Raw genomic sequence first — 68993 nt, 5'->3', positions numbered from 1 at the left:
AATCCAAACTTTTATAGAAAAATCATCAACAATAGAAAGAAAGTAAGAGTTACCACCATGAGGTGTGTTTTTCCTCTGGCTCCCACAAGTCTGAATGGACATACTTCAAGATTTCTTTGGAATTGTGCTTGCCAGTCTTGAACTTTAGTCTGTGATGCTTGCCAAGCACACAATCCTCACAGAAGTTAATTTTACTTATCTTCTCATTTTCAGAGTACTTATGATCTTTCATGAGTCGTACACCCTTGTCACTGATGTGACCTAGCCTCTTGTGGCATAGAACAACTCTATGTTCTTCAATTGATGTCGTAGCAGGTGCAGCAGCGCCTGCTGAGTCTATCATATTAGCCGATACAATCCATCATGTTTCTGACCCTTGATCACCACCATAGAACTTCTCAAGATTTTCAAAACACCATATTCAATCTTGCTCACGTATCCAGATTCATCAAGAAATCCTAGTGAGACAAGATTTTTTGTCAGATTTGGCACAAACCTCGCATTCTTAAGGATTCTTTACATCCATCGAACATTTTGATGCCAATTTTAATTATGTGCTCCACCTGACATGTGTCGCTATTGTATAGCACAACACTCCCTCCTTTGATGTTCTTGAAGTCTGAGAGTCATTCTCTGTGGAAGGTTATGTGATATGTGCATCCCGAGTCGATGATCCATTCACTTATGTTTCCATTTGTGTTCATGAGCAGCACTTGCCGTTGTCATAGCCATCTCCATAGTTGGCTGACTCTTGGTTTTTTGTTATAGACGAACTGACTTTATCCTTCTCTTTCTTCTGCCATTTGAAACAATCCGTCTTTATGTGACCCTGTTTCTTGCAGTACAAACTAGTCCTTGTTTTTTTTTCACACGGACTTGCTTGATCGCTCTTGACTCTTGCTTTGGATCCTTCCACGGTGGTCTTTGTTAGAGGATGCGCTCGGACTCCTTCCTCTTCCAAAGTTGCTTTCTCCGCTAGAATGTTGTTTCTCTGTCTTGAGTTTGAAATCATTTTACTTAAGAGCAGAGATCATCTCTTCAAGAGTAATTTCAGTGTGACCATATTTGATTGATGTCTTCAATTCTTTGAATGATTACAGCTGAGAATTTAGGATAATAATTGCCTGATTCTCATTGCTTAGAGACTCATTTTCACCAGAATTTGCAAGCTCGATTGTCATCCCGAGGAACTCATCTAGATTTTCTTCCAATAACTTGTTGGTGTTCAACTTAGACACAGACAATCTCTATTTCAAGAATATTTTATTTATGAGGGACTTTGCTTGAAAAAGAGTATCTAGTTTCTTCCAGATTTTCGCTGGTGTATCTTCTCTATCTACCAGACAAATGACCGAGTCTAAAAGATGGTTGATGATTGTTCTAGTCGTAGTATCTAGGACTTCGATCTTCTTATCTTCAGTTGTCCCTTCTGGCCATGTGATTGGGTCTTCAATAGTCTTTAGAAGACGTTGTTGTACGAGAAGAGCCTTGATTTATCTTCGCCAAATTTTGAAGTCTCTATTTCTGTCGAACTTGTCGATGTCGATCCTCACATTCGAGACTAGCCAATTATCAATAACGATTTCGCTGTTTGGATGTTTCTTGGACAGTGCGAATTCTTGACTTTCAATCACACTCGAGTCTTGATCTAACTGTTTCCTAAATAAATAAATAAAAATAAAAAAGCGTAAATAAATCAGATTAATTTGATTCATCCAATTAATAGCGATTTTGAATAATGTATACATAAACACTGTGATAAGTATCAAAGGGATAAAGATGTTAAAATCCAGCGCTTGAATTCAGTCCACGTCAACGTCTTCGCTAGTTTTTTTTTTTAATTAATACGTTGGCTATAATGAAATTCGTATTTTTATTGTGGCTTAGTTCCCTATAAATCTCCTAAATTGATTTCCTAAAATTTTCAAACCAGAGAATTTCACTCCAATTCTGAAAATTATAAACCAAAATTCAAGTAAACAATCACTGAGTTTGGAAAATATTAAGTTTATAGGGCAGTGTAGCAAAATAGCCAAAATAAAACAATGAAATTTGTTTTTAGTCTACTTTTCACAACTTTTAGGGAAATAGCCAACAGGTTTATGTGGCAATAATTAAGGTCTGATTTGCCCTTATTTATTAACAAATTCGTCATTTTATCTCTCCTACTTTTTTTCCTACACTTTTTTTACATAAAAACTTTAAAAAACCGTATCTATCTCATATGAACTCGAAATTGAGTAATTCTAAATCCTACGGATTCGTGACGCCGAGATCTTCAAAAATAGATCCATTGTGTTTGATGAAAAATCATGTTTAATACCATAGATGTAGAAAAATCACGTTACTATCTTAAATATGGAAATAACTGAAATTTTTTAAAATTATCGACATAAATATAATTTTTCATCAAATACAATGGGTCTATTTTTGAAGATCTCGACGCCACGAATTTATAGGATCTGAAATCACTCAATTTTGAGTTCGTATGAGAAAGATACGAATTTTTGAAGTTTTGATGCAAAAAAAATTATTTGAAAAAAAATATGAGAGAGAAAAAAAAATATCCCTAAAAATTGTCAAACATAGGCTAGATCCAAAATCACATGTTTAAAGTGGCTTAGTTAGTTACAAATCTCAAAAGGTATAAAAACCACAACCACCCCCTCATTTTAACACATCAAAAAAAAAAAAAAAAAAAAAAAAAAAAAACTAACTCATTCTCTTCTCCCCCTTGCACGGAAACAACTACAGATATAAATGTTGAATCTGAAACTTTTGTAATGGACTAGCAAATACAAGCAATATGCATATTCAAATCTTAAAATTTTAAACAAGAATATGTAAATATGAAGTTGACGACATAAAAATATAAAATTGATATGATGAATACTATAGGAAACAAGAAAATAATATAAAAATTCAAAGCCTTATAGTTTGAGTTAACAAGTAGGGAAGGCAATTTGACCCGTTACCCGCGTTCCGGCCCGTTACCCGATTTATTCGGGTCGGGTAATACCCGTTCTTTTTGGGTAAACGGGTAAACGGGTAATACCCGTTAAGGTTTTAACGGGTCCGGGTCCGGGTACGGGTAACGGAATAGCCATCCCGTACCCGGTTACCCGGGACCCGACCCGTTAACTTTTAAATATTTAAAAATATAATAAATCATATGTTTACCTAATTAGATGATATATTTTAAACATTATTTTTAAAAATATAATAAATCATATGTTTACCTAAAGATGATATATTATTTTTAAATTTTATATTGTTGATTGATTTTTATTTTATAAACGGGTAAACGGGTCTACCCGACCCGCTACCCTTTTTTTAACCGGGTAAACGGGTAACGGGTCCAACATTTTTAACCCGTTTACCCGGCGGGTATCCCCGTTACCCGGCCCGTTTCAAAATTCGGGTAAACGGGTCCGGGTAATGGGTAAAAAATTATAGCGGGTACGGGTAACGGAATAGGTTTACCCGGCCTTACCCGTACCCGTTGCCATCCCTATTAACAAGAGTTAAACAGTATGACATGAACCAAGCATTTCAACAAGAAATCCGGTATAATATGAAATTGACAACGTAAATATGAATTTTTTTACAAAGGTGAATATGAAAAAATAAATAATCATTGGCTAGATAAGTATTTGACAAACATTAAATGTTTATTAAAAAAAAAAGTTTGTCAAATCTAGTTCTTTTTCTTTACTGAAAAATTGTGCACTTTGGTTTAACAATCATTATGCGGAGTCAATAAAGCATATACATAAATAAACGTCTTTATAAAAAATAAAATAAAAATTAAGAAAATAATTTTCATAATAGATGTTTCCTTTATTATTATTATTATTATTAATCTAGCTATATGTATTTTTATGTGAAAATTAATTGGATATGTATGAAAATGGTCCACACAACTAGCTAGCTCACTATGTATGGTTAAGATTTTAAACGAAAAATACACGACGTTTGGTCTTCGCTTCTACACCTTTGGGTTAAAGAGAAACATTTTATCTACGTTAGTACGTTACAGTCATGATTAATACACAACTTGCATGCAAGGATTTAGTCTGAAGAGAATAAAATTTTATGAGATACGTGGAATATGCTCTCATCTCTTCTCTCGTTGTTGCCAAACTGGAAATTTATGATGTAATAGACGTGTGGCAAATGTGTAAGAGGACGACTTATTATTATTCCATGAAATACTTTAGAATTAGGATGGTTGACTTATTAATCATATGTTATGTCCCGAGTCCCGTCTAGTGCTGTACAATCTTTAGATTATATAAATATAATTAAGTCTAATATGTATGGCCTTGCACCTAGACATGGAAATCAATTGTACTTGAAATTGTACATTCATGTGCACACTCTTTAATTTTTTATTATTTGTTTATGCTCATAATTAAGTCAAACATCTATATATCCGCTTAAAGTAAACGCGTGAATGTCAAAGGGGTTTGAACTTTGAAGTTTGAAATTCATTGGTGAATATATGCATGGTAACCGAATTTTAACCAAACACCATTTCACACTTATAGGAAAACTTTAGAAGGAAAAAAAAAAGAAAGAAGAAAAGAAGAAGTGGCAGGACAGTAATATATTATGATTTATGAATATTTATTATAGAATGTTGTGAATATTTAGGATTTATACTTTAAGGCCATTCCATCAAAGCCAACTTCCAGTGTTTGAGGCCCAACGGATATAAAAGTGGTATAAGGCTAGAAGGATAGTGGGCCACCCCTGAAGCCAAGCGGAGGCCTTAAAGAAATCGGATAATTCCAAAACTACGACCATTTAATTTTTTTTAACAATTAATTATTTCTAATTATAAAATTATGATCAAATTTGTCAATGAACACAATTTTTTATTGACACGGTTGTCAATAAACACTGTTATATATTGATAAATTGTCAATAAATAATCACAATTTTTTAATTGGACATTTCCTTATCTAGGACTAAATTAAGGCTCATTTCCAATTTCCTACTTTTTCAAAAATTTACCAAATTATGACCAGTAAAAAAAAATTTATTTTACTCGATGGGCTGAGCGGGAAAAAGAGAAAGAAAGAGAAAAAAGAAAAGATTTTATTGGGGAAGATGGTAGGTTGGTAATTAGTATGAGGGTATAATAGGTAGAATTTTGTGTATCTCTCATTTGACTTATTTTTTACTAGTCCTAGTTTGGTAAATTTTTGAAAATAGTAGGAAATTGGAAATGGGCCTTAATTTAGTCCTACTTTTGACAATTTTCCTTTTTTAATTAGAAGCAATTAAGAAATTTTGGTTAAAAAAATGATCATAGGTTTGTTCTAATCCGTCAAGGAAAAAGCCCAAATTTACAAACGGCAAACTCACCAACACCATGAATCTGTGTTGATTAGGTTGTCCGTCTATATCTTAGTACAGAAAATTCCATAGATATCTCGTTTAAAGAAATATAATGATTTTTTTTAATACCTCGAATTAACAAACACTCTATCAACACCTTATTTTCTTTTATCTTCATATGATTTTAAAAAATATCTAATTTCATATGATTTTAAAAAATATCTAATAAAAACTTTTAAAAAGTTAAATGAAATCGAATAAAATTAAAAAATAAGTTAATAAAAATGTAAACAACAAGAAAAAAAAATATAAATAGCTTATTTTCAAAATAAAATGAAGCATTTTCAAAATAAGAATGCGGAGCGAGGTCTCGAGGAAAAAAATGTTAATGCTAGTTCAGGTAATTTCCACAGCATAGTTCGATCAAACTTGTCATAAATAGTGGGCCTTGTCAATCTCTGTTCAATTTATTGGGCTGGAATCATGTCGGGTTGTGGTTTACCTTCCTTTTTCAATCTTGTATTTATGATTTTTGGTCATCCTCAGAATTTTTATATTATTTTGTAACAAAATTTATAGCTGATGTTAAAGTATCATGGGATTCCATCTTAAAATCAATTGACAATAAGAGGAGTAACTCATAACCTTTATAAGGAGCACAAATGATACATCCTCAGTCGATCTGGGACTTCCTGATACACCCCATTCACGCTCAGGATTGAACAACTGGTGCGTGAAGTTTGTAGAAACGGGCGGCCCAACATCGAGAATGAGTTTGACTCTGATACCATGTTAAAGTGTCATGGAGTTCCATCTTAAAACCAATTGGCAACAAGAGGAGTAACTCATGACCTTTATAAGGAGCAAAAATGATACATCCTCAGTCGATGTGGGACATCCTGATAGCTGATTAGTCTTTATGGTTGGTATTCATGCTTACAAAATTTTGTCCCTTGGTTTTATGAAAGATGGACAAAAGACAGAACGTGACTCAAGCAGTGTAGTGAGTAAACATTCACTTTCAAACAAGAAAATGTTCGTTTAGGAAATAATACAGTTTTGACTATGGCAGAAAATTAATACAGTATGTTACCTAAAGCAATTGCAGCATTTTCGATCATGTTCATCTAGTTTTGCATGGGACAGTGTTGTGATTTTGCGACTCGACAGGTACGATATTCAGACTGATCTACACGACCCGTACGAAGATTGTGTTTCTGCAATGAGAATTTACAAACGAGTGCGAGCTCAAGAACATCGCGAAGAAAACATTGAAGCATTGTTGACAGCTATGTGTGCACGAAATATAATCGGCGATTTCGATTCATTGCCAACACAGGAACTCGAGAAACTGACCCCAGATGAGCTTCTTCACATCTCAACCTCTAACTACAAGTGTTGGTGCCTAGATCAAGACGATAATACAGATACTTAGCTTCTTGTATGTATCTACATATATGAAAAATATGGAGTTTTTATTTTTTATTTTTTATTTTTTATTTTTTATTTTTTATTTTTATTATGAACTTTCTCAAGTTAGTCTGCTGAATTTCATCAGATGAATGAAATGTGTGCTAGGTTGGATTGAATTTTTTTTTCTTTTGGCTGGTGTTCGAATTTGCGCTTACTCAGAGCATTTGTTCTGTTATAAAATGTGTATAGTATTGGCGTTTTACGTAAGAGAATGAGAATCTGACCTTATTTCCGAGTTATCAATTCGTTAAAAATGAGGTTTTGTTTTATTTCAACATTTGGGGTTTTTGGTTTGATTTCAATATTTTGTAGTTGTGGTTGTGGTTGTGCTTGTGCTTTAGGGGTGTCTCTTCTTCTTCTTCTTCTTCTTCTTCTTCTTCTTCTTCTTCTTCGGGTTTTTGTACTCTAGGGCTTGCGTCTTTGAAGTTCCGGCAACCGAAGAAGTCTCGCCAAGCTTGTGGAATTCAACCTAAATGGGAGACAATAAAAAAATTAGCCATTAATTATTAATCTACAAATATCTTACAAAGCCTCAGCTTTAGCGGGCTAATCGGTGGCGCAGAGACACCCAATCGGCGATTGAAGGCACAAAATTTAATCAAGGGCCGACGATGATCCAATTGCGAGATCGCTCAACATGGCGATTAAATGATCGAGGCTGGGGCTCACTGATGAAGGTGTGGATCACCTCCATCAAGGCCTCCGCTTCAGTTGGTCAGTCGGCGGCGCAAAGACCGCCAATCAACGACTCGAAGACGCGGCGTTTGAGGGTGGTTGACGAGGATCCAATGGCGAGATTACAGACCATGGAAATTGAACAATCCAGGCCGAAGATCGATCGAGGAGGTTGCAAATCTCATCCATCAAGGCATCGGATTCAGTGGGCCGGTCCGCCATGTGACTCCTAGAGGTTGTTCCGCAATCCCATCGGTATATTTGTGGTTATTTGTGATAATGTCTACGTATATTTGTGTAAATAACGGTATACTTATGTTGGTATCGGTAAATATGTTACATAAACACAACCTGAATAAATCTATGAGACTAAGATGAAGCCTACGATGCCACGGTGAAGCTCTCATGGTCGGTCAGATTGGACCGTGAAGATCCCAATATATTTTTTCAAATGCGTATGTAATATACAAATTTTTGCAACGCTCAACTTGTGAATTTGAATAAAATAAATGAGTTTTATTTTGAATCAAATTCTCGTTGCACATGAGACGTCCTTAAATTTTAAATATCGTAAAAAAAAAATAAATATATTTATGGTTGACAAAATTTCGGAATAAAGATATTCGAGTAAATTCGATATTATTTTCCGAATAAATTTATTCGGAATGTACTCGGAGACTTAAAATATCAAGACTGAAAATAAATTTCGAAATCCCTTAAATATATTTAAGATAACGGGAATTAATAAGAATTTCTCGGTTATTTTCAAGATATATATATATATTTTTTTTATTAATTAAGGACAAGTTTGAGAGGATTTATTTTGGAAAGGACTTAGGTGCAACAGAGTGAGGGACAAGAGTGAAAAAAAGAGTTATGAGGGGGTTGTTTATGGAGACATGTGGCTCAATGAAGCGTTGCCACGTGTAAATCTTATCCACTTACTCTTTTGGGAAATGGCCACATCTAGCAGTCATTTCAATATTTTGGACCAAAATATTGAGTTTCTTGTTTTGGACACTTTTAGTTGTTGCTCATGTGAGCAAATACAATCTTGCCCTTTAGTAGTTGCTCATCTAGTAGTCGGTTCAGGTTTTTTTAAAAAAAAAACTGAGTTTCACTTTCTTCTACATTCGCGCTCTCTCTCCTCCGACAGTTTCTCTCTCTAAAACCATCACACCCACGTCTCCGAAATCGTCGAGAAATCAACAACAACGGCAACAAAACATTATCTCAAGTATATCTCTACATTCTCCATAATTTTTTCATATATCTACGAAGCCCTCTTTCTTCTCCATTGGTTTTCTGGAAACCTAAAAACCTAAATCGCAGAAAATGACGAAGCCAGTGATTGAATCGCCGGCGTCAGATGAAGAAGAGACATCGCCTTCGAGTTGAAGGTCCGAAAGAGAAAAGCAAGTATAAATGAGGTACATTTCTTCACTTTGAGCGTTTGGGTAACTTTTTGATATCATGCCGAGTGAGTTTGAGTTATTATTTATGTAAACAATATTGGGTGATTATGTATGTGATTGTAGAATTCTTTGATCTACATTTTCTGTGTTTGGAAGACGTCATAGGCCATAAGGATGTAATTGTAGACATATAAAACTATAGTCACTAGAATTGTAGATGTTTATGTCTACAATTTCATACAATTTCGACATCTACAATATCTGAAATTGTTGACTTTTATGTCTAAAAGTTTTGTGAATGTAGTCATTTATATTTACAGTTCATATAATTGTAAACTTGTAATGCTCTTCGCTAGAATTCTTGTGTATTTCATATTCTTTTTTATACTATACTAACATATATATTTGCAGCGGGGATTGTGGCATGTTCGTGATCAAGGCAGTTGAGTACTTGACCCACGGCGTACACATGTCTGGTTTAGACGCATCTCTCATGAACATGTTTAGACGGAAGCTCACGATTGATTTATTCCGTCATGGGGCGGTGAAACTTGCGACCGGCTACGGATATGACGACGAGTTTCCGACATCTTTGGACTAGATTTTTATGTTTACATGAACTCAATCTCGAACTATGAAGTTACTTTTAAAACTATGTTTTATATTTTTGTATGGCTTTGTATGACAATTTGAAGCTTGAATGCCTAAACAGTGCTATCTATTTTGGTATGGTTTTTTTTTTATATGGCTATATGGTTTTGGTATGTTTTTGTTTTGTTCTGGCCGTGTCTAAAGATGTATACAGTGATGTCTACAGTTGTCGTGATTGTAGACATATATATCTACAATTTGACATTTTATGTATACAATCACAACAACTGTAGACATTAATGTCTACAATCACCACAACTGGTAGTTTTTGTTTTGTTATGGCCGTGTCTAAAGATGTGTACAGTGATGTCTACAGTTGTAGTCATTGTAGACATATATATCTACAATTTGAACTGATTGTAGACATTTAATGTCTACAATCACAACAATTGTAGACATAAATCTCTATAATCACCACAACTGGTAGACAATGAAGTCTATAATTTGAACAACTTCTATCATGTAATGCATTCAAGACGTAAAAAAGACATACTTCTATCATATAAGTCGTCATTCAAACTCCAATGAAGTGTAATTGTAGATATACTGTCTACAATTATTGTAATTGTAGACATACAGGTAGGCAAGAGCAAGATAGTAAGCTATATGCAGGCTTACACTTTTCCATAAGATCAGTAGAGAAATAAACGAAATTAAAATAGTTGATTTTATGTATTTAACTGCATACAACATGAGTAATTTTTTAATTAAAATAGCCGTTCACTGATCTGCTTCTTGAGCTCATCATTTTCCAGCAAAGGACATTCCATAGCCCATTCATGTTCAGCGTCTCCAGACTTGAAAATCTCCAACTATAACGAAATTCCCAAAAAAAAAAAAAATAACAAGTCATGAAGTATATCAGCATTTTCTTTGATGGTCATGCTACGAATAGTCATCAATAGAGTTCAAAAACAATAATAAAAAAGATTAATAAAGAGGAATACCTTTGAAAGTGGAAACGAAAAATAGCATTGAAATTTCTCTTCTTGATATCGTGTCAACGTTAAGCTTCGTTTTGCAGCCAGCAAGATAAAGTTCATAGCTGGATGAAATATGAATAACATAAATATGCAGTAAGGCTAACATAGCTGGATGAGATAAAATTCTTCTTGATATGAATAGCATAGATGGAAAAAAAGTACTTACCTTAAGGTTATGGACACAACTAATTAAGGAATATATCGTTGGGGCATTCCTTGATCTTTCTTCTTGAGCTCATCACTCTGTTCCAGCAACAAGGGACATTTCTTAATCTGCAAAAGTCACCAGAATCCTATACAACATGTCGCCCGGGGAAAACTCGAGCCTCTTGGGAATTTCGTCGAACAGTTGGGGTGCTTTCTCGAAGAGCTTCGAGTTGTTGCACGCAGCGAGTCTTCCGGCGGGGACGGAGGGTTTTAGGGCTCCGTCGAGGTCGTTCTCGGATCGGAGCTTGGGAGATGGCGGAGATAAGACGAGGAGGCACTTATGGGAGCTCGGGTTCTTCAGACCCACGGCCATGGATGCCTCTGAGCTCGACTCAACCCAGGCCCAAATCGCCGATCTCCACGCCGAGCTCGACATCGAGCGCATAGCACGAAGGAAGCTTACGAAGGAGCTCAGCGACGAGCGACGCGCGAGGAAATCGGCGGAGCACGCGTGCGATGGCTTGGCGCGCGAAATGGTAGGAATGAGGAGCGAGTTCGAGGACGAGAGGAAGATGCTGAAGATGTGCGAGGTATTGAGAGAAGCAAATGGTTCAAATTCATAACGAAATAGAAAAAGTCTCTGCAGGGCTTGAATGAACAAAAATAAAAATTAAAGGACAAACCGGGTATGAATTGTTTATCTCTTCTAAACTCACTACTAAAAGTGTCCAAAAACAATGAACTCAATATTTTGGTCCAAAACAATCCATTTCCCTACTCTTTTCTTCTCCCTGTCGCGCATTGAGCCCATCTACAAAGAAAAAAAAAATTGATTGACAACAACCACCACCGAGTCTCTCTCTCCCGGCCGCCCAAAACCCCATCACCACCCTCACTCATCTTCACTCCCTCTTCCTTCATTCTCGCTCAGCCTCCTCACGTGACCCAGTCACGCCGTGAACCAAGAGAAGTCGCGAGCTAGACCGCGCGCGCGAACCCGATCACCGGAGAAGGGCGAGTAGTCACCGGAGAGGGACGAGTAAGCACCGGAGAAGGAATTGAAGGTAAGATTTTTCTCTGGCTCAACTGAAGGATTCGAGAATTAGGGCTTGGATAAATTGATTTGGGGGTTTCGAGTTCTTTGGTGATTTCTGTGAAATTGCTTATGTTTAGTTGTTGTTTGAGCTTGATTATTAACGTCAATGATGTGAATTGGAAGATTGATTTCGGATTTGGTGTGAATTTGAACGAATTTTGGTTGGGTTATTGATTTTGGCCGTGTGGTTTGGTGTTTATGTTTGGGTAGAGATTTTGGGTTGTTGAGGATTGTTTTGGTTGAGTTTTGATGAGGCTATAATGAGATGTTGAAATTGGAAGTTGGTCGTGTGTGTTGTGTGGCCGTGTCATTGATTTGGCCGGGTGTTTGCTTGACCGAGGGACTTGTCTTGGTTATGAAGTCCTTTTGACTGTTTTGTGATGACGATTCTGAGCCTCCGAATTAGTGAATTGTGAATTTGTTGTGGTTAAGTTGATTTTCGGTTTTGTGTTGAATTACTTCGGGTTTTGGTTACCGGTTATGGCCGCGTGAATTCTGGCCGTGTATGCACATGAGCGTGTTTTTGTTGTTGATGTTGTCTTGTTTTGCTAAGGATGTTGTGTTTTGAATTGGAAACGTGAGGTTAAATAGTTTAGTTTTATATATATACTAGATAGTAACACGTGCTACGCACGTGGATAATAAAGATTTACTTTGAAAATATAATTTATAATTAATAAAAATTACTTGACTAACATATTTTGAAGTTATTAAAATGCGTTAAAAAAACTTAAATTTAAAATAAAAAAATTATAAAATAATAAAAATCAATACGAAGACCATTGTAAACACATGTTCTTTTAAAAATGAGAATGTGTACATTCAAAATGTTTTGTAATTAGATACTGTTATGTAAGACATGCATCGACATTTTGATATTTTTTGGTCAATGAAGATGAGATTAGTTAAATAACTCTGTCAAAAGAATAAATTATTATGTCGATTAAAATTAGATAAATCATAAGAGGCAAAAGTTGGACTTTCACTATATATCTTAACTATGTGAAACAAATGTTATATGTCATGTATATTTGGCATATAAAGCAGAAAGTGTCCATAGAAAATGGAAATTATTGATAAATACTTTGACCTCAAAGTTAATTTCCTCACAATGAGTTATGTTAATTATCAATCACTATCGCTGTTACTATTGAATCTGCCAAAGGGCCATCACGTTCGCCAAAGTATACAAAAATAAAACATAAATTCAAGCACATATTGAATTATAAAATGGCATATTTAGTTAGGCTCAAACTGAATTAATGTTATGGAAATGATTCATAAGACTTAGTATTGCTATGTTTGGTTCTGTTTGAAATATTAGAACTATAATTCTATAGAATAATCAGTACTTTTAATTTGAGTTATCACTATCAAAACCAGTGGAATGAATCATTCCACCTTGTAATCAATTATTTTACAATAACTACCCCCGAAATTTCTAAGCATACAAAAAATCATTTTCAAAATCTCAACAAAAACTTCACCCACGATATGAACACTTGCTGGAAAAAAAACAAACACCATTAAACTCGATTAAAAAAAAAAGATATGCACTGTTCATGGTGAACTTCAATTACAAAGAGCCTCTATGTTGCCACGATTGGGATTGTCGAAGTCCCTCCGGTCACGAATGAGTATCACCAACAACATTCACGAGCGCCTCTGCGAGTATTACGAACACCATCGGCAAATGTCACAGGGAATGGTATTTTATCCGGTTTAAATTAAGCGATCGATTGATTGACATTTTATCCTGTTAAAATTAACCGAGCAGATAATATTAACCTTTCGTTCTGGTTAAAATTAACCAAAGCGATTAATTTTAACCGGTTATTTTATGGTTAACAAACCATTTTAAAAACAAATAGATTTACACATGCTTGTTAAGTCACTGTTAAACAATTTAGACGCTTAACCGGCTAAACCATTACCATTTTAGACGGTTAACCTTTAACCTTTAGAACGTTTAAAGGTTTAACCGGTTAACCATTTTGCCCACCTTTAGGAATATCACAAACACCGCCGTTGTTGCCGCAACTTGTGGCAGAAACAGCCTTCGCCAAATCTGGTTCGAGAAAATAAATGCGTAGCTTCTCAAGGAGCAGATTGTCGTCAGAGGACGACACATGGGGGAGCCTGGAACTTACTTACTGTCTGATCCCCAGGAGTAGCTGAGTGTTATAAAGCAACGGCGGACGGAGCGGATGGCCTAGATGCAGGCGGGGAAGATGAAGAAGAAAAACAAAAATATTAAAGAACTTTGCAAGGTTTGACAAAATCCAGAACTTTGAATTAGATAAAAATCAAAAGAACTAAAAGAGAGACAAAAATAGATGTTTCCTGCTCCCATTTCTTCCATCCATGAATCTGAGAAAATAGAACCACAGTCAATTACCTCTCATTTTTACACAAATGTAATTTTTTTTTTAAGAAAAAAGAACTTTGTTCATTTCAATAAACTGGCAGAAACCAGGAATACAAATGCTAATTGAATAATAAATAAATTTAAAAATTATTACAAAAAATTAATCATACCTTTAGCCTCCCGAGCATCATTGTAAAACCACTAAACATCACATGAAATAGCACGAAAAATAATGTGCAACTGATGCGAACCATTTACAGAAATAAGTGGCTCATTTTCCTGTCAGCAATAATCGGATTAGAGGTCTTGTTTACTAATGAAAAAAATCTTCATTAAAATTGTTTTCAAGTAAGAGAGTGGACTGTAACAATCTAGTTCACCAGACAAAACATGTTTTTATCATCAAACTCATGAGCATGTTGGTTTCTTTTTCCAATGAAGTAGTAGATACTTACGGTTTTGAACCACAACAGTTTTCTCCCGTGTTCCTCATCGCTCGATTTTGTTTCCTTGATAGAACATGGTAACATGGTCTCTGCAATTTTAATGGGGATATATACTTTGGCAATGTAGTTCTGACTTAAAGTTAAGAGCAGCGAAATGAAGCCCAGAGAATCATCAGCTCTGTGAAATTGACACACCCAAAATCACACTATCAGTATTCACATAACTTAATATCAGCCCTGAAAAACAGAACTCAGTAAAATCTACCTGCTTTGACCTTCTCAAGAGCTTCATATAGAGAGCAAGCCTATATATAAAATAAAACCATGAAAAATTATTCAAATAAATCAAACTTATGCTTTCGCTTTTATTTCATAAAACAAAGAACCAAACTTCATTTTAAAACAGTAAAAAACAAAGACCAATATCCTAATCACTTTCAAGCGACAAAAAGAAACACAACAAGCACTTACACTGCCAAACTTGTGGAGTACTTTCTTCAAGACAATGGGGATGATGATTATGACAGCGCAAACTCCGGCGGCCACTAAGGTCAGCATCTGATCGAGCTCCCTCAACTGACCCGTCATCTCCATCGCCACCGTGACTTTCCAACCAAACTCCGAGCTCTGCAACAAAGATAACATCCATATCGCGCTTTTAAAAAAAATCGTTCATTAATGTCTGGTGAACTTGAATGTAGACAAATCCAAGTAATATAAATAGAAATATCCTCACACACGAACACACAAGTAATATAAATAGAAATAACCCGCAAATAAGAAACATATATTTTGCAGAATATAAAAGAATGTACCTTTATATGGATCTTTGTAGCAAATATCTACTTTTGAACCATTGATACTCGACATAAGGTTATGATTGCATATAGGCTACGCATTATGGAATGCACTAAAACACCTACTACCAAAGCAGCAATTTTTATAAGCATCAAATATATCATCAAACCAACACTATTTTCTGCTGACTCTTACCATGTTATCAAAGTGAGGATGGTTGAAGTTATAGCACAAGAATGTAAAATGAAAAAGAAATCTTCACTGTCAGCACCAGGGAAATGTACATTAAATTTAGAAACAGGGTACCATTCAATAAAACTGTATTCATAACGCAGAGGCGATCACATCAAATTTGCTTCAGCTCAAGCAAATGGGAAATAAAAAAACCAAACCTGAGTTTTTTTATAAAAAAAAAAAAAACAAACAAACAAAAACAAAAACAAGACTAAACAGAAGGTAGAAAGATGAAGAAGTTGAAAACAAAAACCGAGAGTGTTTTATTTGAAGAACAAAACCAGACAAATGGTAGAAAGATGACTTAGTTTAAAACCAAACCTAAGAGTCGTTTTTATTTAAAGAACAAAATAAAACAGAAGAAATAGCAACCACAAAGTGATGCAACATGTCAGAACGGTATTTAAATTCTACTAATTTTTCACGCTGTTGACATAGTATTTTTCCGCGCCAAATCCTAGACGATAACAATAATCTAAGGTTTAGGCGTGAATTTAGGTTGATGAGCACAATCTTGATGCACTGGAAAACATTTCAGAGATGGTTCACATACAACGGTGGTCTTATCACTGACTTTCTCTATCAGACCTGCTTGCAAAGAGCTTTGATCTCCCTCACCAAAGATCGAGCCTAATGAATCAAACCTCTGTCGCATAGCCTTATTGGGTTAGAATTAAACACAAAACAGGGTAAAAAGAAAAGAAAAAGAGAGTACTCCCTATATGTTTACAGCTTCCCTAGTTCGAGAATGATGATTCGATCAGTACATGGTCGTGTCTAGTCTCTCTTCTCCACCCGAGCGTGGTTCTGTTCGCTTCGCCTGCACCAGTCCCAAGCACAACCTTTCAGATTTGAAACCGGAACCGTAACAAGAATGAGCAAGAATGAAAGCCCCCAATTTAAAAGTAAATTCGAGCAAAACCTATATAAAATCTGAGAACCTAATTTCCAAATTAAATTCGAGCAAAACCTATGTCTAATCTGAAAAGACGAAGTTATATACCACTTCGTACCAATCACTCAATTCCAACCAGAAATCCTAAATCAAACAAGATAGAAGAAGACGACGACGAGACATAAACGGGGACTCGAGATGATGAAACAAAGAGAGCGTACCGTAAAGAGGAGCGGAGACGATGAACACCGGTGATGACGCGCGAGGCATTAGGTGAGTGTTTCGCTGGCGGCGAGGGAAGAAGAAAGAATGATAGAAGAAAGAGAAGAGAAAGAAAGAGACTTAGAGAGAAAAAGAGCGTTAACAACAAACCCACAAGCGGTTACAAATTAAAAACAAAAAAATTAAAACGGTTTGTATAAATAGTTGGCTTACGTGGCATATTTTAATTGGGTAAAACCTTATGAACAGTAACTTCGGATTTACACTTATTATATTTTAATAGATATATGTGTATTAACAATGTAGTTAGTTTGATAATTGTAAATCTTAAATATGATATAATTATTAAAATTGGTAAATATGATATAATTAGTAAAATTGGTAAAATTGTTAATTATGTAATTGAAATTAATTTGATATAATTATTAAAATTGTTAATTATGTAATTGAAATTAATTTGATATAATTAGTAAAATTGTTTATGCAATTGAAATTAATTTGATATAATTATTAAAATTGTTAATCATGTAATTGAAATTAATTTGATATAAAGAAAATTCATTATAAGGTTATTTATACAAAGTAGAGATAAGATAGCTTTCAAATGCACAAGCTATTCCCACCACCAAGTAGAATACAGAGACAAGTAAATGTATGAAATGCCATACAAGTCGAAGCCCGATATTTCCCATCTGCACAGTTTTTTCACTGATTATCCATTCTTAGTTACCAAGCCCCGATACTAGGGATGGAGTCTTAATGAGCAGAGTTAATAAAAATAAAATAACTCAAGGCCGACTTCCATCATATCTTTGTTTCCTTCCTCTTATGGCTCGGAAGACATTCTAGATGAAGAATCTATGTTTTGCAAAACTTGTCGAAACTAACTCACTGAAACGTAACTAACTCGAGATAAAACCTTATCAAATATGTAAATATTAGGGTCGAAAAATAACACTTTTCTTATAATATCCCAATATGAAAATATTTTTATTATAAGAACATTTCTATAAGTTAAAGAAGATAAGTAATAACTAAGTCAGTTTAGATTATAAAATAAGTAAGAGAATAGATTTTCTAATAAACTATTGGGCGCAGTTTATAAAAGGGTTATTAAGTTATATAGCCACACGGATATAGTGGATTGAGATATAGCCCACCTTTGGTTAATTTCTTGTAAATAGCCAAGTAAACTTATTAACAAATTAATAGAAGCCTTATTTAACACAACCAAACATATATTTTAGGTAGTTAATTGGCTGCCACGTATGCAAGTTGACTATTTACAAATTATTTACCAAAGGTTGGCTAATTTACAATTCCTATAGTTTAGGTGGCTTACGTAGCCAATTTTTTGTTTATAAAATATAATAACTCAAGGCCGACTTCCATCATTTCTTTATTTATACTTATATTGATAATTATTTAGGGTATAACTTTAGATTATAATTCCAGATACCTTATTAGTACTTAAGAAAATAATCTGAACTTTAAAGTTCGGATTGCTTAAAAAAGTTCATATACTCTTCTAAAGAACCAACCTCTCGGCTCATTTTCCGAGCATCTCACAATCAACAATGTATACCCCCAAACTTTTTGTTTCGAGTTACGAAAATAACTCCTTTGAATAGAGTAATTACAATCAACACATTCTTAGTAATACTCTACATTGTTTCAAACACTTTCACAATTTAGAGTTATAAAATAAACTAGAGTCATTTTAAATCGGGTCTCGACTTCGGACGAACCCGCCTCGACTCGAGACTCGATGAAGGCTTTACGCACATTTGGGCCGAAGCCCGAAAGAATCGGAGCTCGCTGCCCCTAGAATTGGGGTCCGGGCTAAAGCCCAGACTTCCCGGACCGTACTGCAATGGAGAGTTGAGAGAGAAAGAGAGTGAGACCGAGAGTGTGAGAGAAGCGCAGATCTAAGAAATTATCCTGGGCTTGAGAGTTGAGAGAGAAAGAGAGTGAGACCGAGAGTGTGAGAGAAGTAGAGTGAGATCGAGAGTGTGAGGGGAAGAGAGTGAAACCGAGAACTGAGAAAGTGAGACCGAGAGTTGTGAAAGAAAGAGAGTGAGATCGAACTTCATGAACGCGAGAGATGAAGAGATGAGAGAGAAGAGATAATTCTATTATTATTAATATATTTCAATAATTGATGTGATAATTCTATTATAGCTTGAACATGTTGAATACTATATTTGTAATATTTTTTCTGTCAGGAATTTTCATTTGTAAGTTAGTTTCCATTTGTAATATTTTGGGGCATAAAAGACAGCATTTTAAACCTTGAACTAAATAGTAAAAATGACATTAATTATCGCTACTACTTTAAGATTTAAGAATTATAGACTTCTATACTATTTATATGTTTCTTTTTCTTAAGAATATCTTACATTCACACATATTTTTATGGTACAAAAGTAGTAATGATTTGGAAATTAATATGAAATAAGGTATAAATATCAATTGCGCAAAAAAAAAAAAAATGGGGCAAACATGTCTATTTTCCTACTAAACAGAGTTTTTTTTTTTTTTTTTGAAAAATTTGTACAAAATAGTTATTATTGATTAGTAAAATAGTCAAAGTTTCAAATTTTCAGTAAAATAACCAAATTTGCGTTTTCAAAATTTTTTTGACAACCAAGATTAAAATTTTTTACGATTATTATAAACAATTTATCAATTTCAAAAAAATTAATCTTGAAGTAAAAAAAAAATTGAAACTAGATTACTGGACATATTGACTATTTCATTAAATTAAGATAAATCTTAACTATTTTACAAATTCATAATTTTAAATTAGATATTTAACCGCCATCACTTTTTATTTTTATTTTTATTCTATACTTTTTATTAGATAGACTTAATATGTAGTTCCTCATTTGCGATTGTCACATTTGGACAAAGGATAAGAACCCAAATTTCTTTCTCTCTTCCCCGTCGTTTCTCACCGGCGACGAACCACTCCACCCAGCCTGATCTCTCGAAGGCTCTGCTCCAACACTCTCTTCTTCTCTGCGTCTCTCCTTCTTCGGCCGGAGACCGGCCACAACTGAGCCAACCTCCTTCGGTTCTTTTCTCAGACGCGAACGGAGCTTGTTCATTACGGGTAAAATTAACTCTTCGATATTTGTTTCGTTGCATAGTCAAATATGTGTAATCTGGAATGCTTGCGTTGCTTTATAGTCTTGGATTATGCTCAAGAGATTCACCCACTCACTGACCATTGAGGATGGATTATTAATAGTGACTAAGAATCAGGAGTTTGGAAAACAAAAAATTGAAAATCAGGAGTTCCGAGTTTAAGTTATTCATTCATACCTTGACAGTATTAGTGATAATAAATCATCTTACATTATAGTGACAGTCAATCAGGATTTTTGAGAACTCAGGAAATTAGTGTGCTTATAATCTGTTGAAGGAGTTAGTTTAGAGATTGCACGTGAATTTCAAGTAGTAAGGCTGCGGCCAGGTTGTAAGAAAAATACGAGAAACTCTTCATGAAGACTGGTGGAAACTATAATGGAAATGTTTCCCATAACTATAAGTGGTTTATGATCTTTGCAAAAACAGATATTAGGACATTTCCACAAGTGACTACGGATTTAGAGGCATATTTTTCTAAGAAAATTTATTTGAAATTAACTGATTGAGTAGTTGATATTCAGGTGTACTTTGGTATCAATATGCAAAACTTGGAAGGCAAAAGTTGAGTTGAACATTTACTGAGAGAACATGGACGATGTTTTGGATTTTGCTCTAACACGATGATTATTTCGCAATTTTTCGTTTCACGTTTTTTTATTTTGTTTTTTTATCGTGTATAGCTTTGCTTATGCTTATGCTTTCAGTACTTGGTTTATGTTTAGGATAGAGAGGACTTTGTGGTCGAAGAAATGAGTCTGAGCTTGGTAGCCACTGCTTTACACATTTCACCCTCGAAATTCGAGCGACCTCGGGCATTCTTATCCTCTCATTCCACCGCTGATGGGGTTTCGTTGATCGATTTTAAAAACTTGTTGCTTCTTTCCCAAGTAACTGAAAAGACTAGGGTACAGACGGCCCTGCATTCGGTTTCAAGACCCTCAAAGCAGATTTGTAGGGCAGCGCCCGAGTACAAATTCCCTGATCCGGTCCCCGAGTTCGCCAAGGAAGTAAGCTCTTTTTGTATCATCGTGTTCGTTTATTTTATTTTATTTTACTTTTCTCTCTATGTTATGCCGATTATTTATGGTTTTGTGTGTTATCTGAATTTTCTAGGAGACAGAAAAGTTTAAGGCTCACCTCCTCAACAGGCTGTCCAAGAAGGAGGATTATCAGGAATCTGCCGATGAAATTGTTGGTATATGCACCGAGGTATGAAAGAAATCATGAATCTTTTTTTTTTTTTTTGGGAGAATAACAAACTTTCATCGTTATGTGACCAAATTTGTGTTTTGAGTTGTCATAATAAGTAAATAACTTGAGTTTATTTAATTGACTCGTTCTTTCAGTAATATATCCCTCGAAACTCATTTTTTCAAATTTTCGATTATACTGAACTCGTAACTAAACAACAACATTTTCTGAAATCTCGTCGAATCATGGATCACTAAATCATTTTCACAAAATTTTAGGATTTGTTTATGGTTTTTTTTTTTTTTTTTTTTTTTTTTAATTAATGCTTTTATACATGCTAAAACTATTAAAAGGTTGGTTCAGGGTATTGAGATATATTTGAATCACTTTCGTAGACTTGAGGTTAAATATTTTCTGTTTTGAAAAACACCATGTCAAAATGTTAATTTCAGCCAAACTCAGGAGTATATTGGTAATTATTCCTTTGTTTTTAATGTCTGTGACTGTATACCACGGCGATGTATCTATCAGATATTCAGTAAATTCCTACACACGGAGTACGGCGGCCCCGGAACGCTTCTTGTCGTTCCTTTCATTGACATGGCTGACACTGTCCACGAGAGGGGCTTGCCCGGAGCTTCTCAAGCGGCTCGAATGGCCGTCAAGTGGGCCCAAGTTCACGTTGACAAAGACTGGAAAGAATGGACCGGTACCGATTGACTCATCAAGTATTTGGCACCACCGGAAGGGTTTGTTTTTATTTTGCTTTTTTGTTTTTGTTTTTGGTTTTAAAAGAAACAACGGGACTTTATTATTACTTTAAAACGGCATAGCCGAGTACCAATACAAGGAGTTCAAAACTGGAAACAGAAACCCGAAAAGAACAAAAAATTACAGAGCACTGGGCCAATCCCTTGCCAAAATCGGCCAAAGAAAAAGACTTAAAACTCAGAGCAGGAAGAAACCCGAAAAGAACAATACAAGGAGTTCAAAACTGGAAACAGAAACCCGAAAAGAACAAAAAATTACAGAGCACTGGGCCAATCCCTTGCCAAAATCGGCCAAAGAAAAAGACTTAAACTCAGAGCAGGAAGAAAAAAGCCACAAAGCTATACAATGATTCAGAGAGTCAATCAAGCTATGGAAGTGCCAGCTCTCATCCTTGAATATAACCTTGTTCCGAGTGTTCCAAATTCCCCATAGACCTGCCAAAATCCCAGTCTTGGCGGCTTCTGCCCTTTTCAAACTAAATCCTGGGGACTCATATAAATTTAGCAGCGACTCTACGGAGGTAGGAATGATAGCGATACCCAAATTCGAGAAGAACCACTGCCACAAATCAGCAGCCACCACACACCTGAGAAAGAGGTGCTCGGCATCTTCGGACGCACTTCGGCAAAGAGGACAGAAACTCGGCGACAGGAACTGATGAGGATTCAATCTTCGGATACGATCCGCTGTGTTTACTCTCTTGATAGCCACCAGCCATGCAAAAAATTGTACCTTATTTGGGGCAGCAGCTTTCCACACAGCGTCGTAGTAAGGAACAGGGGGCCGAGATGCAGCGGGTGAGAGGTCTTCAGCCAGTGATTTTACAGAAAAAAAAAAGTCTTCGTCACCCAGCCACATACGTCTATCTTCGAGGCCTTCCCAAATCTTGAAACCTTCCAAAAGACCTGTCAAACCAGCCGCTTCGCAGGATTCTCTATTCGTCAAAAATCTAGGGAAACCGAAATTCCAATCCACCTGACCAGGAGAATAGAGAGAGGGAGACGCGAACCTATTTATGGGGACGTTTTGAGAGGGGCAAAGTCTCGCCAATAGTGGGAACCGATCTTTCAAGCGTGTATCTCCGCACCAGACATCTTCCCGAAAACGCACGATAGACCCATCAAAGACCTTCCAAGAACATCGGCTGTAAAACAACTCGCGGACGGTCGAGACCGAGCGCCAAGGACTGCGAAAGGAACGATCCTTAGGACCCCCCGGTTCCCATCCGTTAGGAGAAACACCGTAAACTGCAGAAATAACCTTGTGCCACAGCGCGTCTTCTTCAACCGAGAATCGCCACAGCCACTTTGCAAGAAGAGCGTTGTTCTTAACCGTGAGATTGCTGAAACCGAGCCCCCCTTTGTTTTTCGGGAGACAGCAGATGTCCCAACTCACCTCAGCGCGGCACCGTCCATCGTTGTAACATTCCCATAAAAACCGCTTCATAACCTTTTCAATATCGACAACAACCCTCTCCGGCATCTTGAAAATAGACATGAAATAAGAAGGCAACGCAGAGAGAACAGAAAGAATGAGCGTCATCTTTCCCCCCTTTGAGAGAAATCCACGCTTCCAGCCGTCGAGTCTCTTCGCCACCTTAGACACCACCGGATCCCAGAAAGCTTTTCTTCTAGGGCTGTCTCCCAAAGGCAACCCTAGGTAACAAATCGGCCACCTATCTTCTTTGCATCCAAGAGCCCCAGCAAGGGCGGCTGACTCACTGTCCGTGCAGTTAATATTGGGGAAGATGGTAGGTTGGTAATTAGTATGAGGGTATAATAGGTAGAATTTTGTGTATCTCTCATTTGACTTTTTTTTTACTAGTCCTAGTTTGGTAAATTTTTGAAAATAGTAGGAAATTGGAAATGGGCATTAATTTAGTCCTACTTTTGACAATTTTCCTTTTTTAATTAGAAGCAATTAAGAAATTTTGGTTAAAAAAATGATCATAGGTTTGGTCTAATCCGTCAAGGAAAAAGCCCAAATTTACAAACGGCAAACTCACCAACACCATGAATCTGTGTTGATTAGGTTGTCCGTCTATATCTTAGTACGGAAAATTCCATAGATATCTCATTTAAAGAAATATAAAGATTTTTTGAATACCTCGAATTTACAAACACTCTATCAACACCTTATTTTCTTTTATTTTCATATGATTTTAAAAAATATCTATTTTCATATGATTTTAAAAAATATCTAATAAAAACTTTTAAAAAGTTAAATGAAATCGAATAAAATTAAAAAATAAGTTAATAAAAATGTAAACAACAAGAAAAAAAAATATATAAATAGCTTATTTTCAAAATAAAATGAAGCATTTTCAAAATAAGAATACGGAGCGAGGTCTCGAGGAAAAAAATGTTAATGCTAGTTCAGGTAATTTCCACAGCATAGTTCGATCAAACTTGTCATAAATAGTGGGCCTTGTCAATCTCTGTTCAATTTATTGGGCTGGAATCATGTCGGGTTGTGGTTCTCCCTCCTTTTTCAATCTTGTATTTATGATTTTTGGTCATCCTCAGAATTTTTATATTATTTTGTAACAAAATTTATAGCTGATGTTAAAGTATCATGGGATTCCATCTTAAAATCAAGAATTAATTACATTTTTGGCCCCTCGTCTTTGACCTCTTTAACACCTTGGTCCCTGATTAAAAAAACATGCAGTCTTGGCCCATTATGATAGTCATTTTTTCACTTTCAGTCCTTCTGTTAAAAAAACCGTCAAAACAGATGAAAAATGGATCATGTGCGTATCACGTGCCTTTTAAATGATGACAAAATCGTAATTTAATTATAAATTAAAAAACAAATCATATTACAATTAAAATTAATATAATAAAAATAAATAAAAATAAGAATTCTAAAAATAAAAACAAATCATCTTCTTCTTCTTCTTCTTCTTCAGTCACGCGCACCATCAACCGAGCTCGACTGTGTCGCGCGTCCGCCGAGGCCGAGGTAAAGACACCGGGAAAGAGAGAGAGAGCATCTATCAATACCATCTATCAATTTATAATCTTCTAAACCTTGATCAGTCCCAATACTTTAAGCAGTTTAGTCCCACAATATTGTAACAATTCCAAATTAGTGAATAGACAAAAGAAGCAGCAAACTCGAAAACATACTTGAGCTTGGGCGTAGCTTCCTTTAGCTTGAATTCCATCGGAGCCAATGACAAGCGACAGAAACGCGTCGAACCGAGCTTTCCCATCTCTCTCGGCCACCAAAGCTCGTGTCTTTTTCTGCATAGTCACGAAAACATGGCTGTAATATCTCCCTGTCTCTCCTCCAACGAGAAAAAGCACTGGTGGCTCAGCAACAGAAAGGTAAATAAAAATGCAAAAACACGTATATATAAATCGGTGTTTCTATTCCATTTGATTTCGTTATTTGATCGTACTGAATCAAACATTTTGGAATTTTTATTTGGCATCAGATTGTTGACAAGTATTTGAGGGAAGCTCGGAATCTGATCGCGAGCCAAGAGCAGAGCGACATCTTATCGGCTCTGAACCTCATCGATTCGGCTCTGACTCTGTGTCCGAAGCTCGAACAAGCCTTAGAGCTTAAAGCTAGGTCGTCACTATGGACCTCTCTCCGCCGCGTTGGGGTTGGGGTTAGGGTTAGGGTTAGGATTGTGGATGCATTTGAGTGTTCTGAGGAGCGGAGTTTTGTGGGCGTTGTTGGTTCGGAGGTGGAAGAGAGAAGAGTTGGGGTTTGGCTCTGATACCATGCTAAAGTATCATGAAGTTCCATCTTAAAACCAATCGGCAATAAGAGGAGTAACTCATGACCTTTATAAGGAGCAAAAATGATACATCCCCAATCGATATGGGACTTCCTGATAGCTGATTAGTCTTTCTGGTTGCTATTCATGCTTACAAAATTTTGTCCCTTGGTTTTATGAAAGATGGACAAAAGACTGAACGTGACTCAAGCAGTGCAGTGAGTAATCATTCACTTTCAAACAAGAAAATGTTCGTTTAGGAAATAACACAGTTTTGACTATGGCAGAAAATTAATACAGTATGTTACCTAAAGCAATTGCTGATTAGTCTTGAGGTCAAGCAGTTGCTTTAGGCCCCCACTAAATAAAAGCCTAAATTTAATATACTTTAGGCCTAAAATATATATTTTTTAGGTTCAAATATACTAAGTAGTCTAAATAAACATTAAAAAGAGATATAAAAATAAATTTGCTTTAGGCCTCATAAATTTTAGAACCGGGCCTGGATCCGGGGAGAGTTTTTTCTTCGAGCTTCTTCCATGAATCGGCTCTCTTGCTATACACTTGTTGTAAATCCAGCGACCTTGTGATCGCCGCTCTCGTGATCGATCAGTAGTAGCCCCAAAATGAAAAGAGTGTAGCCGCCATTGATTATGAAGTCGCGCCATTGCTTCGACACGCTTTTGTGTCGGATCACGGATTTTGCCGGCAATTTCGGCACAATCTCCGACAGCACTAAGTCTTCCGGCAATGTTTCCAATATTGTATGTAGCCTGTGATTGTGAATTGGAAAATTCTTTTCTTTTCCGCTACCTATCGTTATTTAGTACTGTTAGCTAGTTTCCTTTTGTAGTAATAATTATTAATAGTAGTTTCCATTTATATTTAAGTTGTAACGGTAAATTTTTAAAAACTGGTAATATAGTCTTTCGACCGTTCGACATATGTGAGATATTATAAATAAACAAATCTTATCCATTCGAATGATATGGTTTCCCTTTTTCTTTGAGCTCATTTTCCAGAAACTAATTAGATATGTTATCTGATTAAGAATGGGTCATCTACATGCCATATTTTTATTATTCCGTCCAAAATTTGGATGGAGTTTATGAAAATGGCCATTGATCCCAATATTTTGAAAGTCACTAGAAAAAAATTACAAATCAATGTGCTACAACCAAAAGAAAAGTGCATGAACCACGGTGCAAAAAATAAAAATAAAAGCCTCTTATAAATGACATATTACTTAAATTTGTGTTTATTTTTTCAGACAATATTTAAATTTTAAATCTTAAAATGAAAAATGAAAAATTTGGCAAATATGCATCGTTATCTGTCATTTTAAGACATAGATGAAGACGACAAGCTTGGCAGAGGAAATAGATCTAGAGTAATTTTACTCATAATAGCCCTAACATCTTAAAAATGACAAATTTCTCACACTCTCCACAAAATTCGATAAAACAAGTAGTCCAAAATTCGATAAAACAAGTAGTCCACAACAACTAAAAATCTGAAGAAAAAAAAAATGTTCTCTTCCCTACCAATCAATGAATCGGATTGGTATTACGCGTAATCGTTATATGTCATCAATGATTAATATATAAAAATTAATCATTTATTTATTTATATCAAACAACAAATAGATGGATTATAAAGAGAGAAAAAAAAAAACATGTTACAAATGCAAAATGCTTCTTTTTTTTTTTTGTATAAATTAAATTATGCCCGTCCCAATGGTGGAATCTTGTGATCATTGTAATGCAATCTCTAATTTATAACCCATTACTCAAATCTAAAAACTTGGTTTTTTACTCTGATACAAACATAATACTATAAAGAAATTTGTTGCAATCTCAGAGTAGAAAGCTAGTATGGATTTATCCAGAAGGACATGGAAAGACGGAGACCAACGTGGGAACGTAGTCAACGGCATGAAGGGTCGTCCAGCTCAACTCCGTCGTCGATATCCTTCTGCGGGTCCCACAAAACAAGCTTGCTGTTCCGTTGGGAACGTCTCTGAACCGTCAGAAACCGGTCGCTCCAAACTCTGCAAACACGAGCATCGAACACAAAAAACTTGGGACCAACTAAGCCCATCATGGTCCCCATTTTTGGTCATCACCCAAAGATCATACACGTCATCGAGGTCATCGATAAGAGGCTGTAATCTAGAAATAAATTATAGGATTCAATATATAATCTGAGACATACAATAATGATAGAGAACTGGCTGGTCATACATCAAAAGTATCATCGACCTATCTATATCATCTAATAAATATGAATATCAAAAGTTGGACGATCTATATCAAGGATCTGGAAAGACCGAAACCAAGGTGGGAACATAATCATTGACAATACCGAAGCCCCAAATATGCTCATGTAGTTCCACGAGCTTGAGACAGCTGTCTCCATCGGCGTCTGCCTGCGGGTCCCACAGAACAAGCTCGTCGCTCGGTTTTCGAATTATAAGGAATCGGTCGCTCCAAAATCCGCAAATGTAAGGGCGGAATTCGAACACGAAAAGCTTTGACCAGCGAAATCCGTTTCCCGTGTCGTCGTTCTTTATCATCCCCCACAAATCATTCACGTTCGTCGACACCAGATCCGTGACCATCAAAGCCAATGAGTCCACCTTCCATCTGACGAGTTTGAGCACGAGCAAAGGTTCTCTCCCGTCCACCGAGCGATAATTAGGCGCGTCGATTACGTGTCGCACTTCGAGGTTCCGATACGTGAACGACAAGATCACGAGTTTTGCGCTTCCCATGTTGGGCTTTCTTTGCCGTGCAAGAAAGTGGGACGTTCCGTCGATCGAAACCGGGGAGCAATTCGCTGTATAGATAGTGAACCCGGGGACGGTTTTGAGATCATTCCACGAATCGGCTTTTTTGCTAAACACTTGGAAATTCAGTGCCGGCACCGCGACACTATCGGCGTCGCTCTTCCACGTGTTACTTACTTGCACTACCTTGTGATCGCCGCTCTCATCGTCGAACCCTACGTTCAGAATCAGGGACTCGAAAGAAATTCTCTCTTGGTTGGACCGCGGCGCCTCCGGAAGAAACCGAAATTCTCTCGTGATCGGGTTCCACCATGTCAACGGCTTGTTGAGAAGAACAATCCCGTTAGAGGACCCAACTACTTGGATTGAGTTGAATTGGTTGAATTCTGGAGGTTCTAATACGCTCCGCAAATAAGACATGTCAAACACCTCAACCTCTAGCGGACTAATATTATTTTGAATTTCACGGTCGTCTCTGGAGATGAAAAACAGTTTGTGATATCCTATACTGTAACGCTCTAACCCGTGAATGATAAAGGAGATCTCGGGGGAGGTACGAGCCGTGTGATGGCGAGCGTGAGCTTTCTTCAGATGAGCCCCGTTCGTGATGACTTCGAGCCAGTCCTTTGATACGCATTTGAATCGGATAAGAGATTTTGCCGGCACTTTCGGAAGAATCTCCGATATAACAAGTTCTTCCGGCAATGTCGCAGTGTTTCGACGATTCATTGGTATCTCTGCAACTATTCCTCGAGTTTGATTTCCTCTTCACCGTTTACTCTATATTTGTGGTTACCACCTATGCAGAGGAATGAAACTATTTAGGCACTGTGTTGTCAAATGAAAAAAAAAAAAAAAAAAAAAACCCTGAAATAACAACGAAGTTTGGGTTTTTGGAAATTGAAAGGACATAGTAATAGTTAACACTAAAAATAATTGTAGTTTTGTGCCGTAGCAAGAGAAAGGAAATGTCATTTGTCACTGCTTCGTATATAAAAAAGGAAAGTGAAATGATTGAGAAGTTGAGATAAAACATGAAATGATTGGAGCTCCTATTTACTTGTTTGATGGCAAGAAAGGAAAAAAAAAATGACTAGTCATGCAAGTTTCAAACAACTAACATTCTATGAGATAAGAAAGAACAAGTCATTCTAATTCTAATGTATCCGTAAATAAGAAAACAAAATATCAACTGCTTTTTGGTAAAGTAATACTCAACTTGATTCATTTCATCAACAAACCATATATTCATTTGAAGAAAAGAGAGAAATAAATAAATCAATGAATGCAATAAAAAAAAGGAGCAAATAGTGTTGCATCTGAAAAATCTAACCAAGAACAACAGGAGCCAAGGAGAGCCACACAATTTTCTTCCTGAACTTTAGTCGATCACCTGGAAGGCAAATATTAGAACGATCATTTTTTTTTCTTCTTTCCAATAGCATGCAATTGGAAAGAAATATATAAATTTAATTCCCTAAAATAACCTAAATGAGATACAAGCCACGGATGGTTCAGGATTTGGAGTCGCAGAGACGTAGATTCAGAGTCAAGATGAGAAAATGGAAAAGCTCCTGGGACGAGAGAGAAAAAGTAGTAACAAAATGGAGTGATAGAAGGAAGTTGAAAGTTGAAACGAAGAGGCTTAAAAACTCGAAAAAGAGAGAAGCATAGCTGCGAGGAGAGAGAGTACCTGAACCTGAGTGGCTGAATTAATTAGTGAGCTTCGAACGGAAAGGAAGCACTGCATATATGCGAGGACGGCGAAGGATTTTATGTCGCATGGGTATTTGTGCAACTTACAATTAATCAATTCTATGAAGTTATGAACCATCTACTTTTTATATATTTATTGTAAATTACACGAGTATCTCATTTAGAAGTTGTGTTCCGCCTTATGTTGAAAATTCCGTTAACTTCAATTAACCTTTTTTCTCATGGTTAATTGTTAACGGAAATAAAAAAGTGAACAATTAATTACAACTAATTATTTTAACCGAAAAATGGGCAATTTGTAAATATTTCGTTAGATAACAAACAACTTTACAATAAACTATAATTACTTTTTTCAATTAAGTAATTGTTTGTTATTCTATTAAAATTAACCGTACGATTAATTTTAACCGAAAATTCAATTAAAATTAACCGTACGGTTAATTTAACCGAATAATTTCGATTAAAATTTAAATCAAAATTTTTTCTTTAATCGAATTTTTTTCTTTAGTTCCGTCGAATTTTATATAAAAGTATTTTTGTTTTAATTTTTAGGCTAAATTTTAAAAATATATTATTTATTTATTATATGTCTAATCTAAAATATATACACTTTAATTATTATTATTATTATATATATAAAGGAAATGATTCTCACAAATCACTATTCATTTTACATTACCCATATAATTTTTTTAAATTACATAAATATTCTTTACAACTTACAAAATTACAAAAATACTAAACTACAAAACTTAAAACCCTTAAAACCTATAACATCCTTATTGTTCAAGAAAATTCTAGATATCGGAATTATTTATATATTTTTAGTGTGTCATTTACCGCAGTCTCAGATGCGCCACCGACAATAAGACTGCCTTCCACGCCCTTTGGTCTTGCCCGAAGAGTAAATGGGTGTGGAAGGTGAAGGGTTGGTGGCCCATGATCAAAACGAGCTTCCACAAGGACATGATCGACTTACTCTCCCACGTGAAGGACTCGCTGGATAAGCATGACTCGTGTGGGCCTCTTGGAATCACCAAAATGATGTCATCCACAATAATCAAGCGAGGTCTATGATCGACTCCATCAACTACACGCTTCACCACCTTGAGGAATTCCGCAAAAGCTCGATGCCCTCTCTCCCGGCTCATGTTGGCCCTAGCCAGCCCTATCCACAACAATGACCCTTGTCTGACCCTAGAGTGGTGGCCTTCGTCACCGATGCCGCCTTCTTTGCGAATAGTCGTCATTGCAGCCTCAACGGAGTCTTCTGAACTTCAACATGGCTAGTCTGCGACTCCTTCATCGCCCTGATGAATGCCGCCATCTTCCTCGTAGTTGTTGAAGACCTCGTTACTAAACACAACATCTCAAAGGCCCATCATCTTGGTATCACTCACCTGCATATCCAGGCCGTCTGTGATACCGTCCATAAGCTCCTCATTCGCAGCCAGCTTCCCATCACAAAGGTTGGGAGGGTTCTCGAAGATATTAGAGCTCTTGCATTGGATTTTTCTCTCTTATATATTATTTACATTCCCAGATTATGTAATATGGTTGCGCATGTGCTTGTCAAATTTGCTCTAAATTTTGCTTCAAAAGCTCTGTGGCACAACTATATTCCTCTTATTTTATGGGAGGCCATTTTGGCAGATATGTCTTTTAATTAATAGTCCGTGAGACTACCTTTCAGTAAAAAAAAGTGACATAATTAAGAGTAAAAACACGATATTTATGAAGATTAAATGTACACATATTGATGAAAATGCCTTCTTTAAATCGAGGTTTAAAATGTCGAGAAATGTCTCCGTTTTGTCGATGAAATTTTTTGCTTTTTGGAGGATGTCGGACTGATTCGAGCATGTTGTTTGTTTTGCCGGAAAATGTCGCCGAAATGTCGTCGTTCTGTCGGCATCGTGCCGCAAAAATGTCGAGGTTGTCGCGTTTCGGTCGGAGTTGCAGAGATGATTCGCGCGATGTCGACGAGATTTCCGTCACGCCGTCCAAAAGCCGACCACCATAGTGCAGATTCAACTTTATTTCGGTGATTTCGGTAGAAGTTTGCCGTCTTTCCCATTGTATTTCGTCCAGATCTGCAAAGGACCAGAGAAAGGGAAGAAAAAAAGAAAAAGGTGGGGAGAGGGCGTGAGGCAATGGGGAGGAGTCCTAATGCCCTAATAGGGCAAAGAAAGGCAAAAGTGTGGTAAAACATGGGCCCAATAAATTGCTTTTAAAACAAAAGCCCAATGATTTGTGTGCTTTGTTTCAATAAATATATATACATATAAAGAATTATTTATTTTAGATAAATTTAGGTTATATATAAAAATATTTTTTAAAAATTAAATTTTACAATATTGTTTTCGTCGATATTTTCATATTTATCGAAATTTCCGTGGATATTTTATTATCAAATTTTCACATTATTTTCGTCCGTCTCTACGATTTTTTATTTTTGAGATCGGCACAAAACATTGCTTTAAATTGATGAAAGACGTGTGAATCATGGAGAGGGTGAGAGAGAGAGAGTAAAAAAAGGCATACATATCTTTAACATACTATAAAAGAGCGTATGTTAATACGTTTCGTAAGTTTTTTTGCGTTTTTAGAAGCCACGTGGCAAAGATTTATCTGGCGTTTTTTTTAGTTGAGATATTCAATGCACATGCTTGCATTAAATGCTCACTGGTTTTTCTCACCGATTTAGTTAATTAGCATATATATATAGTTGTATAATATGGCTGACACCTCATTTTTGTAAACATAATTACATATATGTATAGAGAATATAATAATGATTTCCCTTTTTTCAAGACAGTAAAATGTCATCATATAAAAAATAACATCTAAGTAACATGTTAGAGTTTAGAGTTTAAAAGTAAACAGTAGTAAACTTATTAATCAATCTTAATTAGATTTTAAATTTTTAATCCAATTTCTATACTAACTACATTTCAATATTTATATATATATATATTCCATGAAAATATCTACAAAAAAAAAAGTCAGGGCATAGATTTAAAAACTTTTAATATTTCGTCATTTCTTATTTATAAAAAAATATAAGTGTAATAAAAATTTTATAATTCTCTTTTATTATGTATCTGTATAAATTTAATTTAAAATTATTAGTAGTTTATTATTAGTAGTTTAGTTTTCACATTTATAAAAAATAATATTCAAGTTATTCAAATTTTCATTACTGTGTCTTCTTTTATTATGTTTGTATTATATTTTATTATCTATTCCTAATACTATATCAATAAAAATAAATATCTAAAATATATGCATGGTCATGCGGGGCATGACCTGAGAACTAGTAAAAAAAAAAGGATGAAAATGAGAAGTGGATAAAATAATAAAAATGGTGTTGGTTAAGAATTAGAATTAAGATGGCAAAGCCCAACTTCGGCGAGAAACAAGTGTGGGGGACATGGGAGGACCTCCTTCTCGCCTTCGCCGTCAGCCACCACGGCACCGCCAACTGGGACTCCGTCGCCGCCGACCTCCGCAAACGCGCCGCCGCGTCCTCTCTCCTCACTCCTCTCTCCTGCAAGCAAAAATTCCACGACCTTCGTCGCCGTTTCTCCGCGTCCGACGCCGTTTCGAAGGAAGGACCTCCGGCCTCTGTCCCCTTCCTCGACGAGCTCAGGCGTCTCCGAATCGACGAGCTCCGTCGCGAAGTCCACCGCTACGACGTCTCTATCGTGTATGTATGACCAGAAAAAGAAAACCACTCGAGATCTGAACGAACGAACACGTTTTTTTTTCTTCTTCTAGGTTTTTATTTTTTTTAATTATTTTTGGTTTTAGATCGTTGGAGACGAAGGTCGTGAGACTGAAAGAGGAGAGAGACCAGAGTCTGAGACCGATCGACGAGAGCGCGAAGAAACCAGATCTAGAGAGAGAGGAAGAAGCTGTTAAGCCGGGAAATGAGTCGTCGCTGGAGAATAAGGCCTCCGGCGAGGGCTCGGTACACGACGAGCGATCGGAGAACGAGTCGAACTCGTCGGATCTCAAGATCGGAGGCGCGAATACGGCGGAGAAGGAGCCGGACCGGACTGAACCGGTCGGCGATGAGAAACCGCGGGAGGAATCTTCCGGCGGAAGCTCCGAAACGACGGCCAAAGGATCAGCGGCGGCGGATTCGAAGCCGGAGAAAGCGGGACCGGAGAAACTCAGCGGCGAATCGGAAGAGGAAGGTACGAAGGAGGTTTGGAGCGGAGAGGTTCAAAGCTCGAGGAGCGAGAGCGAACAGGCCGAACCGGAGGGAGAAGATCGGTCGGTGGAGATCAAGCGGGCCCACCGCAATGTTGAATCTGAACCGTTGGTTGGTTTTCTCGAGATCCTACGGTCTCATAAGTTTGGCTCATTTTTCGAGCGCCGGCAAGAGATGCAGGTAAATAAAAACCAAAATAAAATGTCAATAAAAAATTAAGGAATTAAACTAAGTAGCTAAACCAGATAAAATATTCAAAGCTCAAACTTCATTTAGCTTAAATTATTTTTATATATGACTACAACGTAAAATTACTTTCAGGATTACGAGTGTTATATATATATATATATATATATATATAGATTGCTCTTTCTATTTTTAGTTAATATTAAGTTTTATTCTATGATTAGAGATACTAAAAAAGTAGTTGCAAACATGTATACTTGTTACTAATTGAGGCTATTAACATGATCTCATTTTTGGAATGAAAAAAAAATGTCAAGTCATTTTTGTTGGAATTAGTTTTACTTTTTAGTTTGATTCGCTCGTTATTTTCAATGTAAAAAAATGAAATATGGATATGGTAATCCGTTATGTGTTTAACTATTTATCATGTTAATGCATTTTAAAATTGCGCCATTGGATTTTTTATTTTTTTTTGTTAACAAAAACTAGTTTTATTAGGTTTCCAATTAGAAGAAAGAAAAAAAATGACCAAGAAAACACATAATGGATATAGTAATCCGTTATGTGTTTAACTATTTATCATGTCAATGCATTTTAAAATTGCGCCGTTGGACTAGTTTTATTAGGTTTCCAATTAGAAGAAAGAAATTAAAATGAGCAAGAAAACTAATAAATAAGTTAATTAAGAATGTTTCTGCCCAGTCTATTTGATTAAATACACGTCAATGATATTGTACCGTTTGTGTCACAGTTTGCTCGGTACAGCTATGAAACCAAACCACAAATAAATTTTGTTTGGTAATGGCCAACACCAAGGAAAATAAGGGGTCGTTTGGTTTAGTTTTCTAAACTCGTTTTCTGTTTTTAAATTCTGTTTTCTGATTCTAATTTTTAAATTTAAAAAACAGATTTAGAATTACGTTTCAGAATATTTTAAATGTTGTTTGATTATGTTTTCCAATTGTATAGAGATAAAATATAAAACAATTTTTCATTGTTTTCTGTTTTCTAAACAAATTTCAAAGAAAACAGAAACATGATTCTAAATCTGTTTTCCGAATTTATAACCAAACAAGTTTTCTAAAACTGTTTTATAGAATTTATAATCAGAAAACAGAAAACGGTTTTGGAAAAGTTAACCAAACAGCCCCTAAGTTTTCAAAAAACAACAATGGAAAATAAAAGTTCTAAAAAGACTAATATTTATTGACGTTGTACCTCGCCGCGTCCTTCGATTGCGTAAAAGCAAATTTATTTGTGGAAGTATTTGACATTTTTGTGGATTGTGGAGCCACGATAATAATAGTAATTATTTAAATATAACATAAAGAACGAAGCTATGATTGGACGGTTTAAGTAATTAAGCTTAGTTGCATTTCCTAAATAAAAAATAAAAATATTAAGCTGCATTGATATGGTAATTTATTAGATGCACAATCAATAAATAGCTATAAAAAAAAAAAATAATAATAATAATGTACAAAATAACAATTTGAAACTAATTATTCAGTAAAATAGTCAAAGTTTCAAATTTTTTTGATATTAAGATTAAATTTTTTGACAATTATTATAAGTAATTTATCATTTTCAAAAATATTAATCTTAAGATTAATTTTATTTTTATAATTTGATCACTGCACGTTTTGGTTATTTTTCTAATCATAGATAAAACTTGGCTATTTTGTATATCCTTGACTTTAAATCTGCCAAATCATCCATAAAAATAAGAACTGAACACCCCATCAGCTTATACCACAATTTGAATTTTTTCTTATTAAAAAAAAAAAAAAATCCTTAAAACTAGATGTTAGTAGTGCAATTATTTCAACCAAATTTAATGCAGAAACTCGCAATTCACGTAGGTAAAGTTACTAACTCTCAACTTTTGGTCACCCTGTTGATCTAAAACATTTCAGGAAACCCCTAGATACAACACCATGATCAGACGACACGTGGACTTCGAAACCATCCGAACCCGGGCCGAGAACGGCCGATATTCGAACTGCGAGAGCGAGTTCTTCCGCGACCTCTTGCTCGTTTTCAGCAACACCGTCGTCTTCTTCGGAAAAAAGTCGCCGGAATCCGCCGCCGCCGCGGTGCTCCGACCGCTGGTCCGGAAGGAAATGACCGCCCAAAGCACCACCACCACGACAACAACAACAACAACAACGACAATGACGACGAACGAGCAAAAAGAAGAAGAAGAAGAAGAAGAAGAAGAAGAAGAAGAAGAAGAAGAAGAAGAAGAAAAAACGCCGGATTTGAAGCCCGACCCGCCGGCAAAGGCTCCGGCGGCGTCGCTGGCAAGGAAGCCGAAGATCTCGGTCCCGATGAACGCTTGTCGGAAGCGAAGCTCGGTCGCTTCGAGGACAGCCGTGCCGGAGCCAAAATCCGGCGGGGTGAGCTGGAAGAAGGGCGAAAAGGCGGCGGCGGAGACAGAGCTCCTCGAGGAGAAGGGAAGAAAAGATAGAGCGAGGACGGGCACGAGAAGCAAGAAGAGCAACAACGAGAGCTCGGAGAAAGAGAAGAGCGGAGGAAAGAAGCGGAGCGCCACGGATTTCCTCAACCGGATCAAGCGCGGCTCGGCCGAGTCGTCGTCAAAACCCGGCGCCGGAATCCGGCAGAAGAAAGGGGCGGCCAAGGAGCAGGACAGTCCGGCGAGGAGGGCCGCCGGAAGGCCGGCGAAGAAGTCGCCGGTGAAGAAGAGGAGTCGGCCGGGCAGTGAGGCCGGTCCGAGGAAGCGGGCGCGGAAATGAAGGGTTGTGTTTAGTGATGGGTGATTATTTAGGAATAGTTTAGTTGGTTTTAAGCGTCGGTAATAGTTTTTTATAGTGGAGTTATGGTTTACCTTGTTTTGGGTTAGTGTTAGTAAAACTTGGTTTGTTTTTATGGGTTTTAACTTTTAAGTTTGGGGGGTGAAATCATCACTAAAAGCCTTTTTTTTTTTTTTTTTTTTTTTAGTGTTTTGATGTTCAACTCCAACTCATCCCCATAATTTTCATTGGCAATTAATGTAATTAATGTAAATGTCCTTGGTTCTACTTCTATTCATCTTGGGTTACCTATAATCTTCTCTTTTAACTTCGGATTGGTACAAATTTTATTAAAAATGATAGTCTACGTAAACGAATTTTTAATATATAATAAAAATTGGATTTGTATCCAAATTTCTATGATATAAAACCCCAGATTTATAATAATAAAGAAGAGACATTACCCTAGTTATCTTTGTATAAAAGTTGTATCAGACAGTACTTTAGTTTAATTATGATTTGTATTCTGATAATATCTCATTCGTATTCAAGAATACCTCTACAGTTTATCTCTTTTATACGTGTTTCAAGTCTGAAATTTTCCTAAGTATTAAAAAAAAAAATTCTGATAATATGCCACCAATTTTCATCATTATTCTGATAATACGTTATTTTCTTCCAAAAATACCTCGTTTTGCAGTTTTTCTCATATCTTATATTTGTTTCAAGTCATTTCACCATATTCAAAATTTTAAAAAAAGCGATTAGAGTAAGAAAAAAAAAAGAAATAAATAAAAATCTTTATTTTATTTTATTTTCATATGTGCATTATTCTTATTATTTAATAGGATAGAAAATGCCTTTTTTTTGTCTCTTATCCAAGACCTCAGATTCTGTAAGGTACTAAATTATCCTTAAAAAAAAAACATTCTCAAATAGCCTTATTAGTAGTCTTTGAAAGCTCTTTTCAAGTTGCCCCTTGATAGCACTCACCAAATTATTCGAGTTATCCGAGTTAGTAGTAGCAATCTTTGAATTTCTCAAGTTAGGCCTTGTCAAACTATCGGAATTATTGTTTTGAGTACTTTAATTGTATTTTGTAGTGGGACATAGCAGTGCATTTGGATTTTGGACCGGTGTTATGGTTGGATTTGGATCACACTTTTTTCTTTTTCTTTTTTGTATAAAGAAGAATAAAAAAAATTACGTAAAATGATATTATCCTATAACAATTTATAAAAACAATAATAATAAAGAAAAAGATTCTCTAAATATTAATAGGATGATATATATCATCTCTCGGGCTAATTTGGATCACATTTTAGAGAACATTTTAGCGGTTAACTTATCGTTCTCTAACTTTGTTGATTTTGCTAATTGAATTATGTCTCAAAGATTAAAGTTAGCTTGTGTAAAAAAAAATCCAATACACCATTATTTTTGTTAGGAATTTGAAACCTGTTAATTAAATACTAAAAGTTGGAAAATACTATCTTTGTTTATGCTTATCCGAATATCATCGACACGTAAAACTGGCCATATGAAACCCGGAAAATGGGATTCCCTGGTCCCGTCTCATATTTTGCGGGAAATGAGACTCCCGAAACCGTAAAAAATGGTACCGGGAAATCTCGGAACCATTTTGCACGGTACCGGGAATTCCCGGTACCATATTTCGCGGTTCCGGGATTCCCATATCTCTCATATTTATTTTTTTTTTCATTTTATTTTAAATATGAATGCACTTAAAAATAAATAAAAAAAAATTCATATATTTTCAATTAAAAAATACAATTGAAAAAATGTGGTACTAAATGATACAATTTAAAAAAATGTGGTACTAAATGATACTAAACGGGGATCCAAGTTCCGTCTCATTTCCCGGATGGTTCTGGGACAAAATTTTCGGTATCACATTTCATAATATGATTTTTTTTTTCATTTATCATATGGTACCAATAATACGGAAAACGGGATCCCACGGGATCTCATATGGCCACCTTTATCGACACGTATGCAACTTCAAAGCATAATCCACAAATTATGCCTAAGATTCTTCACAACTATCTTCCATTTCATGACCTATTTAATTGTTCTTAATTAAGTCGTTCTTATCAAAAGAGCTATGCAATGCCAACTGTGCACGTACTTGTTTGCGTATTTTATTTCCCAACGTACACACTACACAAGTAATAGAGCCCCATTTTCTAGACCCACTAACTAGGAACAAAATTATAAATAAATTCTTATGTGTAATATATTAAAATTGAATTTTTATTATATTTTTAGATAGAAATGTCCCTTCAAATATTTGGCTTTAAATGGAGTTCGAATTTTGGTATGATTCACTTGCATGGCTTTGTTACCTTAGTCAAAATATTAATTGATTCGATGAACATGAGCATGACAATCCAATTTCAAAAGAGAAGAAAACACGAACACGTGACAATTGTTATAAGGAAAATATCAACAGTATCCTTTCAGTTTAATCGAAATGCACGATTTATACTCTCAGTTTTTAGAAATATTAGACATACCATTTCAGTTTAATATAAATGACATATGTCTTCCCTAAAAATATGTTATATTTCAAATACCACCATTTTCGTTTATTTTTTTACAAAAATAATTTGAATTCTCCAAAATACCCTTAATGAAATAATTTTTTATTTTTTTATATTATATATAAAAAATGTAAATTAAAAACTTTCTTTATAAAAAAGTTAAGGATTTTTATTTATAAAAGAAGTTTTAATTTTTTTTTAATAAATTGTAAATAAATATTTATTTTATTAGGGGTATTTTGGTGAATTCAACGAAAATAGTGGTATTTGAAATATAACATATTTTTAAAGGAGATATATGTCATTTATATTAAACTGAAAAGATATGTATGATATTTCTAAAAACTTGTGGTATAAATAACGTATTTCAATTAAAATTAAAAAATACAGTTGATATTTTCCCTTATTATAAATCAATTAAAATTTAAAAGTACAATGATGATTATGGTTACGGGTTTTTTCATTTCTTTTTAATTTTTTTTATTATATCATGAGTCATGACATGACTCATCAGTCATCAATCTTCTCGCAAATGATACAAAACTAAGTGCACGTCATACTTTTGGGATGCGTATAGAAACGAATATTATCAATAAACAATTAGAGATTTCATTACCGAAACAAAAAACTTTAAAAGGAAAAAAAAAAAAAAAATCATTTCGCCACTGATGTGCTCTTTCAGAATTGGGCAGGAAAAAGAGAAACAAACGAGGCTTGTTTTGATTTGATTCGCATCCTCTTCCCATTTCTTCACTCTAATATCAAGTTTTTTTTTTCTTTCTTGCGATTAACGACACACCATGAACAAGCTTGTAGCTTGTGGTCGATTGAGTACCAGAGGGACTTCGAAGGCCCTGAGTTTCCTCTCTTCATTCAATCTCTCAAGGTATGTATATATAGATATATATATATATATACATATGTATACACGTATCGTTTTCTTGTCTTTCTTATTGTTCGGAGATAGGTAAACATTGCTTCTTGTGCTCGGTTTCATAAACACTGTTCTGTTTGGCTATTCTGGTTTTGTGGTCTAAATGACTGTGTTGATCTTATGATATCAATCTTTTTATGTTATTTGAAAATTAGTACCATATTACATAAATGTCATAGGATTGATGGTTGATCAAGGATTTTTTTTATGTATGTAGATTTTAGTTTAGAATTTAAACTATCATAAATTGCTGTTGGATTGGTTGTGGGAGAAAAAAGTGCCACACAAAATTAGAGGATATCACTATTCTTGGGTTTGAATTTGGTTCTTTTGGTCCTTTCTTGTGAAACTTCAAGTTTGGTGGTTCACATTTGTGTGTTATTTTGGCAGATCAGTTCACTCTATATCTTTTGCTACTGTAGAAGCTGAAGAGATTTCGGGCTCACAACCCGCCGAAGTACACAACTTGGGTAGGTTTTTTAGCCATTAAAGCGACCAAAATTGTTCCACTCAAGGATTTTCGATCCTGATTTTGATTTAGAATAACGATGTAGCTCCGGCTGAAATTGAAACTCTGTTTGGTTTCAGTGCAGGGTAAATGGACAAGATCGCAGAGTTGGAACACCATTGTGGATCCGTTGAACGGCGAACCGTTTATCAATGTCGCCGAGATTGATGAACAAGGAATTAAGGTACATCTAGTTATTTTTTTTCCTTTCCTGGGGATTTTTGGGCTGATAGTTTGAAGGGTTGGTGAATCTGCTTTTTTATAGATATTTTTACTGTTTGAAACTTTTTTTTTTTTTTTCGTAGCCTTTTGTGGAGAGTTTGTCGAAGTGTCCCAAACATGGTTTGCACAATCCCTTTAAAGACCCAGAAAGGTTCGCATTTGATGTCCATTAATATTGCACATTGGATATCATTACGAAGAACAAGATGATCATAGCTAGGTCTCTAACTAAATGAGCTCTACATTTTTTTTGCAGGTATCTTTTATATGGAGATATATCTGCGAAAGCAGCGCACACGCTTTCCATTCCAAAGGTAACGCTTTCAAAAGAGAAGGAGTGGCTAATTAAGTAACTCTTAAATTCCCTTGATGTCGTTTTGCTTTGCGTCTTTCAGGTTTCAGATTTCTTCACGAGATTAATACAAAGGGTTTCTCCGAAGAGTTACCAGCAAGCTTATGCGGAAGTTTATGTTACTCAAAAGTTTTTTGAAAATTTCTCTGGTGACCAGGTATGTCTTATCAAACGAACTCATTTTCACTCCGGCGCTTCAGTACAGAAGCTATGAGTGACGGAGAATGGGCACACTTTCCCACTCAATGTTCGAAGTTTCTTCATAATATCAGAGGCTGCTTAACCCTCTCTACGGTTTTTATTGACCTTTTTCGACATCTGGAATTTTTCGCAGGTTCGTTTTCTTGCAAGGTCTTTTGGAGTACCGGGGAATCATCTTGGACAACAAAGTCATGGTTTCCGTTGGCCTTATGGTCCCGTAAGAAATTATTTCTATGTCTCGACAAAAATGAAATGCTTAATAAACTCTGTAAACAACCATGTATTCACCGGGTCCTGTCTTTGTTCAGTTTTATGCATGAATTACTAAACAGATAAATATGTATTATGTATTATAATTTTCGTGATAAGTTATTGCTCTATGGAATTTGAATATTTAAGAACCTGTTTTCAGGTCTCCATCATCACTCCATTCAACTTTCCGCTAGAAATTCCCGTATTGCAGTTGATGGGCGCGCTTTATATGGGCAACAAACCGCTTCTCAAAGTCGACAGCAAGGTAATAATCCAGCGATGAGAGGCACGATGTTCGTGAATGGGGGTTATTAAGTTAGCATTGTTATGGACAAACTTTTGGATTTAATTTTATTAATCTCTTTCGGGAGTTTGTAGGTAAGCCTTGTTATGGACCAAATGCTGAGGTTGCTTCATCACTGTGGCTTACCTATAGAAGATGTTGACTTCATTAATTCCGATGGAAAGACGATGAACAAGCTACTACTGGAGGTTGGCTCACGAAATTAATATATGTTAAAAAATCAGAAAAGAAATGATGATTTTTGCTTCATTTGGCAAGCCATCCTAAATTATTCCCTTTTTCTTGTGTTATTTGACAGGCAAATCCGAGAATGACACTCTTCACGGGGAGCTCGAGAGTGGCAGATAAATTGGCTGTTGATCTAAAGGGTCGTATTAAGTTAGAAGACGCAGGGTTCGATTGGAAAATCTTGGGTCCGGATGTGCAAGAGGTTTTCTATCTAGCAATTCGCTGCCATAAAAACGCAACTTGTGTTATTATAGAATTAAAAATAATTATTTTAGAAGATAGAATGAAGAATAATTATAATGCATTTTTTTCGTGCCCGGTAGGAGGATTATGTAGCGTGGGTTTGCGATCAGGATGCTTATGCGTGCACTGGTCAAAAGTGCTCGGCACAATCAATTCTCTTCATGCACGAGGTTAGATCATCGGCTCTATTAAAGAATAAGTCCTTGGAATATGAATATGTACTGTGCTAAATTACATTTATTTTTGTTTTCAAATTTGAGAAACTCGTAGATAACAAAAGGCATTCTATGTTGTAAATTTATTACAACTTTAAGCATTTCGTTGGATTAATTCTTATGTAATTTGAAACTTAGAGCTTCCAATTGTATTTTTTTATCAGTTGACCAAGCTCTGACATCCTGTATCTTGCCTCTTCAATTTCTCCTCTGTGTACAGAACTGGAAACAAACTTCACTTTTGTCTAAAATCCAAGAACTCGCCAAAAGAAGGAAGCTAGAGGATCTGACTGTTGGTCCCGTCCTTACGGTAATGTTTCTGCTAATCTTTTTGGCTCATATTTATTCTTCTGAGAGATTGTTGGATCAAGTCTAAGAGGGTTCCCATAAGATTTAGTTTGATCTAATCTATACGAAAAAGAAGAAAAAAAAAAACTTGGTAAATTCTATTTACGAATTTCTCACTTTAAAAACCATCCAAGCAGATTGACTTTTTTTTTTCCTTAACTTTTTTTGGGGGGGGTTTATAGGTTACAACCGAGGCGATGCTTGAACACATCAAGAAATTGCTTCAGATACCCGGTTCAAAGCTACTCTTTGGGGGGGAACCATTGCAAAATCACACCATTCCAGCAATCTACGGAGCACTTAAACCAACAGCTGTCTTTGTTCCAATAGAAGAGATAGTGAAGAAAGAAAATTACGGCCTCGTAACCACGGAAATTTTTGGGCCATTCCAGGTAGAAAAGGGTGAAATAGCAGCCAGTAAAAGCTCTTGATTATGACTCAATTTTTATTATTATTGTTTATTATTGTTTTATGATTAGATTATTACGGAGTACAAGAGAGATCAACTTCCGGTGGTGTTGGAAGCCTTAGAGAAGATGCACGCCCATTTGACCGCTGCTGTAGTTTCCAACGATCCTCACTTTTTGCAGGCCAGTCTTTATTTCATTATTTTCTTTAAAAATTTTTTTACCAAAGCATAATTCATTAGGTTATTGTATAGTGACAATCTGATTCTCTTTTTTTCCTGCTGACGATTCGCAGGAGGTTATCGGTAACTCGGTGAATGGGACGACATATGCCGGACTTAGGGCTAGAACAACTGGAGCTCCTCAAAATCATTGGTTAGCCCTATTATTATTACGAGACAATTAGACCAGTAATCCAATAGCCCATCGTATTTTTAAAAAATAGTCAAAATTTTATTTTATTAAGAAAATAGCCAACTAGGCCGAAGTAAATTAAATGAACTGTTTTTAGTTAATTGAATTTACTTCGGTCTGATGGACTATTTTTTTAATAAAATGAAACTTTGATTAGAATGTTAATAGAAGCTAAAGATTGGCTAGTTGTAACAAATGCTTATATTATTATTATTACTATTATAAAACCGTGGTGCCCGGGTTAGACCCGACTAAAACCCACGAGTGACATTATCAACCGAGAGACTACCCTAGTGGCCCCGATTACTGCGTCTGGTGGGAATTGATCCGGGGACTAACAAGGTCTCAAGAATTGCTCTTGCTACTAGATCAACCCCTTGGTGTTAGCCCTGTTATTATTATTCAGCTGTGTCTCGTTCTAACTGTATCAAAACACTGGATTTGTGACAGGTTTGGACCGGCCGGGGACCCGAGGGGTGCCGGGATCGGAACCCCGGAAGCAATAAAGTTGGTGTGGTCTTGCCACAGGGAAATCATCTACGACTTGGGTCCTCTTCCCAAGAACTGGCAAGTTCCACCTTCTACTTGAAACAGAGAGCCATGTTGAACTTAGAAAAATACACTGATGAGTGTTAGGAATATTATTTTACCTGGGTTTTTAACTCACCCACATATCTCAGATTGTAGTTTTCTCGAGAATAATAAAGTTGGGGGATTTTATTTTGACATTATTTTATTAGATCTTTGAAATGCCTCTCTACCATTGCAAATGAATAAACAAAAAAAAAATCTGTTATAAATAGTGAAATAATTAAAGATCTCGCACACATTTTTAATGGTTTAGTTTACAAAAAAAGCTCAATTGTAATTGCAAGCTTGCCTATGTCTGCCAAACCCTTCTGGGTGACTTTCGATTCAAAGCTCGATAGTTTTTCCATCCGAAGAAAGAACGAACGAATCTTTTTGGCCAAGTAACGAATGCCCTATTCCACTCGTTAGAGGCCTTCTGTGAGGGCAAAAACCCGTCCAGCTAAAGGCGGAGGTATTGCTGAAACAGCTTCTTCCACTTCCTGCCAAATTGGTAGCGAAGACTTGATGATGGAATGTAAACGAAATCTATTTCTAAATAGAAGAGAAAAGATAAAGGTACCTTCGCGGAGTATCGAGCTGAGAAGTGAATCAGAAGAATCGCTTTGTTCTCAAACTTTTCCGAGTGATGTAAGATCTGGAAAGATCAGAACAAGGAATAAGCCTAATGAATCAACACATCACCCCAAAAAATTTGAAGATATCTTATGAACTTAAAACTCACCTCATACAGATGAGTGTGGCCGTATTCTCTAGCATGCTCCACTGTAACTGTGTCGTCGATGAACGTACTCTATGCCATAAATAAATAATTCAAACTCAATAACCTTTTAATTTTATAAAAGAAACTAACTGAATTATATTATAAAGTTACTAAATAAAAGTTTTAAACGATTTTACATTTTAGTCACTTTATTTTAGTGATACTTTTTAAAATTATAATTAGTTGGTTGAGTTTGTAAATGTGTTTTAAGTTCTTCCAGAAAGAAAAATTCCAAGTTGTTAAGTTGTGAATTTCATAAGGAAAAAAATGTTAAATACTATTTTTGGAAAAAGGCCTAAGATGCTACAAAATCAATAGTTTGCGGACCATTTTTCTCAAAAAATCAGCTTATGGACCAAAATGCCACACACATAATAGTTTAGGAGGGACTATTTGCATGAAAAATTAAAATGTTCCGTTATTTTTAGCCATTTATAACCCAACCTTACAAAGAAATGAGTCGTTTAATCTATCTTGGCTTACTCATAAAATATAACTAGAATGATCTATTGTCATGAGAGTGAGCTTTCAGAAATACTAGGAAAGAAAAATGTACAAGAACTAGAAACAAAAAGAAACAAGAATATCAGAACCCACCTCCATAACGAGAACCTTCGCCCGTAAAACATCAACGTTACTATCATCGAGTATGAAGTCAGATGTGGTATCCCCCGTAAAAGCAACTAGAGATTCTGTCACCGTGTTTGTGATCTGCAGAGAAATAATATATATATATATATATATATATATATATATATATATATATATATATATAGATTAAAACCCACTTAACGAAACAACCCTTTGACTTGAACGGAGTAATTTTTTTTTAACATGACAGACCTCCACACCTGATGATTTCAAGCTCTTGATCTCGTTTGAAGAAAGACCGATGTACTCAGGCTTGAGTTTCTGCTTCTTAGAGTAAACTACATAACCCTACTTCGTAAACCCAAATATCATGCTCGGCTAGTGAAACTCGAAGGCCACATAAAGAAAGAGCCAAGAGTTGGTTTACCTGGCTCGGAATGCAATGGGACGTTTTGAAAGCCCTAACTTTGAGATCTCTTCTTACGTAATACTCTTCTCCTGATCACACAGAAACCCCGTAAACTCGATTCGAGATTACAAATATTATTGGTTTGGACAAACACTTACCGATGTCCAAGCCGATTAGATTGTGCTTTAGCTCCGATTGATCCATTTTTCGGTGCACCTCGAAGAGCTTTTCCACGTCTTCTTTTATGCATGTGGGTACGAAAACGGTCGGGGGTTTCATGCTATATAGCCCGCGAGTCGCAACATACATCGGCAATCCTCCCTGGTCATAGGTTATCCCATATGTAATTCAATAAATAAATAAAAATTATTGATATATTAATTTTGGGGAAAGTAAAGAGTAAAGTACAATGAACTGTATTAGGAATACTTGGTTCTTGCATTGTCTCCTGTGTTTCAGAAGTGCATTAATACTTCATCTTAGGTTCAATTCAAATGAGAACACTAAATAGCACTGACAAAATTCGATGACAAGCTCCGAAGCTTCCTTCTATGAAGATTGATTATATTCCCTGTTCAAGAGCTCTAAAACCAACCTTACACCATCACTACATTTAAAAGCTCTAAAAGCTTATTGATCTCCAAATAAAAAAAATTCGAGAATATAGTTCACTTAAAGAGTTTCTGAAACTAGAATCACTCAAAAAAAAAAAAAAAGACTTACCAACACAAGAGCCATGAAAACCTAATTCCAATTTTCCCCCCCTATAGGTACTAAGAAATCCATACGAGTCTCAAGTTTCAATCTACCATCTCTCAATCAAACAGCAAGCTAAGTAACGACTCAAGCTCAAATCCAATTCCAGTTACACGTCAGCAAAACATAGGTTGAAACGCACACCAGAAGCAAATCAAATAAACAAGAGAAACGAAACAGAAAAAAAAAAAAAAAAAAAAAAAAAGAGGTTACGATGTGGTCCATATGGGCATGGGAGATGAAGAGGAAGTCCTGAGAAATGGCTCGCTGAGGACACCGTCCGATATCGAAGGCCAAGTTGAGGCTGGGCAATATAATGCAAGTCTCGTGCCCGCCGATCGAAACACCTTCTATTTTCAGTCCTTCCACGGTCAACCCTCTGTTCTTCCGAGAAGAAGCTTCTCGTGGCTCCGACGAATTCGTCGGCGACGATGGCTCTGAGGCTTTGGTTCCTCTGCTTCCCGCCATTGCTGGACCGTGGAGTGAAACAAACAAAAAACGATCTCGGAGACCTCTTCTCTTCCTAATTCATATAATTTGGGATAATTTACAGAATTGCCCTTCAACTTTGACGCTCGTAACGGTCTTACCCCGTTTCAAAAGTCTCATCCATGCTCATATAATTATGCATTCGTGTAATTGTAAACCTTTTGTTAAAATATCGTCAAAGGCGAAAATCACTTTTCAGAGTTCAGACACGTAATTTTTGTTTAGAGAAAATTAGCTTGCATTTATAAAAAGTCAGTTTTAATTCTATACCATCATCTCATTTTTATTTTCTTTTTCATTTATTTTTTCAGTCCAAAACATCAAAATTACTTATATGCCCATCATTTTAACCTTTTTTTTTTTAATTAAAAATAAAATAGAAAACTTGAAAACTTCGGAGAACCCAAAACTTCTTCTTCCCGCTCTGTCACACAACAAAGGAACAAGAAGAGAGACCACCTGACCAGTAAAACCGGGAGAGAAAAAACTTTCGGCCAAGAGAGAGAGAAAGAGAGGCGTGAGCTGAGTGAGAGGCGGAGCGAGAGTGAGCAGAGAGAGAGACACCGGCGGCACGCGGAGGACGAGGGCGGCGAGGAACAGTCCGACGAAAACTCAAGCGCGGAGAGCCGAGGTAAAATCCGAGTCCTTTTAATTTTTTTTCGAATTGGATTTCTGAGTTTGAGGCCACCGGTGACTTCATCGACCACTTCCACTGGCCCTACATATGTCACAACCATGCGTCAGTGTTGATGTTTAAGTTAATGATTAGCAGGAATTTTGAGTTACCTAGAATAGCCATTTGCTGTATTACGATTCCTGATTCTGGCGCTGTGGTTGTTCAAGTCTCTTAAATTCCCAATTCTGGTTCAATTTATCACACGCCTGTTTTGAGGATCGCCTCAGAGAGAGAGCGAGAGAGAGATACGACTGCCTGATGTTTGTATCTTTGTTTTTCATCGTGAATTACGCATCTGTTTTGACTTTTGACCATGGATTTTACTTTGAAATTGAAAGGAAACTTTTGACCTCGGTGTTGTATGTTTGTTTCTGAACTCCGTGGTTAAGCTGTTGAATGAGAAAAGTACATATTTTGAAGAATTTTGAATGAACGATTTTGATCTTAGTTGATATTTCGTAGAAAAATAATCCTTTTGTTGTTGTAGATGAGTCGAGGCTTAGAGGGCTTCTTCAAACACACACACACACACACACACACATAATAAAATATATAATGTAGCAAAAGCTTATGTTTTGGTGATTCATCATATTCTCAAGCTAGCTTGGCTATATCTTTTGATTTCATCAGGAGTAGATAGTACAGATAAAGCGTCTAGAAGAACTAATTGGGGATTGAAATTTTAGGCTTCAGATTCTGATTGTAAATGACGGTTGTATTTCGGTTCGGTAGTTCTTGGTTTTTCCATTTTTCAACCAAGTCGTTTGGCTTAATGACCTATTTTCATACCTTCAAGAAGATTGCTTCATTCATGTTGCTGTATTGCGGATTGATTTTATTTAGGCATACTTTTTATGATTAGGTTCTATGATTTTGACACAGTAGATTTTTTCTTCTTGTTATTCTTCCACCCCCCCCCCCCCCCCCCCCCCCCCCCCCCCTCAAGAATCTACTGTGTCAAAATTATAGAACCTCAAGATTGCTTCATTCATGTTGATGTATTGCGGTTCTATGATTAGGTCATATTTTCAATACCTTCAAGAAGACATATTCTGATTTTGCATATTATTCTTAAAAAATACAAGCAAAGGAAAGATTGAAGAGTTTGTGACGATGAAACTTGTATAACATGTAGTAATATAAATTAATAAATTATAAAAAAAAAAGTGTTGGAGACCTTGTTGTTTTGTTTATATATATATATATATATATATATATATATATATATATATATATTAATTAACTTCTGTTGTTGTTGTTGTTGTGGGTTAAATAAGAGAGTTGTTGCAGTGTCTTACGTTCTCACTCCATACTATTTATCCCCTTGTTTTTCCTTCCAATTCATATATTTATTGTTATTATTCGGTTGATTCAAAGTTTCTCATTCATTCTACCACAAGATATAGATTTTTTGGGTGTATTCATTTGTTCATTTCTTTCCACTTCCTGGCTATTTGTGTTTGAATCTTTAGAAAACTCATACTTGATTTAACGACCAAAAAAGAAGAATAAGAATAAGTAGAGGTTAAAGGTAATCAGTCCTTAACAACTAATGTCTATTGATTAATTTCTTGGAAGTTCTTTTTCACCACCTCTGCAACCATAGCAGCACTTGCTTGACGGTGTTTCTTTTTCCGTTTATCCAAACTACAAGTATGAACATTATGATGTGTTCGAATACTGAAGAAGTTAGTGTTTGCCAACTTAACTGCTCGTAGATGCCAACTACAATGCTCCCGATCAACACAATCAACCACAAACACTTTCTTACACGACTTTACTATCTTCATTTCAAAACAATTTTTGATCGCCGCGTCCAACAACATATTTTTCAATTCATCCTTACTTTTGAAGTGTTGGCCTATTTCAAAGTTTGTACCATCTGTGAAGCTATATGGCTTATTAGATCTTATATCGATCGATTCAACGTCAGATTTAACAAGAAATTCCGACTCTCGAAACATTTCTGATGGTGACGTCGGTAGTAAAGTAGACGTGTCTAACTCATGTTGTGGGAGACTTGATCCTCCTACTACTTTGGTGGTTTCATCTTCAATGTCTTCCATTGTAGCTGCAACCACATTATTATTATGTGTTAGTATACAATAAAAATAATAAGCATTAAGATTGTTGAAGGGTCAAATTATTACCTGTTTTCAAAGTGTTGTTATGATTTCCTTCTAAATCATTACCATTTGCGTCTCCTTCCTCAACTTGAGTTTCATGATTAACTTCAAGTTTATCTATGAATTCTACACGGAGTGAACTTCTACGGTTTTTTTCATCACGATCCATCAAGAAACCGTATACATCATCGTCATCTTCTATGTAGATAGGATCGTATGCATCCCATGAAGTTGACATAAAACTTAGCTTCAAGTCTAGCTTACTTTTATCCACTTTGAGTTTCACACACAATTTTTCAATTAAGTCGGCTAACTTGATCTCGATATTTATGACGATGATAACAGGCTTATCATTCTTTTCACTAACCCAATGATGCGATCCGTCTTCTTTTTTCCACTTTCCATTGTAATAAACCGTTATCGTAGTCTCCGTCCTTATCTACAAAATGATAATTAAAAATTAGAATCTGCTTTACTGATCTACTACTCGACTGATCTACTGCTCTACTGATCTACTGCTCTAGTGATCTACCTCTAGAACTCTACTGCTCTACTGCAAATTAACCGGTATCAGTAGAGTTCGACGATCATCTTCAACATTCGAAAATATTTTCCAATCAAAGTTTCATTGAGTTGGATACATATTTTTTTGGTTCAAATCTAACAAAGTTTTCAATCTAACACAACAAAATAAGTATCAAACTCGATATATAAAAATTTCATTGATGAAATTACCTAAACACAAAGCCCTAGTTTGTTTAGGGCTAGAGTTTTTGCACCGTCAATACCGTCGCCGTCGCCGGAACTCGTCTTCGCCACCAGAATGTCTTCCGCCCGAATGAAGCCTCACTCAACCTTGGTGTGGTGTGCCAAGCACGTATGTGTGGCTTTTTTTTTTTTCAATGTGCGTTCTGAAGCTTCAGGCAGGAGAGTTATTTTGTTGTTTAAAAAAACAATAAAAAAAATGAAAAAGAGAAGGGTATATTTGAGAGATGAGGTAATATTTGTTTAAGAGAGGTACTCACCTAAAATTGAAACTTTGAAAGGCATGAAACAAAATGTTGCAATTTTTAAGGGCATAAACCAAAATCACCCGTTTAGAAAGTAAATAAGTAATGTCAACTAGACAAATAAAAATTAAATGGACTACATATATGAATAAAAGATATGACCCTCAAATTCGAACCTATCCCATTGAAGTATCAGATAATAAAATCGCAACAATAGTCTCAAAACTGACAAATCCATTTGAGAAGAACCATGCGATTCTATTGACAAAAAAGTCGAAGATCCCAGTGAGAAAGAAACCGAAGACACCGGTGAAGAAGAAGTCGAACTCGACTGCGAAGAAGACATCGAACCCGCTAAAAAGCCACATAATTTCATTGTCTATGGTAAGCATGTATACTATTTGGTGACATTATACTAATGAGGCGAATATATGGTCAAGAGTGGCTATCGAGTGTCGATGACCTCGATTTTGACGTCAAGCTCTTCCACGGCCTCGGTAACCTCGTCGTGCTGGAAGATGCTTTGGAAGCTCCTGATTCCTCCGAAGGTGAAATTGCTCTCTTGGCGAGTTTGTAAAGGTTGGATTCCGATCCGAACAACCTTAGCCCGACGGAAAATCCTCAAGGATACACGCTGGCCTTTGTGCACCAGTGGCCCGGAAACTATTATACATGCTTTTTGAAGGTGCCGGTGGACTCAAAAAGTATGGAATCTCGCCGACTTTTGGGACCTAGTCAAAGATATCCAAGAAGAGGATGCCACGAGCCTTTTCATCAAGGCTGTGAATACCATGGAGGTTCGTAAACTTGAATTCTTTATTACGTTGATGTTGTTACGTGTGTTGTTGGCTTATTTTTTACTGCAAGTTTGTCTGGCAAAATGTTTGGCAACATGCTCAAGGGTATGTTGATACATCTTCGCCTCTGTGTGCAAAACTGTATTTTTGGCAAGTTTTTTGAAATGCCAAAATGATTTGCGGAAAATCTTCTAGTATTATTCTTTCCGCGTGAATGGGTAAAAAATCCTAGGACTACTTCCAGAGTTTTATGGGCTACTATAAAACAAAGATTCTACCCTTATTGGCCACTTGACACATTCATTCATATGGTTAGAGTTCTTAAATGTGCAAGATCGGTGGGCTGAGAAGCTAATTGCGTGATGTGTATGATTTGATTCTCTATACATTATTAGAGAACTATTGAGTGTTAGAGAGTTGTTTGGATTTTGTGATTACATGATTGAAGCTTTCACGTGCGTTGATATCAAAGATTACTGAACACTGAGAGAGTGTTTGAGAGTGAAATTGAGGGGATTTCAGACTCAGGGGGAGCCTGCTTCGAAATTCACGGGTAGTGGAAGTGGTGGTGCAATCGGACTGCCTTGAGGTTGCGTTGGCAGCTAAGAGTGGCACTTGCCCGGCCATAGAAGTCAAAACTATCTTGAACGATATTAAGGTAATGCGTATGAGTTTTTCTAGCTGTAACTTTGTTTTTCTCCCTCGCTATTGTAATGTTGTGACACACAATTTAGCTCGTTTTGCTATTTCAGTTTCCTCGAATGTCCGTTGGTTGAGAATTGTCCCACCATGCGGCATTTGAGAGGTTATTAATGACCAAAAGACTTTATTGTAATCACGGTATTATTCTACCATTAAGTGAGGGTGTTAATGAAGTTTTCGTGGTTCATCCCACGTTTTATAAAAAAAAAAATGTGATTGTGCTACGCCATCAGACATCATTGATTAGTTATTATTATTTATTATTCTATACGAAAATTGATCTATTCGAAAAAACATGATGTCGCTTAAATTTTATATAAATTTATAACCATATAAGTCATATACACATGTATCTATGTTTTTTACACACAAGAGTGTCAAATTTTTGACAATTTGTTTTAATTATAATTTTTTTTTGTTTTTTAAAATTTAAAATTTTAGCTATTTTTTAAATCAATTAGTTTCTCTTTTGAATGAGGATTTTGTATAGAGATACCTTTCTTTTTCTTCATAATTGATAAACTCTTGTGTCATGGTTTGGTTCGGTCACAAACTTAAGCGTACGCGTAAAAAAAAGGGACAAATCTGTCCAATAGCTTTCCAAGTGGAGGCAAAAGTTTCTCTAATTATAAACGACATGTCGTTTTTACTGGAGGGAGCTCCAAATTACGGTGAGCAGTGATGATGTACCGTCTAAAAGCCGTCTCTCTCTCTGCAACTTCAACACTTTCTCTCATCTTCATCGTCGCCGTCTTTCTTCTTCTGGACCTTCTCTCTCTCTCTCTCTCTCTCTCTCTCTCTCTTCTAGGGTTTCAAACAAATGGATTACAATCAACAATGGGGTCAGAGACCTCCGATCCATTCCAACGCCTCCAACACTTCCGCATCCTATCCCAACCCTCACTTCTCCTTCCCGCCCCCAAATCCCGATCCCTACCACTTCTCCGCCGCCGCAGATCACCGGAATACCTTCCTGAGACCACCTCCGCCGCCGAATCCGTACGCTTACCCTCCTCTCCCTCATCATCCGTACTCCGAAGGTGACATGAACCACAAGAGGCCGAGGTTCGATGACGCGAACGAGCGGAGGCTGAGACTGATCCGCGACCACGGATCATCTCCAGGACTGAGCTCCGACGGTCATATTCACCACCGTGGCGATCCCAATTTTCCGTACGCGAACGGTAACGGTGTGTACGGTAATCACCACGGAGGCTATTCGCCGAATTTAGGGCCTGGTAATAATCACGTGCACGGCTCTCCACGGTTCTATGGTGCGCCTCCCCTTCCACCTTCTCCGCCTCCGCCACCTCCTCCGCCGCCGCCTTCACTGTTTCCGGTGTCCTTCCCTGGCCAGCCTGTCGCCGTGGCAGCGGAATCGCCGGGTCAGCATGATTTCCATAGTAAGTCATTCGTGCATTCTTCTACTGGCTTTGCAAATCAGGTAATATGACTTTCTTGACGGTTTTTATTATTAATTTTTATTTTTTATTTTTGCTGTGATTTTTTGTTTGTTTTAGTGCGTGTGTGTGTGTGTGTTGTGATTGGGCTTGGGTTTTGAGGTTTGGGAAACTTAGGAATGTTTTGTTTGTGTGTTTGAAGGATTTATTTGGCGTCCATGGGATGTTGCCAAAGCAGTACTTCGGAGAGGACCAGTGTTTTCTGGCGAAGCATTCATCTTCGGATAATAAGCTGACTGTTGTTGATGCTTCCCAACTGTTCAAGAAACCGCACCGCTCTACTCGCCCTGACAACTTTGTGATAATCCTTCGAGGACTTCCCGGTATCAACTCGTTTCTTTTTTAGCTCATTCTTTCGCTTGTTACTTGCTTTTCCTCTTGAGTTTGTGGGGGTAATTTGTTATTGTTGATCTGGTAGAGTTAGCTGAATAAATAAATTAGGAAACTTTAGGCTTATTGGGGTAGAATTTGGTTTCTTATCGCGTTGATTGTTTACCTGTTTTTCTCCACCAGCTTTGTTGCTCTATCATCATTGGTAGCATGACATCGTATCTATCAAATTTGATGTATTTTTATTTTATTTTATTTCATACTTTTTTCTATGGATTTGGACTAATTATTTTGTTCTAATAGGTAGCGGAAAGAGCTACTTAGCTAAGATGCTAAGGGACATAGAGGTGGAAAATGGGGGTTCTGCACCGCGAATCTATTCTATGGATGATTATTTCATGATAGAAGTTGAAAAGGTTCGTTCTTGTTATTATTTCTACTTCACTAGAAGAACGTTGCATCTGGATCTTCTTTTTCATTTTACTGTGTATCTAGTGAACTGAAACGTGAGATGATTGTTCTATTAAACTTGTCAGGTTGAGGAAGGTGAAAACTCCAAATCATCTGTCTCAGTCAGAGGCAAGAAACCGGTGGTAAAAAAGGTGATGGAGTACTGCTATGAACCAGAAATGGAGGAGGTAATGAAACTGTTGAGGTCTTTAAATGACATTTAAATTACCCAGCATACTCTTCTTTCTGATGAACTCCTGTTTTGTACTTCCATTTTTATGGTGGTTTTTTGGGCCATACTCACAGGCTTATCGGTCAAGCATGTTAAAAGCATTTAAGAGGACCCTTGAGGAGGGAGCTTTCACTTTCATAATTGGTACGAATCTCCTGCTTAAATTATTCTTGCAGTGACCAGAGCCTGGAAAATTTGGTTTGGGCGAGGTTTCAGTTTTGTATTATTTCTTTGTCCTGTAGTTATTTTGTAAATTACTTGAAATTCTTCTGTTATTTTCTTTCAATTCTCTGATATGCTATCTTTGAATCTGATAACGCTGGGAGTGAATGTGCTTATGATAAACACAGCTACCCGCTTGTATGCATGCAGTGGCTCCAAAGTGGAGACATTCTTCTTTTTTACCAGTCTGTAAATCTGCCTGAGTTAATTTTTATAGGCACATGGAAAATGAAAGATAAAATGATAAATAGTTTTCTAGTTATGTTCAGTTTCCTTAAATTTGGCAGTGAAATATAAATCTAGTTAGACGATAGAAAGTGGTGCTGTGGTACCCAAGCTTTCAGTTACACTAATGATAGATGCAGTTATGTTCGGCAATTGATCCTTTTCTTGATGGTATTTGTGCTTCGTCTTAGTGGATGACCGCAATCTGCGGAAAGTTGACTTTGCTCAGTTTTGGGCAATTGCAAAGGTATACTTCCTACACTCTCCTGCCAACATCTGCCATGTGTTATAGTGTGTCGACACAAACTTTTGGAAATGGGGTTTTGGGTCAAAATTTTACTTGTCGTCGAGTGTTGTAGTAATTTAACCCAGGTGTTTATGATTCCCATAACTAGCAAATGGAATATTTGTTGTATCCTGATTAGTGGCTGACGTTGTCAAATAAGATTCTGATTCAGACTGCACGACTAATGACAGAATATAATATTAGCTGTTTAACAAATACTGTCCCAGATTAGCTTTTGGGATTGATACCATGTGCCGCTTACACTACGATTTGTGTCCTTTTGTTTCTCATTTTATGTTACCAGAGATATACTCATGTGTACTATTATCTAGTTATCACTTTTTGGTTGAGTTGGATTTTCCAAAATATTTAATATTGCGTTTTTACGATTTGTCTTATGATGTTATGGTTAATTGAGGAAATCATATGATTTGAAACATTAACTATTACCATTTGGCGGAGATTCCATGAGCTCTATTTTTTATTGGTTGATTCTATATGTTTCAAGTCACTTATTTCTGAGGGTGAGGTGGGTTCGTCTAGAATTTGATTAACTATATGAATTCCGTTAATTATTCAGGATAAACTTTGAAAAAAATGGCAGATTGACAGGGTTTACATTATGTGTATATATGCCATTATCTTTGCGATTTAATCTTTTACCGAGCTTAAGCACCTTTAAATTTTACTTGCTTGTGTATGGAAGTGCCAGTAGGTTACATTATTGATGTGATTAATAGAAGAAAGAAGATTAGAGGCCCCCATATAAAGATAACTAATGTATTTAGATGTCGTCTCTGAAATGATTCATCTCTATCTTTTTTCTTTCTTTCTATGTGGTATTACTGCTACGTATCTGATGATGACAGCATGTGTGCATTGAGCTTATTATTTTATTTCATGGTGGTGGTTAATAGACAATCATATTCGCTTTCACCATCTTTAGTTTTCCTTAATTATTAATTATGTTCATTTCAGAGTTCGGGCTATGAAGTTTACATTTTAGAGGCTTCTTATAAGGATCCAGCGGTGAGTTTGATGTCTATCACTAACATAAAATGGCTATTTCTCTCTGAAGAAATCTTGTGTGTTTGTGTGTAAAAATGCATTTGAACTTCCATTTATGTTTCTGAATTCAGGGCTGTGCAGCAAGAAATGTTCATGGGTTTAGCCTAGATGCTATCCAAGCAATGGCTGAGCAATGGGAAGAGGCTCCATCTTTCCATTTGAGATTAGATGCTAAGGTATGCATCTTTGGCACTATTCAATCAAAATATTGGATCTTGAAGAACAACTTGGTGAAGTGTTGAAGGATATTGTTGTAATAAATATATCTTACTACTTACCTTTATGAATGTTTTGTGGCATATTTATCCGGCCAGTCATTGTTCAGCGGAGATGACCTTAAAAAAAGCGGAATACAAGAGGTAGTTGAGTCATGCTTCCAACCGGTTTTTAATATAATTTTTTATTTTAGTCGAGTTCATAACCTGATGCTATTTATCTTGTCATATCTGCCAGGTGGACATGGACATGGAAGAAGAAGAAGACACTGATATATTTCCATCTAAATTGGTCGGACAAAATAGCAATGCTATTGTAGCAATTCCTGACAAACAGGATGCATCTGATGGTATGATTGGGTTCTCCGAGTTACATACTAATTATTACATTCCATTACCTGTTCCTTGTATTGCTTTTGATTTTAAATTAATAATAAGAAGTCTTCGTACAAAAATAATATTATATTTTATGGAGTTGGATCGTTCTACTTCTTGTGAGCATAATTCTGTACCCCGTTCAGTTGTATTTTTTATTTCTTTCATAAAATGGATAGTTGTCTCTAGAATGACCATTCTTAGGTGGGCACATAATTCTTTAGTTTAGAGATGCATTGCTGGTGATACCAATATCATTATCTGTTCCAATTTTCTCTATAAGTTTCCCCTGCTCAAACAAATTTACTTTTTTGCTTTTGTAAAAATGTCACGACTTGACAGTCCATTGTCCTTTCCCGATCGTAGCCCTTTCTTTCTTTGTACATTCTAGTTCTAAACTTCCACGAAATTCTTGCTTCCATGTTTTAATATTACATGGACTCTTTCAGTGATTCACTACTTTAAATGCTAGCTGACTTTTTTTTTTTCTATCCGTTGTTGTTTCATTCTGTTTTTTTTTCCTCTTGTAATTTGCACCAGTGAACTCTTCAAAGGATGGGGAGATCGGAAATGATGAAGAAGAAAATGCGCCGGAAGTGAAAGAACTAGGTAGGAGTAAATGGTCAAATGAACTATATGAAGATGAAACCGAAAAAGCTGAACCCAGTAAGGGTAAGATAAGTGCTCTTTCTGGGCTAATTCAAGCCCATAGTAAGAAAGCAAAAACTGTACGCTGGGGTGACAAGGTATGCATAATACTCGTCAGTCATTTGGTGACATAATTTCTTATACCAGTCTGTCTAAAACAGAGTAATAAAATATTGTCCACCATATTACATTCATGTTCTATTTCACAAGCAATTAACATTTTTGCTGACTCTTGAGATAAGAGCAATATTTTACAACGTGTATACTCTGCTGGGTTTATCATCAAATGACAAGGAAATAAACCCTGATTCATTTAAGAACCATACTATTTTACACTTGCTCATCTGTTGTCATTATTTCTTTATAAACTAGGAAATTCCTTTGGCCATACTTGCATGCATTTCAGACTTCGTTTCATGCTTCTATCTGAAAACTATGTTCTTCTCTGTGTCTCTGGACAGGGTGGTGGAAATACTGGGTTCTCAATAAGTGCAGCAAAGAAGGCAAATACATTGTCGTTAGTGATCGGCCCCGGAACTGGATACAATCTGGTGAGATAACAAATCGGATTACACCCCTCAGATTTTTGTTTAGAAACATCCTAACTGGTTTAGGCTCACAATTTTCTCGCCGGTATTTCAAGTTCTTTAGTATCAAGTAACTCTGTACATATGAGTAGTTTGAAAATATCTAACTTGAAAATGATCTCTCTAGTTGAATAGTATGAGGAACATTTTCATGAAATTTGTTTCTCAATCAACATGTGTGATATCTCTTAACATTCTTAATCATTGATTTCCACTTTGTGCAGAAATCAAATCCATTGCCTGAAAAAAGTCGTTTCGTGCAAAGTAAGAACAGTACTGCAGAGATGAACAGACAGAGCGTTTTTCAAGAGCAACTTCGCGCCGAGCGCGAAACGTTTAAAGCCGTATTTTCCAAAAGGCAAGTGAGAATCGGACTTGATGTGGATGATGAATAATATATCAACGAGTACGCAATTTACGTATTCTTTGTCAGTCATTTTTACACTTGGTTGCCGATGCTCTCATTAGCCATAAACAATTTTGTTAAAATTTGCACGAGTCACACTGGTGGTTCAGTAAATATAAAGAAAATGATTATATTCCAGCATCTCTATGCCATAATTCGACGAGGCACGCTTAATTCTTTTGTAAGAGAAGTTATAAGAGAAATGTTATAAATGATGTATGTTACTGCTCAAGTAAATCGCTCAGTTCATAAGGTATTCGTTGATATCTTATCTCTTATAAAAAGATGCTTCATTTTGTTATGTTCAAATGTTCCATACATGTGATGCAACACTGCCAACAGTAAAACATTGTACTTTCAATTATTACATTTTTGGTATTACCTTTATCAAGAATTTATTGCAAGCTATTTTACAAGCTTCTTAAGAGATCTGTAACTTAATAAGCCTGTTGAAATTTAACAACTTCATTTTGTCACACGTTTGAGAATTTTTTTTATTTATAGCCATTACGCTTAGGTGGCCTTGGTTATGGTAGATTGAAATTTCCATTTTATCCTTTTTCATTGAATCGGTATGAGTTTGAAACATGGTTCTTTTTATTTTTTTTTCTTCTCATTTTTCTATTACGTGTGGCGTTTATGGAGTTATTACCATCCTGCACACGTTGCATTCTTTAGGGGGTATCAAAATATCGGCTTTGTCCTTCATCCCATACTACACGTTTTTTTAGAAGATTTTATTCATTAATCACAAATTTCCAGATTTGTTTCCATATTTACAGGGAACAATTATTTCACTTTTTTTAATTGATATTTAATTCTTGAGATACACAACACTAAGGGTGGATTTTTCAATCATTTACAATTTTGTAAGATGTAGTTATATCAATGTTAACTAACGATGATTCTTTGATTTTTAGATTTAAAATTGAGTGGAATTACTTAGCCTACTTGTTCTTTGCCTACCTGCATTGTTTTTCTAAAACTGGTCTAGTATTGAGTGAGTTTTGCGATTATGGAGGAAAAAAAATACATATATTAATAAATGTTAATACATATTATCGTTGTTAATATTTAGTAATTATGTATTGTTACCAGTTTCTTGCTATTAACTATTACTAACTGTAAATAATAATATCAGATTATAACTATTAATTATTAACTATTAAATATTATCATATTATGGAGATTGAAGTTTGATTCCTTTTTATCATGTGTTTTTTTGTTTGATTCTGACAAAAAAAATCGTCTTCACATAGAAGAAAGAAACAAAGATATTTTTTTTAGAAACTGAATATGAATAATGAACTTTGCGTGAAGGAAAATAATAGCTAACGTGTTTAGAGATTGACTCATCAATCACGCAGCTTCATTATTAATAAATATTTGATTTGATTTTTTTTTCTAAAAATATTTCAACATGCAAATGAGCGGGAAACTAAAACGGGGGCAATAACGTCTATTACTAACAGTTAATAAATTATGATGGCTAATTAACAATTATTAACAAAACGTTGGTTACATTGCAATTTTAAGTTTCATAATGGTTACTAAGCTAGATCACCCTTCTTTTAATATTGTAGTTTAAGTTTTATTTTATTAGAAAATAGCTCACACACTCCGCATTAGATTAAAAACAGTTAATTTAATTTACAGCGGACTAAAAAGTTATTTTTTTTATAAAATAAAATTTGGATTATTTTTTAAAAAGAAAATTAGCCATTAAACTACTGATTTAATTGATCTACATATGTGGCTATTGCTATTTTTGGTATCAAAATTAGATATGTTATGACAGTTTGAATTTTTTAGCGTAATAAAACAAAATTAGAATATCACCTAACAACGCAATTATATTCGGAGAATTATTTTTTTTTTTTAGAGAAATTATCATAAAAGTCTTCGGTCTTGACTTCATGACAAAAAAAGTCTTTCTTTTCTTCTTAACAATAAATGATGACAAAAAAAAGTCTTTCTTTTCTTCTTAACAATAAATGATCCCCCGTATTTAAGGATAACAGTGGTGGAGTCTATCCACAAAAACAAACTTTACACTTGTTAAAATATAAAACTCGTGAGTAGTGATATTAAAACAAATAATAATAATCCATATAAACAGTTAAATCATAAGATATAGGAGATAATTTAGTCACTATTTATTTCATTCTATTTTGTAATGTTGCATAACGAGAGAGGGAGAGGTATCGCCTATTGGTATTGCCACACGTCGACCCCTGGTTGAAAGTTGTAAATTCTTGACTAGATAGAAAAAAGTGACTTGAAATAGCAAGATAAGCCCTAGCCAACATGAAGACATAGACCAACGGAACTAGGCTAGACCCATCTCAGCTAGAAGAATAAGGCGCGAAGATCCAATTCTAATGACCAGCTCAAAGTAACGATTTCCATCAATGAATGCGTTACGTGATTAACTATGAATGCGAAATAGACGTTAGCCGTAAGATCAATGCAAGAATGATTAGATTGCTTAACCACTAGCTTAGCAAAAAATGGCCCCATTTTTTTTTTCAACCAATAAGAACTATGTATAATGATAAGCTAATATGACATTTAGCTTATCATTAAAGATGCTCTTACGTGCTGTGCAATATAAACTCGGTGTTCAGATTCTTTATCACCGCTTATGTTTATTGGATTGAAGTGATTATCGTTATCGTTTTCGTATACTGAATAATGAAGGCATGTAATCGATGAATTGGAATGTGTGTCCTCTCCTTAATCGAAGTTTTTTTTTTTTTTTTTTTTTTTGCCCTATTCAGTTTGTTTTGATCGATGATTGCTGTTGATGTGCATTGTTTAGGCTTTGAATATGTTTGATTCTCATCTCAAAAAGAGTTTTTGAGTTACAAAAATTGGAAACAAAAAACGAAAATGCGTTTGGTTTAATTTTCCGGAAAATTTTTTTAAAAAATTTTGCAGTTGTTTTGTAAAAGAGTAAAAAAAACTGAAAACAAATAAAATGCGTTTTTGGAAAAAAAAAAAAAAAAAACAAATTTATTCTCTTCTCTCCTCCTTCTCCTCATCTTCTCTTTTCATTTTTTCAAAAATAAGAATGAAAACTGTACCAAACACTTTTTTCAGTTTCTCAAAAACAAAAATGAAAACTGTACTAAACAGCTTTTTGAAAACAACTGTAAAATAATTTTTCAGTATAATATTAGAAAATAGAAAATAAAATTTTTTTGAGTTAACTACCAAACAACCTATTAATATTTTTTTTTTTTTGTACCCGTTCTTATGTCTATTGAAATTCGTTTACTTCAATGCAAAGTTTTATATTTGCACATTGGACATGGCTTAGAAACTAATGATGAATTCACGTGCAGTCTGACATCTTTTGGATTTGTTGATCTTATCCCACTAATTTTGATTTGTAGTCTGACAACTTCAATGCAAAGTTTTATATTTGCACATTGAATTACGGGAAACTAATTTTTTTTTTTTCTTCATGGTGACTGGACTATTCAGTACACAGATTTTCAATATGTATATTTAATTATCATATGATGTGTTTGAATTTTATTGATATCGAAATTGGATGCAGTTGAATCTGCTAGTAAATAGTAGTTTATTAATACATATATCGAGATGCAGTTGATATCGAAATTTATATTTATAAAGAGAAATTTCGTTAATTGAGCTTAATAATCCATTAAATATCAAGATTAGACCCTAATGTTTAAAAATATCTAAATATGGATTTTTGACCCAAAATCGGACAAAAATACCATTAATTCAAAAAACTCATATTTTTCTCTCATTTTCAAATAATTTTCATCACAATTCTTTTTCATGTTCGAATTGGTTGCGCTAGGATTAGAATTTTCGGTGGTCCTAGCGCAACCAATTCGAACATGAAAAAGAATTCTAATCATAGCGCAACCAATTCGAACATGAAAAAGAATTGTGATGAAAATCATTTGAAAATGAGAGAAAAATATGAGTTTTTTTAATCAGGGGTATTTTTGTCCGATTTTGGGCCAAAAGTCCATATTCAGATATTTTTAAACATTAGGGTATAATCTTGATATTTAATGGCTTATTAAGCCCAATTAATGAAATTTCTCTTTATTTTGTATAAAGATCACGTTTCAATACATATATTTGAATAAATTGTATATTTGCCCCCTGATTTAAGGCCTCACTGCAAAATGCCCCCTATCTTTTTAAAACTATTTGTTAATCCCATGTTATATAAAAAAGTAGTAGTTGGGTCCTTCCGTCAAAAAAGAAGCCCAATCGTCAGTTAAATAATCACGTGGAACGCACGTGTTCTGGTAAATAAGGGTAAAATCGTTATTTTGTTAGTCGGATGAGGGAGTGTATTTAATTGTTTGTTTATTCATCTAAATTAAATAAGTTGAGGTGTAAAAGTAAATTAAATAAAGAAAAAACAGTAATTAAGTAAAAAAAAAAACAGTCGGATGTAAAAATCCCAAATTGCATCGAGTCTTAATAGTAAAACCCTAGAACTGAAAAACCAGTAATGGCGAAAGGTAAATCTCTCGGGAAGTCGTCACCGACGCGAAGGTCTGTGGCATCTTCTCGCTCAAAGTCGAAAGGGAAAGAAAGTGCGAATAAGAAATCGACCGCACTGCCCAAGAAATCACCGGCTCGAAAACCAAAACAGAAGCAAAAATCGCCTGTTCCGACGAAGGAGTCTCCACCGAGTGAGAACGAATGTACATGTATGAACATTTTTGTGTCTTTTAAGTGTTATTTAAAGTCGATAATATAGTAGGGGACCACAATGCTTTTGTCGAATGGGTCCAGGGTATGAAAAGAAGTTTTTTTTTTTGTTTTTTTTTTTTTTTATGGTTTTAGTGTGTGCGATGGTTTTTTTCCCCTTTTAATATACAGTGGGTCCTTAGTGTCGGTAGATAAAATTTATGCTTAGTCTTGGTTGGTTGGTTGGCTATATTTAATTGGAAGCGGGTTTGTGTTGTTGTTCTTTTATGTGGTTTTGTTTTTCTATTCATGTACGAGATTTGTTAGTTCTTTGAAGCAGTGATATCCCTTTGCACTAATAACGGCTCTTTGTTCGACTGTCGTTATTTTTTTTTTGCAGTTGAAACATTGAACTGCTTTGTCTTGAACGTTCACCATGGAGGTACACTCTTGTTTGCAATGGCTGATCGTGATTGGAGCTATGAAGGTGGAGTTGTAGAGCGCATCGAGAGTGTAGACATAGGTAGGATTTCGATGGTTTGTTTGGACAAGCTATTGACTGTGACGCTTCGATACACTACGAGGCCGCTATACTTCATGAAGTCTACCTTGTGTGACAAACTAGAGTGCATATGCACTGATGAGTTGCTCTTAGAACTGTTGTCAGAGACTCTCAAAACGAAATGGGAAGTGCACATCTATTGTGATCACCCCGATGGTTCTCACCCAACTGGACCGGCAACGGTGGAGCAGGACGATCAGCAAGTATAATCCGACCACTTTAATGTTCAAGTTGATGCAGTGGACGTGATTCACATGGAGGAGCTGATCAAACTAGAGCAATATCACAATGAAGCTGCTGAGCCACATGAAACTGGTGAGCCACATGAAGCTGGTGAGCCACGTGAAGTTGCTGAGCCACATGAAGCTGCTGAGCCACATGAACTTGAAGAATTTGAAGGCTTTGACGATTTTGAAGATGCCGAGGGTGACGTTGAAGATGCCGAGGATGACGTTGAAGATGTTGGTTTTGAAGCAAGCGAAGACGACGTAGAAGTTGATGGTGATGCTGTTGACCTTGGCCTGGCGTACATATGTAAAGGAATGAACGACGTTAGTGATGAAGATGATGACTCGGAGAACAGTGACTTCGACATGGATGCGTACATCGGAATTGAAGATTCATCGTCTGAAGAGGAGGTCAGACCACCCGGTGAAAGCTCTAGTGCCCCGAGGAATTTAAAAAGAAACTCCCCAACTTCGTGGAGTTTAAAGAATCTGAATTAAAAAACCCGGTCTTCAAGCTGGGTATGACATTCCAAACCGGCAAGCTCTTCAAGGAAGCCATAAGGGAGTACTCAATACGCAGTGGTAAAACCATTTATTTTAAGAAGAACGAATACAACAGAGTCCGTGCAGAGTGCGAGCATCCGAGCTGCAATTGGACGTGTTTTGCTTCATTGTCGAGGCGTACAGGTATGTTCATAGTATGCTTGAGAACATGCCCGGCTGAAGTGGGCCAATTGCCCAAGGCCCCCCTCCAGACAAGGCCCATTATCCTGTTATTTTCAAGACATGCTAATATAAAGACTCGATGTTGAAAGAAACGGGCTAATTTCAGTAATAAATAATCCAGATATACAAATGTCCTTGTATTTAAAAGGCCCAAAGACTATATAATAATTAAAAGGCCCAAAGACTATATAATAATTAAAAATCTAGAATTATAAGCATTTCTACTTAGAATTATTGCTTTCTCTCAGTAGTTATTATCAAATAAAACAGTAGTAATTAATTATCAAAACAGTAGTAATTATTTATCAAAACAGTAGTAATTAATTAATTATTTATGTCACAAATAAAACAGTAGTAATTAAATATAATAAGCTGCTATAATTATTGCTTTCTCTCAGTAGTAATTATCAAATAAAACAGTAGTAATTAATTAATTATCAAAACAGTAGTAATTATTTATCAAAACAGTAGTAATTGTTTATAGTATAGTATTCTATTTGGATTTGGATTTGAAGAATGTTAGTTAGTTAGTCGCTGACCTGCTGTTGGTTAAAACAGGTTTTTTTCCAAATCAAGACGTACATGAGTGAACATACATGCCCACGGGTTAATGTGAACAGGTTTGCGACATCAAAATGGATGTCACGTACGTACATGCAACAATTCAAAGACTGCGATTCATGGTCAGCAAGGGATGTGATGAACCAACTGCACAGAGACTTTTTAGTTGAGTGTAGTCGGGATAAAGCGTACAGCGCAAAAAAGCTTGCTCTGATGGAAATTGAAGGGAGCTACAAACAACAATATGCCAAGCTATGGGACTACGGGGCAGAGTTAGTGGCTACAAATCCCGGTTCAACTGTCAAGTTTCAGACTGAAAATGGTGAGAACGATAAACCGGTATTTAAAAGGATGTACGTGTGTTTCAAAGGCTGCAAAGAATGATTTAAATATTGTAGGCCTGTTATTGGGTTTGATGGCTGCCACATAAAGGGTCATCATACCGGTCAACTGTTGACGGCCATCGGAATTGATGCAAACAACGGCATATTTCCGATCGCGTATGCTGTTGTCGAGTCTGAATGCAAATCTTCTTGGGCCTGGTTCTTGGACTTTCTCAAAGATGACTTGAACATTGTGAATGGCCACCAATTGGCATTTATATCCGATAAGCAAAAAGGGCTACAAGAAGCTTTATCAGGGATGTGGGAAGAAGGCTCTGTTCAAGCGGAGCACAGACATTGTGCACGGCATTTGCAGAAAAACTTCACAAAGGTAATTTTCTTCTCTTTCTCGTACACATTTAAGTATATCAAATACAAAATATTAGGTAATTTATGCTATTATTAACCCTTAGCTCAGTTTGAGTCTTGTTAAACCATTTATGCTATTATTAGATATTTAATTTGAACGTGATATTAGAACCAGGGAATTTTCTATTTGTATTTTAATACACTGAGTGATTCTATTGCATCCTAGGTACATAAAGGGTTGTTTCTGAAAACAAAGATGATGCACGCGGCGTTGTCGTATTCCACGGATCGTTTCGAAGCCGAAATGGGTGTAATCAAAGACAAGGAACCTGAGGCCTTTGAGTGGCTTATGAGCAAGGGAATTGACCACTGGGCTAGAAGTCGTTTCAGAACCGGTCCTAAGTGCGCGATCGCACTCAACAACTTGTGTGAGAGTGTCAACGGCACGCGAGCAATTCTGTTGGCTAGACAGAAGCCAATACTCTCTATGCTTGAGCGCATTAGACTCTATATACTTCGCAGGTTCACCAAGCAACGACTTGCCGGTGAGAAGTGGAAGCCAGAGGTTGGATCACGCATTTTCAAGGTTATTGAAGCCAACAAGGTACTAAGTGCAGAAAATATTGCGCATTGGGCGGGTGATTTGGATTATCAAGTGTCTAACATGTATGGAAGCATGTATAAAGTGGATCTTGGTCACCAAACATGCTCGTGTGGACGCTGGGATTTGTCTGGTACACTAATGCTGTAAACCCGGTCTTCCATTTATATTCCTACTATTTCCTTATCAAGCTTAACGATTGAATTTGTTGCAGGTATACCATGCTCACACGCCATTAGCTGCATATGGCAAAGGCACAAAGAACCATTGAATTATGTCTCCCATTGGTACAAAAAGGAGTGTTACCGAGAGACATACAAGCACAAGATTTTTCCAAACAATCCTCCAGAACAGTGGCCCAAAACAACATCCACACCCATGGAGATGCCAGAAGACAGGGTCAAACCAGGTAGACCCAAAAAATTAAGGAGGGTTGAGCACGATGAGGTTATTCCTCCCGGTGGAACGAAGATGAGAAGACGCTACGTCGCAACAGCATGCTCAAAATGTGGCAAAGACGGTCACAACGCACGTACGTGTTTCAGACGCCAGCAAGAGGAACAGGTACATTCAATACTCTGATATTGAGTTACAAAGATTGACTGCTACTTACTACCCACACTATAAATGCAAAATAGAGACAAGCGCGGACCACTCGGCGAAGTCGTGATGAAGGACAACCATCACAACCGACACAACCAACACAACCAACACGGAGTCAAGGCAGAAGAAACAATGATGACGGACCTCCACTACCATCTCAGCCGACACAACCAACACCCAGTCAACCAAGTCAAAGGATTGGCATCAGGGTAAGCAAATTAGGACCATTTCATTTCAATTGAAAATATGGTCAAATATGTATTTGGTGGCAAATTCTTCTTACTCATTGTTTTTGGATATTTCAGATGGGCCATCGACTTAGGAATCTCAGGACGGTCAACACCAACAATGAAGTTCAACGCGGACGTAAAAGATTGTTCATCGAGTAATTCGTAGTGTGTATGAATATGTAAAACCCTAACCCACTTTTGGAACATTTAGAACTGTGTAAAATAGCTTTGTAAAGCTAA

General features: G+C 36.0%; 8 protein-coding genes and 1 long non-coding RNA gene across 20 annotated transcripts; 5 read left to right on the top strand and 4 right to left on the bottom strand.

Annotated features, from left to right (window-relative positions):
• Positions 1-10117: 10117 nt before the first annotated feature.
• LOC149383837 (uncharacterized) lies at positions 10118-10974 on the bottom strand. Its single transcript, XR_016301611.1, has 3 exons — positions 10710-10974; positions 10508-10605; positions 10118-10372 (listed from the first exon to the last, which is right to left on the bottom strand). It is a non-coding gene; the product is annotated as an uncharacterized LOC149383837 (long non-coding RNA).
• A 529-nt stretch (positions 10975-11503) lies between these two features.
• Positions 11504-21877, top strand: LOC149383835 (protein PLASTID REDOX INSENSITIVE 2, chloroplastic-like). 5 transcript variants are annotated; one of them, XM_089628722.1, is made up of 5 exons: positions 11504-11754; positions 19663-19864; positions 20630-20909; positions 21016-21111; positions 21625-21877. In XM_089628722.1, the coding sequence occupies exons 3-5, from the start codon at positions 20652-20654 to the stop codon at positions 21811-21813; spliced, it is 543 nt and encodes a 180-aa protein (XP_089484848.1). In that variant the 5' UTR covers positions 11504-11754; positions 19663-19864; positions 20630-20651; the 3' UTR covers positions 21814-21877. The 5 variants fall into 5 exon arrangements, with proteins under 5 accessions (XP_089484848.1, XP_089484849.1, XP_089484847.1 ...); XM_089628721.1 differs by having other exon boundaries at positions 11507-11754; positions 19730-19864; positions 20625-20909; XM_089628719.1 differs by having other exon boundaries at positions 11507-11754; positions 20625-20909.
• LOC149383836 (MLO-like protein 5) lies at positions 13163-16856 on the bottom strand. Of its 4 annotated transcripts, none has more exons than XR_016301610.1 (8): positions 16749-16856; positions 15416-16452; positions 15072-15227; positions 14866-14905; positions 14610-14778; positions 14325-14433; positions 13789-14156; positions 13163-13451 (listed from the first exon to the last, which is right to left on the bottom strand). XR_016301610.1 is itself a non-coding variant. In XM_089628162.1 (8 exons), the coding sequence occupies exons 3-5, from the start codon at positions 15243-15245 to the stop codon at positions 14741-14743; spliced, it is 252 nt and encodes an 83-aa protein (XP_089484288.1). In that variant the 5' UTR covers positions 15246-15522; positions 15594-16452; positions 16749-16856; the 3' UTR covers positions 13163-13451; positions 13789-14156; positions 14325-14433; positions 14610-14740. The 4 variants fall into 4 exon arrangements, 3 of the variants coding, with proteins under 3 accessions (XP_089484288.1, XP_089484290.1, XP_089484291.1); XM_089628162.1 differs by having other exon boundaries at positions 15072-15522; positions 15594-16452; XM_089628164.1 differs by having other exon boundaries at positions 15072-15519; positions 15594-16452.
• Positions 21878-27301: 5424 nt separating the features above from the next.
• LOC149383834 (F-box/kelch-repeat protein At3g06240-like) lies at positions 27302-30198 on the bottom strand. Of its 3 annotated transcripts, XM_089628180.1 has the most exons (4): positions 30079-30198; positions 29873-29959; positions 29719-29778; positions 27302-29184 (listed from the first exon to the last, which is right to left on the bottom strand). In XM_089628180.1, the coding sequence occupies exon 4, from the start codon at positions 29112-29114 to the stop codon at positions 27909-27911; it is 1206 nt and encodes a 401-aa protein (XP_089484306.1). In that variant the 5' UTR covers positions 29115-29184; positions 29719-29778; positions 29873-29959; positions 30079-30198; the 3' UTR covers positions 27302-27908. The 3 variants fall into 3 exon arrangements, with proteins under 3 accessions (XP_089484306.1, XP_089484308.1, XP_089484307.1); XM_089628182.1 differs by lacking the exon at positions 29873-29959; XM_089628181.1 differs by lacking the exons at positions 29873-29959; positions 30079-30198 and having other exon boundaries at positions 29719-29855.
• A 3229-nt stretch (positions 30199-33427) lies between these two features.
• Positions 33428-37523, top strand: LOC149383833 (uncharacterized). Its single transcript, XM_089628755.1, has 3 exons — positions 33428-33810; positions 33915-34500; positions 36423-37523. The coding sequence occupies exons 1-3, from the start codon at positions 33494-33496 to the stop codon at positions 37260-37262; spliced, it is 1743 nt and encodes a 580-aa protein (XP_089484881.1). The 5' UTR covers positions 33428-33493; the 3' UTR covers positions 37263-37523.
• Positions 37524-40408: 2885 nt separating this feature from the next.
• On the top strand, positions 40409-45205 carry ALDH12A1 (aldehyde dehydrogenase 12A1). Its single transcript, XM_089628524.1, has 16 exons — positions 40409-40709; positions 41148-41227; positions 41346-41449; positions 41571-41638; positions 41744-41801; positions 41883-41996; positions 42174-42257; positions 42453-42557; positions 42671-42784; positions 42895-43026; positions 43148-43237; positions 43503-43592; positions 43813-44022; positions 44110-44220; positions 44333-44412; positions 44902-45205. The coding sequence occupies exons 1-16, from the start codon at positions 40624-40626 to the stop codon at positions 45038-45040; spliced, it is 1665 nt and encodes a 554-aa protein (XP_089484650.1). The 5' UTR covers positions 40409-40623; the 3' UTR covers positions 45041-45205.
• A 20-nt stretch (positions 45206-45225) lies between these two features.
• On the bottom strand, positions 45226-48138 carry TRZ1 (tRNAse Z1). The gene is made up of 8 exons (XM_089628525.1): positions 47772-48138; positions 46961-47123; positions 46821-46891; positions 46646-46741; positions 46400-46513; positions 45764-45832; positions 45602-45676; positions 45226-45521 (listed from the first exon to the last, which is right to left on the bottom strand). The coding sequence occupies exons 1-8, from the start codon at positions 48024-48026 to the stop codon at positions 45447-45449; spliced, it is 918 nt and encodes a 305-aa protein (XP_089484651.1). The 5' UTR covers positions 48027-48138; the 3' UTR covers positions 45226-45446.
• Positions 48139-54030: 5892 nt separating this feature from the next.
• Positions 54031-60163, top strand: LOC149383830 (P-loop containing nucleoside triphosphate hydrolases superfamily protein). 3 transcript variants are annotated; one of them, XM_089628692.1, is made up of 13 exons: positions 54031-54802; positions 54961-55141; positions 55452-55564; positions 55685-55786; positions 55905-55974; positions 56469-56524; positions 57542-57592; positions 57703-57807; positions 57946-57990; positions 58085-58196; positions 58762-58830; positions 59331-59420; positions 59681-60163. In XM_089628692.1, exons 1-13 carry the CDS (start codon positions 54179-54181, stop codon positions 59698-59700), a joined length of 1638 nt encoding a protein of 545 aa, XP_089484818.1. In that variant the 5' UTR covers positions 54031-54178; the 3' UTR covers positions 59701-60163. The 3 variants fall into 3 exon arrangements, with proteins under 3 accessions (XP_089484818.1, XP_089484817.1, XP_089484819.1); XM_089628691.1 differs by having other exon boundaries at positions 54035-54802; positions 58762-58967; XM_089628693.1 differs by having other exon boundaries at positions 54452-54761; positions 58762-58967.
• A 5698-nt stretch (positions 60164-65861) lies between these two features.
• Positions 65862-68502, top strand: LOC149383829 (uncharacterized). The gene is made up of 5 exons (XM_089627919.1): positions 65862-66027; positions 66755-66966; positions 67060-67341; positions 67546-68053; positions 68135-68502. The coding sequence occupies exons 1-5, from the start codon at positions 65862-65864 to the stop codon at positions 68500-68502; spliced, it is 1536 nt and encodes a 511-aa protein (XP_089484045.1).
• Positions 68503-68993: the final 491 nt, after the last annotated feature.

Source organism: Urtica dioica, chromosome 10 (genome assembly GCF_054948205.1).
Source record: "Urtica dioica subsp. dioica isolate 48M chromosome 10, U.dioica_male_clone48M_v1_H2, whole genome shotgun sequence".
NCBI lineage: Eukaryota > Viridiplantae > Streptophyta > Magnoliopsida > Rosales > Urticaceae > Urtica > Urtica dioica.
This window is presented reverse-complemented; position numbering and strand designations above follow the sequence as displayed.

What these genes read in the sequence shown, in the direction of transcription:
- LOC149383836 (XM_089628165.1), bottom strand. Translation starts at nt 15,245, where the DNA reads ATGTTATCTTTGTTGCAGAGCTCGGAGTTTGGTTGGAAAGTCACGGTG. An exon ending in TACTCCACAAGTTTGGCAGT is followed by an intron (nt 14,906 to 15,071) that starts GTAAGTGCTTGT and finishes TTTTATATATAG; the next exon opens with GCTTGCTCTCTATATGAAGC. An exon ending in TCTTGAGAAGGTCAAAGCAG is followed by an intron (nt 14,779 to 14,865) that starts GTAGATTTTACT and finishes TCAATTTCACAG; the next exon opens with AGCTGATGATTCTCTGGGCT.
- LOC149383835 (XM_089628723.1), top strand. Translation starts at nt 20,652, where the DNA reads ATGAGTCTGAGCTTGGTAGCCACTGCTTTACACATTTCACCCTCGAAA. An exon ending in TCCCCGAGTTCGCCAAGGAA is followed by an intron (nt 20,910 to 21,015) that starts GTAAGCTCTTTT and finishes TGAATTTTCTAG; the next exon opens with GAGACAGAAAAGTTTAAGGC. An exon ending in TTGTTGGTATATGCACCGAG is followed by an intron (nt 21,112 to 21,624) that starts GTATGAAAGAAA and finishes TGTATCTATCAG; the next exon opens with ATATTCAGTAAATTCCTACA.
- LOC149383834 (XM_089628180.1), bottom strand. Translation starts at nt 29,114, where the DNA reads ATGAATCGTCGAAACACTGCGACATTGCCGGAAGAACTTGTTATATCG.
- LOC149383833 (XM_089628755.1), top strand. Translation starts at nt 33,494, where the DNA reads ATGGCAAAGCCCAACTTCGGCGAGAAACAAGTGTGGGGGACATGGGAG. An exon ending in CGCTACGACGTCTCTATCGT is followed by an intron (nt 33,811 to 33,914) that starts GTATGTATGACC and finishes TTTTGGTTTTAG; the next exon opens with ATCGTTGGAGACGAAGGTCG. An exon ending in AGCGCCGGCAAGAGATGCAG is followed by an intron (nt 34,501 to 36,422) that starts GTAAATAAAAAC and finishes AAAACATTTCAG; the next exon opens with GAAACCCCTAGATACAACAC.
- ALDH12A1 (XM_089628524.1), top strand. Translation starts at nt 40,624, where the DNA reads ATGAACAAGCTTGTAGCTTGTGGTCGATTGAGTACCAGAGGGACTTCG. An exon ending in TCTTCATTCAATCTCTCAAG is followed by an intron (nt 40,710 to 41,147) that starts GTATGTATATAT and finishes TTATTTTGGCAG; the next exon opens with ATCAGTTCACTCTATATCTT. An exon ending in CAATTCTCTTCATGCACGAG is followed by an intron (nt 43,238 to 43,502) that starts GTTAGATCATCG and finishes CTCTGTGTACAG; the next exon opens with AACTGGAAACAAACTTCACT.
- TRZ1 (XM_089628525.1), bottom strand. Translation starts at nt 48,026, where the DNA reads ATGGCGGGAAGCAGAGGAACCAAAGCCTCAGAGCCATCGTCGCCGACG. An exon ending in TCTAATCGGCTTGGACATCG is followed by an intron (nt 46,892 to 46,960) that starts GTAAGTGTTTGT and finishes CTGTGTGATCAG; the next exon opens with GAGAAGAGTATTACGTAAGA. An exon ending in CCCATTGCATTCCGAGCCAG is followed by an intron (nt 46,742 to 46,820) that starts GTAAACCAACTC and finishes TTTACGAAGTAG; the next exon opens with GGTTATGTAGTTTACTCTAA.
- LOC149383830 (XM_089628691.1), top strand. Translation starts at nt 54,179, where the DNA reads ATGGATTACAATCAACAATGGGGTCAGAGACCTCCGATCCATTCCAAC. An exon ending in AGCTTTCACTTTCATAATTG is followed by an intron (nt 55,975 to 56,468) that starts GTACGAATCTCC and finishes GCTTCGTCTTAG; the next exon opens with TGGATGACCGCAATCTGCGG. An exon ending in AGTTTTGGGCAATTGCAAAG is followed by an intron (nt 56,525 to 57,541) that starts GTATACTTCCTA and finishes TGTTCATTTCAG; the next exon opens with AGTTCGGGCTATGAAGTTTA.
- LOC149383829 (XM_089627919.1), top strand. Translation starts at nt 65,862, where the DNA reads ATGACATTCCAAACCGGCAAGCTCTTCAAGGAAGCCATAAGGGAGTAC. An exon ending in ATGGTGAGAACGATAAACCG is followed by an intron (nt 66,967 to 67,059) that starts GTATTTAAAAGG and finishes TGCCACATAAAG; the next exon opens with GGTCATCATACCGGTCAACT. An exon ending in TGCAGAAAAACTTCACAAAG is followed by an intron (nt 67,342 to 67,545) that starts GTAATTTTCTTC and finishes ATTGCATCCTAG; the next exon opens with GTACATAAAGGGTTGTTTCT.